General features: G+C 49.4%; 3 protein-coding genes across 4 annotated transcripts; 1 reads left to right on the forward strand and 2 right to left on the reverse strand.

Moving 5' to 3' along the window:
* The first annotated feature begins 408 nt into the window (after positions 1-408).
* LOC119820739 (ILK associated serine/threonine phosphatase) lies at positions 409-25,790 on the forward strand. Of its 2 annotated transcripts, XM_038339294.2 has the most exons (12): positions 409-564; positions 9,164-9,229; positions 9,693-9,749; positions 11,775-11,894; positions 12,896-13,022; positions 14,254-14,360; positions 14,922-15,015; positions 16,346-16,433; positions 17,974-18,095; positions 23,412-23,531; positions 25,274-25,355; positions 25,545-25,790. In XM_038339294.2, exons 1-12 carry the CDS (start codon positions 510-512, stop codon positions 25,683-25,685), a joined length of 1,179 nt encoding a protein of 392 aa, XP_038195222.1. In that variant the 5' UTR covers positions 409-509; the 3' UTR covers positions 25,686-25,790. The 2 variants fall into 2 exon arrangements, with proteins under 2 accessions (XP_038195222.1, XP_038195223.1); XM_038339295.2 differs by lacking the exons at positions 409-564; positions 9,164-9,229 and adding an exon at positions 9,333-9,376.
* Positions 25,791-28,402: 2,612 nt separating this feature from the next.
* Erfe (erythroferrone) lies at positions 28,403-34,683 on the reverse strand. The gene is made up of 8 exons (XM_038341111.1): positions 34,519-34,683; positions 32,479-32,601; positions 31,466-31,568; positions 30,581-30,843; positions 30,402-30,510; positions 30,225-30,315; positions 29,461-29,539; positions 28,403-28,501 (listed from the first exon to the last, which is right to left on the reverse strand). The coding sequence occupies exons 1-8, from the start codon at positions 34,681-34,683 to the stop codon at positions 28,403-28,405; spliced, it is 1,032 nt and encodes a 343-aa protein (XP_038197039.1).
* Positions 34,684-39,742: 5,059 nt separating this feature from the next.
* On the reverse strand, positions 39,743-47,289 carry Klhl30 (kelch like family member 30). The gene is made up of 7 exons (XM_038338385.1): positions 46,516-47,289; positions 45,329-45,464; positions 43,107-43,193; positions 42,622-42,777; positions 41,507-41,695; positions 41,038-41,183; positions 39,743-40,000 (listed from the first exon to the last, which is right to left on the reverse strand). Exons 1-7 carry the CDS (start codon positions 47,287-47,289, stop codon positions 39,743-39,745), a joined length of 1,746 nt encoding a protein of 581 aa, XP_038194313.1.
* Between the last annotated feature and the right edge of the window lie 6,346 nt (positions 47,290-53,635).

The following is a 53,635-nucleotide window of genomic DNA, read 5'->3' on the forward strand; positions in this document are numbered from 1 at the left end:
GCTTGGCTTGTGTTGGTGTCTCCTCTGGTCTCTATCCCAGTGGAATAGTGGAGACTCATCCTGCTCCCGGTCGGTCAGAGGCTGTTTTTGCCTGCTCAATCGCACTGAGAACAGCAGACAGGTGCGGAGCTGCCTCCCTCCGTCCTGCATCTTCCAAGGTCCACTCAAGACGCCCCGGCCGCAGCACACGAGACCGCACGAGTGTAAGGATGACTGCCATTGTCAAGTGGGACCAAAAGCGGGTCTGAACGTCAGGCTGGGCTCCACTCCGCCGCTCGTCCCGGGAAACACCGTATCAACTGTCATGGGGACCAGACGCTCAGGGCCAGAAGCGCTTTTGCGCTTGCGCAGCTCAACCACGCCCCCCGCGCGTAGCACTCTGGGGCGGTGGCTGCGCGGCGCGCGATTGGCAGGGTCTAGCGCGGTGACTGACGGCGCCGCCGTCGCCGCCGCCGCCGCCGCCCAGGGTAGCGCGGAGCCTCCGCTCCACCGCTCCGCCACCCGTCGCCATGGACCTGTTCGGGGATCTGCCGGAACCCGAGCGCGCGCCGCGCCCGCCTGCCGGTAAGCGGCGTGGGGAAGAGGGCGGCGCCGGGGTGCGCGGCCTCCGCCATCTTCGCGCCACTGCCGCCTCAGCCTCGGCCTGTGCCTCCCGGGGCCGCAGCGACCGCGCGGTTGTCGGGTCCCGGCCTCGCGTGGCCCACGCACGAAGCCCCGCACCGAAAGATCGGGGCACCCTGAGTTGAATTTGACCACAGCAAGACCCAGCCGGGTGCTCTGATCCCGGGCCTAACTGCGTGCTGTAAACCCCGAGAACTTAGAGAACAAGTTTCGACTCGCGTTCCCTCGGTGCGGGACATGCACGGTCAGTGCAGGGCGGTGTGGTCGGCCAGCCCGGGAAGCGTATGCAGCCCACGTTTTGGGAACGTCTTTGGCAGGGAATAGGAAGGTGGTGAGGACCCAACCTTTGCCTCCAGAGCGTTCAGAAACCCTGAGCGCCCAAAGGAACGGTACCTGAAGTCTGATCAGAGAGACTGGGGAAGGAGGCAGCTTTTAGTGAGGGCTTCCCGAGATGGAGAGCCTGATGGTTTGCAGAGACTCCAGACAAGGAAACAGTGTGTTCACAAGGGAGGGAGGGCTCAGATCTCCAGCTTGCCGGAGCGTGGCCGGCTAGCATGGGGGAGTGCTGGGGTTTGGGGTCACGAGAAGGTATTGTTCTGTCCTCTTCAGGGCCTGTGTTTTGGCTTCTCACCTGCGCACCCCCAGGGTTTACTGAGATGCTTTGTAGTGTCCTCTTTTTGCCGTTGCTCCGGGCTAATGGTACCGTTACTTGCTCCCACCAACCATTCTGATGGTAACAGGCGCTTCTAAATAACTAGGTCTTGAGTCTGTGAATTTGAATTTGACTTGGCCGTTCGTTTTGAAGCTAACTACCATGAGAGTTGTCAATAAAGCTGGCTTTATACGGGTAGTCTTTCATCTGTCATTGGAGTATATATAACCTGTATCTGAATGCGCTTCGGGCAGAATTTAGATTACCAGATGTGCCTGGACATCTCTCATCATGGTAGTGCCTGTTGCCTTTTATGCCTTTTATCCGAAATTAATTTGGGTTTTTTCCGAGGTCAAGGCTCTCATGACATAAAACCTTACAACTCCTTATTAAAGCTTGGGATTTAGTAGATGGAGTGCAGAGGACCCTTCCTGCCTCCCACTGCCCCTTTGCCCTCCCAAGCTCAGCTTTCAGCCCAGGCTGACCTATTTGCGTAGAGGTGGTGGGGTATTTAAGATCCTTTGCCCCTAGGAGTGCCTTTGGGAAGTGCTTCTTGTTTGCCAGGAGGATGCTCACACTATAACCGTGTATTCTGAACTTTTAAAAACAAGACAGGCTTTCAGAATTTGTGGCCGCACAGGAAGCTGGGGGATAAATACTAAAGAGATCGACAGAATTGAGATTCAAAGTTACTGTAGCAAGCTGCTAAAACAGACTAGGTGAATCTAGTCCTGGGTAAAGCATCTGTAACCCCAGCACTCTGTGGAGGCCCAGACAGGAGGATCTTGAGTTTCAGGCCAGTCTAGACCTCATAATGATACTTTGTTTCAAAAAACAGCAACAGTACCCACAAAATAGCTACCAAACACTTTAACAAGGGGAAGTTTTGTTTTAATGTGTAAAAGTGTTTTGCCTGCATGTATATTTTCCCCACCTGTGTGTCTAGTAACTGCAGAGGCCCAGAAGGGAGTAGGAGCCCCTGGAATGTGAATTGCAATGTAGATGCTGGGAATTGAACCCAGGTCCTCTGAAAGAGCAGTCAGTGCTGAGCCATCATGTCTAGCTTCAAAATGATGATTTAAATTATTAATATGATTTAAATGGTTTAAAAATTAATTTGCATACCATACTGTTTATCAGTCTAGCTGGTGGTGGGACCTGGGAAAATGGAGCCAATAAATGAGGCAGACTAAAGTCTTAACTTTGTTCAGCGCATCAGTCAATTTATACTCTGAGGGTTAAGAAGAATCACATGAGTAAAGTGTACAGTCACAAGGACAAACTGCACATGGCAAAAAAGTGTTTTCCATAGAGGCATAGAAACATTTGAGCAGTAGCAGCAGGCAATAATCTGAAGTAAAATCACTCCTGTCCACTACCTGGAAGGAGCATGGAAACGCATTCCAAGAACAATTTGAGGTCACAAGACTCGACTTGTTTCTTAGAGTGCTTTCTCACAAGCACTCAGAATTCTCACAGGGGTCCATTCTGAGACCATGTTCCGACATCATACTTTGCTCCAGTAAATCATGTGATTTTAAATAGTCAGAAGGATGAGACTGACCACACATGATCCATCCATACATGATGGATCAATATAATAGTTTTCCAAAATAGTACTAGGACCAAAGAAAAAAATCCACCCATTTTCACGTATTGTGTGGAAGTGGAGCATGACTGTGTCTTCAAATCTGACTTTGCACTACCCTTTTGCCTTCAGGAACTATTGGCTTGTGTGTGTGTGTAAGCCTCCTATAGCTATTGTATGGATAAAGCACCAGTACATGGCCCAGGTTGGAGCACATAGTCAGGGCATTGTAGAAGTTGGCTAGTAACATCCATGAGATGTGCACTGTAACAGCAATTTCAAACCAGTTGAAATGATTTGGTAAAAAGTGCCAAGTGTATGGAGGAAGATGATGCCACCACTCAGCACATAGGCATGTTATGTTGAATTTTTGGTTTGTTTTTTAGTATCACATCTTATATTCACACCCACAAGACTTACATTTTTATGACCTGTAAAACATGTAGAAAGTATGTGTTACATGTTTTCAGTTGTTGCACTAAATTAACAGATTTTGCCCAAGGACTTAAAAAGATTTTGGTAGTTGAATATATCAATTAAAATTTTTTTCCCGAAAAGATGTTGCTTATTTATAATAGTAGTGGAACTTTTTTTTCTCTTAGGTCCATAAAATGCTTTCATGAATTGTTTAGTTATGTAGTGGTAAACTTGTTTGGTTGTTACACCAGTACATTCAAAACTGCTGGTCAGGATAGAGCTAGAGCACTTGCCTAGTATGTGTGAGTCCCTGGGTTCAGAATTGGTACCAAAACCGCAAAAACACCTGATTGTCAGCCTGGGGCTATTGCTCAGTGGTAGAGCACATATTTCATGAAAAGTCTTGAGTTCAATTCACAGCACTTCAAATAAAACTAATGTTTAATTGTTAAGGACTATTTATTTGACAAGCTAACAAAGTGTGTGTTTTAGGGACTGGTGTAAAGACACATGTTTGTAATCTCAGCAATGGGGAGGTAGAGAAGGCAGATCTCTGGAGTTCAATTGCTATCAACCTAGTCACATGGATAAGCTCCAAGTTCAATAAGAGACCTGTAAAAAAATAAGATAATGCTGCGTGGTGGTGCATGTCTTTAATTACAGCACTTGGGAGGCAGAGGCAGGTGGATCTCTATGGGTTTGGGACTAGCCTGGTATACAGAGTGAGTTCCAAGATAGCTAGGGCAGCACAGAGAAACATCATCAGCATCATCAGATAGCATTGAGGAAGAACCTGGTCATCGCCTTCTAAGCCTTCACACACACTAATACACATACCTGCATACACACATGCATACACACCCACAGACATGTATAGTACTAACCTCCATGGGTATTTATTTGAAAAGTATTAGAAATGTCAGAAGACGTATTACTTCTAAAACTTAGTTCATAAGCAAGAAAAAATGCAAGTCATAGGAAGTTAAAGTGAGAAACTAATAATATTTATTATAAAGGATTAATATATTAATATCTAATGATTGGAAAAATTCACAGAATTAATACAAAGACAACCCCCTTAGTGCATACTTTTAATCCCAGCACTTGGAAGGCAGAAGCAACGAACCTCTTTGAGTTCAAGACCAGTCTGGTCTAGGTCTACATACCAAGTTCCAGTACACTCTGGGCACATAGTGAGACACTGTCTCAAAAAAGAAAAGAAAAGAAAAGAAAAGAAGAAAAAAGTCTCATTGTAATAGATAATATCCAGTAGACATAGTGCTGTGCCTGAATATAGATAATGGGGAGGAGAGGATGAGTGACGTTAGCTGTGATTGGAAAGGTGCACAGTTCATTCTCTATTAGTGTTATGGATCAAAGTTGCACCGTGTCTGGTGGAAGCTGACAACTATATCACATACTTTGGATTTCTATTTATTCAAAATAATGCAAGGTTTTGGCTAATGAAAAGTTCCATAGTATAGTGTTTATGACCCATATCTCTTCCTGACATTTTGTGTAAGCCCAAGTGTGGTGTTTATAACCTACAGTATATTTTAAAGGACCCAAATACAAACATCTGTTTGACCATATCACTAATATGAAAGGTGGCCAAAGAGATCCTCATGAGCCTGGGGTTATGCTGTAGGAGAACTGTAAGGGTATGAATTGGTCTTTGTAAAGTCCAAGGCAGGTGCCCAGCAAGAGCCTACACTGGGGAATTAGCCAGCTAGGTTTGAATCTTCATTATTGGCCTTGGTATCTCAGCTTCCTCTTCATTGAGTAGTATCAGTACCTTATAGTAGAATTATTTTAGTAATCAATTGATTTAAAATATTTAGAAACCTTAATATAGTGCCTTACAAGCAGCGAGTATTTTGTTTTATATATAATTCTTATTTGTGGGCAATGAAACATGAAGTAATCACACCATGTTTAATTGAAGTACTTCTGATGGTATTCTAGAGTGAGAAAGAACAACATACTGTTCTTTGACGGTGCTGTTTGAACACTATCAGTGTTATGGCTGAAGAGGGGGACTAGACTAGCATGAAGCAATAAATCTGCTGGGAGGAGTGTCTGTAAGGACTGAAAATACACATGTTACCTGTCCAAAGACAGCTTTCTCTATTGGACAGTGGTAGTGGAAAGACCATGTTTAGATGAGAAGGGCTGGTTGTCAGGTTGGCCTCTTTGCTGTAATATACATGCCCCTCTTCTTAAGAGGCGGCCAAGCTTGACCTGGTGGCTTGGCCTGCTGGTGTCCTGGCCCACCGAACAGGGTGTAGTTGTTCTAGATTATCTCATTTTTAAAAGATTTGTGTGTGGGGGTGTTTTGCCTGTGTGTGTGTGCACCACATGTATCTGGTATCCCCAGATGTCAGAGGACAGTGTTGGATTCCCTGGAACTGGAGTTATGAATTGTTGTAAGTAGTACCATGTAGGTGTTAGGAATTTAACCCTGCTCCTCTGCAAGGACAAGTGCTCTAACTGCCAAGCCATCGCACCAGCCCCTAACCCAATACAGTTTTGAGTGTCACGGGAATGGGCGTTTTGATTGTTGGGCCTTTGGAAGTGAGCTGATAGAATATTAGGGGTTTGAAGAGGAATTCTTACATAGAGAAGAACTCTTTAATGCTCTGCTTCTTAGGATAAAGTAGCTCTTTGTGTCTGTGTAATCCATACTTGTCAATTCAATGTACCACAAATTATAACAGATTTTTTTAAAGCTGTACTGAGCATGTGCAGGCTGGTTTCTAGTTATACTTGCTTAAATGATACAGTCTAGGAGCCATTTTTGCAGTATTTATTGTGTTTTGGGCACAGATATTCTAGAGACACTGTGAAGTATACTGGGCATTGTTGGTGTGTTTGGGTGAGGTAACATATATGTATGAGGGGGCAGCTTTGCTTTCTGTTTTCATACACTTTGTGTCTCTTAAGAAAAATGAAATCATTGTAATTCCTCAGTTTGTTTGGGGAATCCTGACAGAGCATATCTTCTCATTTGTAATATGGGAATAAAGCAAAAGAGATTTTGTTAGCTTTACAGGGGTTGTATATATTAAGGTACTTCTGACCTAAATATCCCCAAGACATTCCTTTCCTTGGAATTGATAAATTCTAGTTTTTGTTTTAAAAGAGAATTGGGCTAGGGAGATGGCTTGGTGGATGAAGTGTTTTCCATGCAAGTATGAAGATGAGTTCAGATCCACACAACCTATGTAAATGCAGGGTGGGCATGATGGTCCACCTGTAATCCCAACATTGGGGAGGCAGAGATGGATTTCTGAAGCAAAGTGGCCAGCTAGATTAGCTAAATGAGCAAGCTCTAGGTTTAAAAGACCCTGTAGAGAGAGATCAAAGAAGACAGCATCTACCTCTGGCCTCCATGTACACATATGGCACTTGAGCACTCACACTTAACCACATGTAGTCATAGGGTAAAAAGGAGAATTGATACCCATCTGTCTTAGTTAGGGTTTCTGTTGCTGTAAAGAGATACCATGACCATGGCAACTCTTACAAAGGAAAAAAAACCATTTAATTTAGGTGGCTTATATTTTCAGAGTTAGGGTTAATTGTGATCCAACATGGTGACTTGCAGGTAGAAATGGTGCTAGAGAAGTAGCCAAGTGTTCTATATTTTAACTTGCAAGCAACAGGAAGTGGTCTATCTCACTGGGCATAGCTTGAGCATATATGAAACCTCAAAACCCACCTCCACAGAGGTACACTTTCTCCAATAAGACTGCTCCTACTCAACAAAGCCACACCTTCCGAAAGTGCCACTCCCTCTGGAGGACCATTTTCTTTCAAACCACTACACCATCTAATCTTTTTTTTTTTTTTTTTTTTTTTTTTTTTTTTTTTTTTTTTTTTTTTTTTTTGGTTTTTCAAGACAGGGTTTCTCTGTAGCTTTGGAGCCTGTCCTGGAACTAGCTCTTGTAGACCAGGCTGGTCTTGAACTCACAGAGATCCACCTGCCTCTGCCTCCCGAGTGCTGGGATTAAAGGCGTGCACCACACGCCCGGCACCATCTCATCTTTATATGGAGACCAAATCATGATACTAATGAACCTCTTGAATATAAATTTATTTAAGTGAACTGACTTACATGAGGGCATTTTTGCATATGGTCTAAGAAACAAGCAATAGAACGAAGGTTTGAGTGTTAGGTCTGTATATGATGGGAATTGAACACAAGTCCTCTGGAAGGGCACTGTAGGAGGTAAGCATGCTGTATAGTGGTCATCTATACCCAGCCATACATTCTAAAAACCCATGTAGATACTAAAAATGTAAAACTCTATGTTCTTGTTCTTCTCTCTGCATAGTTTTGTGATAAAGCTGAATTTTAAAATGAAACATAGGAAGAGATTGACAGTAACTAATAATAAAACAGTCATAATATATTATTAGAAGTATGTGCTTTGGGGGTTTGAGAAACTGGCTCAGTGACTAAGAGCACTTCTTGCTCTTGCAGAGGATACAGTTTTCTATTCCCAGCACCTACATGATGGCTTGTAACCATCTGCAACTCCAGTTCCAGAGGACCCAATACCCTCTTTTGACTTCTGGGTACCAGGCATGCACATGGTACACAGATAAACATTCAGGCAAAACAGCTGTACACATAAAATCAAATAAATGTAAAAAAAAGTCTTTTTTAAAGAACTCTATGCTTTGGGGACATTATTAAGTAGAATAAAAGTTGCTTGAACATAAATGGTGTAATTCTGTGGCTGTCGGTCTGATAACTAAAATGGCCACTAATCGCTAATGGCTTCTTTGTGATTAAGTGATGGGCAGCATGGAGAGCAAGGATTCCCTGGATGAAGGGATACACAGTGGGTGAGGCTGAGGGCAGCACAAGGGTTCATAACGCTAACTTAGAGTAATGTGCATTTGAAAACGAGCTGTTTTGGGAGTTTCCCACAGAGTGTAGTCAGGGTCTGCTCACCCCACTCCATTAGCATGTTCTCCCCAGATTTTTGTCTTAGTTCATATGTTTAGTAGTTTAAGAATTTTGGAATACTTTTAGAAGCTGGGGAGTAAGGAATAGTGGTTACATTTTATGTGAAAATGGTAATGGGACATAGACATTTAGAATTTAAATCTTCAGATTCATAGATTGATAAAACAAACAAACAAACAAAAAAACAAAACCAGAAACATTCCTTGACTTTTTTGTAGGCCTGTCCATCTTCAGCTGTCTGAAACTCCTGCTTTCTCCACTGATTCACTTTGCTGGTGACACCAAGTTATAGTAGGTTCTCTTATTGCAGAAGTCACCAAAATAGCATTCGGTAATACCCATGGGCCTTTGGGGGCTCCTTTGCTTCTCAGCTCCAAATTGAGGTACAAAAAATGTCTTCTTTTAAGAGATTTTAGGAACAAGGGTACATTATGTGTAGTTTAGTGGTAGAACACACTCTTAGCATGCATTCCATCCTTAGTACTGGGGGTAGGAGGAAAAAGGGAAGAAGAGCTAGAAGTGGTGACTCCCACACACCTTTAACCCCAGTACTCAGGATACAGAGGCAGGAGCTCTATGAATTTAAGTTTAGCTTGGTCTACATTGAGAGTTTCAGGTCAGGGCTATATGGTAAGACCCTGTCTCTCCCTCACACTCCCCCCAAAAAAGAAAAAAAATTAATTTGACACTAGGATGCCATTTCATTGTTTTTATGTTGACTGTGATTGTTGGAAACCGGCCCTTCCATAGTAAATAGCTATCCAGAAGAGATTTTTTAAAATATCTGTTTAACCAAAAGGAGAAAGTCTGACTCGTAGTAATCGAACGCAAAGCAGGGAGAGCAAAGTGTTTCTGTAGAAGTCTGTCCTGGATAACCATCTGCTCTCTAACACATCTTCTCTTTTAGGGGTAGAAGCACAGGAAGGATCCATGCTTTCGGAGGACCTGCCCCCAGCCAGCAGTACTGATTCAGGTACAGTCTTCAGGCTTTCCCAGGTGTGTGTCAACATCTACTCATCCTGGGATTGTAGTTGTCTCAATCTTTCTCCCTTTCCCCCATTTTTAACACACAGATGTTTTAGGTGTTGGCTGTCTTTAAGTTTTGAACCCATGGCCTCAGGTAAGGCAGAAAGACCTGCAGTAGCTAACCCTGAGAAGTGCTGCACAGACATGATGAGCAGTTTTCTCTGGTTCAGTTCAGTGTTTTACTAGTTGAGTAAAATTCAGCTCTTTAAGACAGAATTTCTATTTCCTTTGAAATTATAGGACTTTAAAGTAGGTTCCGGATATTATTCCCTGCAGAATGAGTTGCACTGGATTGACACAAGTTTTGAGTTTGTCTCAGTAACCTGTTGCATAGGTGTCCTGGTGGGATGGATTCTGAAACTGAAGCCTGGTTGTTCATTTTGGACTCACTCTGGGTTCTTCTGTTTCAGGATCTGGGGGACCTTTACTATTCGATGACCTCCCACCTGCTGGCAGTGGTGATCCAGGTAGGCAAACAGATTCCGAGGTATGGATGGAGATAATCCTTCCTTTGTGACTGTGTAAACTGTATCCACAGGTTTCAGCAGGAATTTGAATGACATTGAAATACAGAATAGGTAAGGTCTTTTAAAAGTGAACAGGCACCCTCAGGTAGAGGCAGAGACTAGAGACCTCAGCACTACATTGCTATATTGTTTTTTGTCTTTAACTTTGGCTTCACCTGCTAGGTTGACTTGTAAAAACTGAGATCCAGGCATTGAGATACCTGCCTGGAATCTCAGCATTCAGAAAGCTAAAACAGAAGAAACTTGAGTTCCAGACTAGCCTGGGCTACATAGTGAGCCTGTAGATGATGATGGGGATGATGGGGATGAAAAAGGTCAGAAGTTCACTCTGAACTTTGATATTAACCTTTAAAAAATTTTTAAATCTACCTTTTGTTCTCCACAGACAGTGTTCTGTTCTTTTTGTGTCCTGTTAGGGAGGAGGGAAGAATGATGGGTATAATGTTAGATTATAACCAAAGACTGGTTATTCCATCTAGTTGACAGCCTCTTGCTTGGAGTTGCTGTGGTATAGACTGGGGAGAGACTGCGGGTGATCCTGTTTTGTGGATAAAAGTTCCATTTGTTGCCGAATAGAAAGAACACTTGTTACTTTTTCAAATAAGTTTTCTTTCACAGGTTTATCCCTGTAAAATCAGTAGGCTCACTAGAAAAAGCATTTAATTGTCTTGTATAAAAATGCCAAAGTTCTCAGGGCTGTAGACTCATACCAAAAAGTTACAGCATGTTTGTATTAGTCAGCCTTGAAAACTTCCTAACAAACTCAGTGCTCTTAATTATATAAGGGTTAATATGCAAAACAAGTGTTTTATAGATTTAATTTAAAGATGATTTAAGAATATTAGTTTCATAGTAATTCATGGGACAGAAAACAGTACCAACTAGAAGAGGTGCACAGCACTGTTGTTTTACATATATAACCTGTGCCCAAGTTTTGGATTTCTTGGAAGACTGCTCAAGTGGGCAGAAAGCATTTGTGGGAGTTGACCATGTGCTAGGTTGTAAGGTAAGTCCTAGTGAAGAGTCTTTCCTAAACAGACATGCCCTGTGCTGCAGTGGACTTCACCTGGAGGTCAGTAACAGCAGTGTAAGGTAGAAAGGATGCAGAAAGGAAAACTGGGCTCAGAAAGGGAGCAGCATGATGCTGATGGAGAGACATTGGGGAAACTCTTGTAAATCGCCATGACATTTTTTTCATTAAGGTGCTCTTTTATGCAGGGTGTCATGTATTTTGTAATACCATTGTGGAAATATGACCTTTTTGAAAGTAGTTGAATCTTAGCACAGAGCTTTTTCTTTTTTTTTTGGTAAAAAGTAGGTTGAATGAATCGCCATAGAGAAGACTTAACAGACATTTGACATAACAGGCACCACAATAGATGGTTTATGTTTCTTGTCCCTATTGACATTCACATAGTCCTGGAGATGGTGTACTCTCACCATGTTATGGATGAAGAAACTGAAGCTAGACCATATGCATTCCAAACACACGAGCACTGCAGGGGCAGTTAGGTATGGCCTGAGTACAAAGGTAGGGACAGCTCTAGGAGCTCTGCCTTTCAGGTAGAACCTGCCTTTTAACCTCGTTTTGAGCCTCCTAGGAACCTGTTACTTGTTTGGGAATATATGAGTTTGCATACAGCTTTTCGAAATTTCCCTATCAGTCTCTAAGGGGATGTGGATGTAATACATCATGAATCTGCTACAGGCTAAAAGTTTAAGTTTGTATACAAAGTTCTGCTGCTGAGAAATCTCTGGGACAGAGATTCTCAGGTTCTTCATTATGTATGGATGTGCTCTGTCTTCTAACCTTCCCAACCAGAAGCCCTAGGCCTAGGCACTGTATGTGCTGGTCCTTGTCTAAATGCCTTGGTGTGTCTAGGGCTTGACTGGATGAACCTGGTCTGCTGGTGACTCTTTCTGCAGTCTATAGCTGTTTCTGTCTGGCTTTTACTTCATTTCTAGGTTCTCTTGCCACATCGGTTTCCCAGGTGGTGAAGAGTGAAGGGAAGGGAGCAAAGAGGAAAACTCCCGAGGAAGAGAAGAATGGCGGTGAAGAGCTTGTGGAAAAGAAAGTTTGTAAAGGTTTTCAGACAGTTTGAAAACAAATGTATTAGATTTCATACCTTAAACATCCCAGAGCAAAACAGTCCCAGCTTCCTAACTGTAGTACTTGTCTGAGTTTAAGAAGTGGGCTCAACCTCCTTTTGCAAATAATTTCTAAGACTGCCTTTGCTTTTCATGTACTTGCCTGACCTGACAGGAAACCAACCACATTGCTCCTCAGAGTTGAGAAGGACCTATGCTTTTTTCCCTTAGCTTTCTTCAGAAATGACTGACTTTTGTCCATCCATTCTGACTACCAGTCTTTGTTTTAAAACTCTTGATTAGCTTTGTATAAAAGAAATGGCTGTAGACTTTCTCTTCCTGTGCTGACTGAGGGAAATGGCCGTAGACTTTCTCTTCTTTCACTCCGTCGTTCACCACAAGTCACCCCAGTGAGAGTGTAGTAGTGTGGCAGCAGTAGAAGAGCTCCAGGTGTCAGCAGAGAACTTAAAGTAGCCGGAGTCTACATTTGACACCTTCCATACTACAGCAGACTCCCTTCACTTTCTCAGGTGGAATAAAGTGACTGTTACACTGTGTGCAGCCTAGAGCATGCAGATGTATGTTTGTCAGGGTCTCCAGCAGAGTATTTGGCAACTCCACTGATTTGAATTTCTTAGAAATGGGAGTTTTCTGTCCTCATTAAGTTGGCACCAGATTAAATTTACACTTAGGGATCTTTCCCTGGTCCTCAGTTCTACCTCTGCATGAGGCAACATTTCTTTGACTCTCACCGCCTTAGGTGGAGCTCTTCTGTGCTCACTACTGACTTCACATGTCTGCCACAGCTCCGTGCTTTCTGGCAGAACCCTGGTTGTGGCTTTTGACTTATAACTAGGGAGATGCCCTGAGGAATATTGCTTATTTGTACCACCATGATGTTGCTGAGCAAGGCCACCATAGTACCTCTTATTTGCTCTGGGACTAGGGCTTCTAAAGGGTAAGACACAGTTTTGTATTGGCTTTTTGTTTTTCCTCAGCCTCTTCGGTGATCTTTGGTCTGAAAGGCTATGTGGCAGAGCGGAAGGGTGAGAGGGAGGAGATGCAGGATGCCCATGTCATCCTGAATGACATCACTGAGGAGTGTAGGCCTCCATCATCCCTTATGTGAGTATTTGCATTCCCACAATCCTGGTTGACATTTGTTTCTCCTTTGTTCTACTAAGCTTTGAACTGGGCAAAGGTGGTTCTCCAAGAAAGACTGATGCAGTGAATGGCTTGCTTTTTGCATTAGAGGATCTTAGATGGGAGAAGTTATTTTGAGGTATTTGTTAACATCTTAGGATATTTTTGTTGTCACAATGGAACAGGCAGTTGCTATTGGTTTTGGTAGATCAGGCTGGACTTGAACTCACAGAGATCTGCCTGCCTCTGCCTTCCTACTGCTGTGATTAAAGGCCTGTGCTACCACACCTGACTCCTATGTAGCTTTTTTTAATGGCTTTTACTATATATGGGTTTTCTGACAGAAGTTGAATAGGAAATAAGACTATCACCATAAGCTTTGAAGTTAGATACTCTTCAACATTTAAGTAACAATCCTGGAATTTCTCTCTTTGCTCTTACAGAACATTTTTGACGAGAGTCTTGGATGAGTAATTTTGTTTGCTTGTTAAGCAAAGTCTTATTTAAATGGGATAAAAGTTCTGAATTCTGATTTCACTGTCTGAAAATCATATAGTTTTTAAACTTTTATTTATGAAAATATGTGTGTATATATGCATTGTGTACATGCCCAGTGCCCATAGAGGGCTTTGGATCCCCTGTAACTAGAGTTATGGGTGGTTTGTAAACTACCATCTGGTGCTGGGCCTTGTGCAAGAGCAACAAGTGCCCTTAACTGCTGAGCCATCTCTCCAGCTTAGCTTACTTTTAGAAACAAATGATTTTGTTCGTTTTGTGTTTTGAGACAGAGTCTCACTCTGTAGGCCAGACTGGTCTTGGAACTCACAGTGTAGCCTAGGCCAGCTTGAAACTCTTAGCGGTTCTGCTCCAGCCTCCACGTTTTGGGATTACATATACCGGACTCAAATTTGAGTTTCTAACAATTAAAATGCATGAAAGTTACTTAAATATTTCTCTCTTAAACGTTACTACCTTTTCTCCCATTGCATGTCATTGTCACTGGTATCTCAACAGTGTGACTTGCTCTGTCTGGATATTCATTGTTTGATGTGGTGATGCCTGCGTGTAATTCCAACACTCCGAGGCAATTGTAGTTGGATGCAGACTGGGCTAAATATGGAGCCCCTGTCTCAGAATTAAACAAAACAAGCTTCAGTGAAGAGGTGTGATCATTGCTTTAAGAATGTAATTGATTTTTAATTCATTCTTCCAGTACTCGGGTTTCATACTTTGCTGTTTTTGATGGACATGGAGGAATTCGGGCCTCAAAATTTGCTGCACAGAATTTGCACCAGAACTTAATCAGGAAATTTCCTAAAGGTGAGACTGGGAACTGAGTAAACATTTGACTTTTCTCTGCTGTTGCATAGCAGAGTCTGTCAAGTAGCTTGTTGTGCTTTGGCAAAGCACTGATGGGCCTGGAGTATAGTACAGTGGGTTGTTCACTTGCTTAGCATGCAAGAAGTCCTAGACTCTCTCCTCAGGACCACATATACTGGATGTGATGGTTCATGAGGCAGGAAATTACAAATTAAAGGTCATTCTCAGCTACACAGTGAGACCAGCCTGGGCTACATGAAAATGTGTCTTAACAATAACAAAAAGTCATTGGCTTTTAAGAGTGATCTTAGGGGTCAGAAGTAAGGGGCTATGTGGATAGAGCATCATATCTTGGCTTCTTGTCAAGTATCTGGGATGCAGTTAGTGTCTTGTCTGCTTCTACACTGGGGAAACCAGTACAACCAAATTCACATGACGCTCCTACAGGTGGGAAAACAGTGTTAATAAGGACATGCTTAGGAATAAGTGTCTATGTAAATGACTAACAGAACCACAGTCTTTCCTCTTGAGAGGTTACTCTGTTTGATCCTTCTCCTCCAGGAGATGTGATCAGTGTGGAGAAAACTGTGAAGAGATGCCTACTAGATACATTTAAGCACACCGACGAAGAGTTCCTGAAGCAGGCTTCAAGCCAGTGAGTATAAGTCCATGCAGAATGTTAAGTGTGGTATTTTCCTGAACACTGTCCAGGGCTTGTGATGCTATTTAGCACAGTGCTTCCTCTCTCAAAAGTACCTAGTAAAATGTATGCTCTTAAAACCGTTAGCTAAAAGAATGTGGAGTCAGTGAGATGGCTCAGTGAGTCAAGATGCTTCCACTAATTTCATGACGAGTTCAGTCCCTGGAACCCACATGATAAAAGGAGATACTCTTGCAAAAGTTGGCCTTGCCCTTCACACACATGCACACACACATACGCATGCGTGTGCACACCATTCACATGCATACAATAATAATTTTTTAATCTAATTAAAAAAAACAGGAAAAGAAAAAGTGCTTCTTAAACAATGTATGTTGGGGTTGCAAAGATGGCTCAGTGGTTAGAAGCACAGGCTGTTCTTTCAGAGAGCTCAGGTTCAGTTTCCAGCACCCACATGTCACAGCCATGTGGCAATACACAGATTACTAGAAATGGGTTAAATTAATATGTAAGAGTTAGTTAATAAGAAGCTAGAGCTGATGGGCCAAGCAGTGATTTAATTAATACAGTTTCTGTGTGTTTTGTTCCTGAGCAGCCAGGAACAAAACAAGTGCCTCCTTACTACAAATATGGTGGCTCAAAACTATATAACTCCAGTACCAAGGGATTTACTGCCCTCTTCTGGTCTCTAGGAGCCCCAGGTGTGCACTGTACACATGCAGGCAAGACACTCATACATATAAAATAAAAACATTTTTTAAAAATGTATTTCTGCATAATAATAATGAAAGATTTGGCTCAGGCTATGTTAGAAAGAATTATTTGGCAGTTGTTTTCATTTTTGAGAGAGGATTTTACTGTGTGTCCCTGACCAGCCTGGATCTCAGAGCACTGCCTGCCTCTGCCTCCTGCTTCCAGAGTACTGGAACTGAAGGCGCACTCCAAGCCCACTCTGGACTTCAGACACAGCATAGGGCAACCTGATTAGTTCAGCCCTTTGACTCAAGAGGCAAGGAAAACAGCTAGAACCTCCACAGTTTCTTCCAAGGACACACCTGCAGCGAGATTCCACATCCCCTTTGAGGGAACTTTCACTTCCCATCAGGCCCCATCACCTAGAGGTCCATATCACTTCCTAATAGTGTTGCCGTGGAATTCCCAACCTTTAACATAGAGGGGCAGGGAACCCTACCCATAAATAAGCCGTGAAGTAGTTTAGAGAATACAGTCTGTTTTAGTCTGACAGACTTGCTTCTTGGCTCTGGAAGTTAGTTTCTGGACATTTGCCAATAGTAGTGACTATGTTTCTGATGTGTTTCCCCAGGAAGCCTGCCTGGAAGGACGGATCCACTGCCACATGTGTCTTGGCTGTGGACAACATCCTGTATATCGCCAACCTTGGAGATAGTCGGGTATGTGGCTCTGAACCACCTGCTTAGGTGACAGCATGTCTTAAGGAGAGAAGCTCAGCAAGTGTTGGTGACTGGTTGAGCTTTCTAATGGGGTTGCTACAAGGAGTGGTCCAGTGTGCACCTGGAAGGAATCAGCAGCTGAGCTAAAGGCCAGTCTGTTTTCCCATAAGACCCTGAGTTATCTGTTTTAACAGCCGGATCCTCTCCACAACCCCCACCCTGTCCCGTGTATGCATACTGTTAAGTGACACTATGGCTTGACGTAAATAATCAGTATACAAGTAGCTTAGATCCTCGTTTTTCTGATCTTAGTTGGTATTGAATGAGAGGATTAACACTGTCTTTCTAAACATTGTGACTACAGAGTAACTTGAACACGTGAGTGGGAAGTAAAAAGTCAAGCCCATCTGCAGAGCCCAGGGAGAAAGCCCAGGGTAGTGTAGGAAATGGCCTTGTGCAATGGCATGCTGCTTTCCATGCAGCTCTGGGGCCCTTTGGTTGTCGTGACCACTCACACTTAAGCAGCCTCTACAACCCCCTCCTCTGATGCTTGGGGTCCGTTACTCATCACTTGGAGTGCAGCTGTGAGCTTCAGGTGACAGCCTGTCCTCATGGAACTTATGTTTTGAGCGTCTCAGTAGAGTAGTTTTAGTATCTATATGCGTAACATGAGGGCCAGGCTCATTGGTTTTTCTGTCCTGCCCGGTCCCCTAGCTGTTTAGCCCCAGAAAAAATCATACAGAGAGTCTGTGTAAGTTATAAAACTGATTGGCCCATTAGCCAAGGCTACTTATTAGCTCTTGTAGCTTATATTAACCCATTATTCTTATCTATGTTAGCTTCATGGCTTGTTACCTTTCTCAGTGGGGTAGCTCACATCTTGCTTCTTCGGTGGTCTGGGCAGAATTGCAGAGGGAACTTCCTGCTTCCCAGAATACACCTGTTCTCATCACCCCGCCTCTACTTCCTGTCTGGTTGACCCACCATACTTCCTGCCTGGCCAATCAGCATTTATTTAAAACATGATTGACAGAATACAGACAATCTCCCTCATCATATATGTTTAGAACAATGACTCCACCAGAACAGGCAGGAAAGTGTGCCCTCAAACCCAGACCCAGTCTGAGCCCGGATTCTCCGTGTGATTTTAGGCATATCACTCCCCTGGGCTTCAGCATCCTCTCTGAAATGGACACAGTAACCATGGTCGTGGGAGCAGTGCTTGCTTGCCCATATCCTCACCCCTCATAGACTCATAAACTTCTGACTTTGGCCATGGTATTTGTCAAATACTTTTCTTCCAACTGATGTGAAAGTGGCCATGTGAGTAAGTGGCTACAGACAACCCAGCAAGACTTATACCAGAATTGACACCAAAACTGGGGATTTCTCACCCACAATGTGCTTCAACAACTTCCCTCTCTAGTGTCTCTCTGATGCTGGATTCTGATTGAGTGTGAAGTCATTGTTAGTCTCTCCCTGCGACTAGTTCCTAGAACTGCTCACTGGATTTTATGGCTTGTGATCTCTACCTTCCCAGGCAATCTTATGTCGATATAATGAGGAAAGTCAAAAACATGCAGCCTTAAGCCTCAGCAAAGAGCACAACCCAACTCAGTATGAAGAACGCATGAGGATACAGAAGGCCGGAGGGAATGTCAGGTATCCAGGGGGTTTGTGGGAGCCCTAGGAACTTGAGGACTGAACATGCATGGTACACAGAAGTCAACATTCTGAGGCCCACTCTCAGGTCTGGCAGTATATGGATGACATGTAGGAGTTCATTTGTATCTTAGGAGAGGCAGAGAATGAACAAGAAATAATGTCTCCTAACTGATCAGAACTGTCTCAGGTCAGTAATGACCACTTACTATTTTCAGTGTGTCTGAGAAACTGCTTAAATACTGTCCTTGTTTGTTTGGTTGCTCTTGGTTTTTGATACAGGGTGTCATGTTGCTCAGGCTGGCCTTGAGCTCAGTCTGTAGCCAAAGCTTGACTTTAAACTCCTGATCTTCCTGATCTCCAATTCCTCACTGCTGGAATTCCTGGCCTGCCTTACTGTGCCTAGCTTAAATACTGCCCTTTGTTGCACTGAATAAATTATTTCCACCAGGGAGAAAAATCCCAAGTAGTTAGAAAAACAGATTCAGAGCTAGGTGTGGTGGTACCTGTAGTCTCAGGTACTTGGGAGGCTGGGACAGTAGTAGTTGAGTTAAGTTCAAGACCAACCTAGGCAATGTGGTGGGCGCTGCTTCAAAAATTAGTTAATAAAGTGATGTCTTTGGGCTGTGTTGTTGCTGACTTGGGACTCTCTGACACAAAGGACTATGTCTGGCCTGGTCTGTCCTCATCAGCTCATCCACCACTGCCATCAAAGACCATGTAACTGCTCTAGTTGATCACTTGTGTCCCCGGAGCCTAAATGAGCACTTCAGTCTCGCCTGCAGGGATATTCTACCACAAGGACAACACCTTCTGAATATGACCATAAATGTTTTCTGGTTCGTTCTACAACTTGTCTTTTAATTTTTTTATTCTGTTGGAGATAAATGTTCAGAAGACTGGTTTTAGGTAAACTTCTGGGATGTTTTGAAATTGAAAGTCCTGTGGCTGAGAGCCTGTCTGTATTAGGTTAACTTCATAGTTTCCACTTCATTCAGAGCCTTGTTGAGGGGCCTCAGTGGATGGGGCTTGAACAAGCTGTTCCTTTGAGAAAACTGGGATGAGAGGCCAGAGACTGGCAGAGCCTTTGTCCCTGAGCAGTAGTCTCTGCTCTCCTGCCCAAAGCTAGAACTGGTTCTCTCCTTCTTCCCGAGTTTTATTAAAATGTTCAAACATACAGAAAAATCACTTAAAAATAGTAAAGCAAATTTTATGATTTCCCACTGGTTAGCAACTGCTATGTTGCTTTTTGTGAGTGTAAGGCTGGAGTAGACATTTGCTGTTGATGTGTGGATACCCTGACATCTGTGCATGCCATAACGGGGAATTTCATACTTTGTGCTACGTATTTTGTTTTACGCACCCTCCATATCCTTTTGAACCCTCTTTAATATGTCCTTTCCAAATTGCATGTTCTCCCACCCTTTTATTTTCAAACTTGAATTTCATATTAGGCTTTGAACTCTATTAGTCTAATCTAGCAGGTATTGAAGCCACCCACATTCTGAATTATCAGTTTCTTCACTGTATCTTTCCAGCTGTTTCCCACAAACTGGAAGTTAGAGTTAAAGCCTTCTTTTGATTCAGGTTGTTGGAGCTGGAGAGGTGGCTTAAAGTTAGGAGTCCTCTTACTGAGGACTTGGTTCAGTTAGTAGCTCTCATGCACTCAAAAAACACCATAACTTCAGTTCCAGGGGCTACAACACCTCTTTTGGCCTCCATAGACATGTACACGCATACAAATACACACAAGTACATACACCTTCATAAAAAAAAAAAAAATCATGTTTAGATTCAGAACTTTTTCTTTTTTTTTTCTTTTTCTTTCTTTCTTTTTTTTTTTTTTTTTGCAAAGATGTTTAATTTGGCCTGGCATGTACCTTCATAGCCACCCTGTTCCCATGAATGCCCAGGGTTTGATGGACAGTGCTGAAAATAGAGCTATGGGGCTGCCCTGTCCTGTAGGAGACTGCTATCTGTTCTGAGTCTCAGTACTCAGCTCTGTGCTCACGGCACTGCATTGTACCCCCCTGTGTAATCGGCAGAAGGGCTGCGGAGGTGTGTCCATTGTGGTTCCTGTCAGCAGCCGTCCTCCCTCTGTATCCGCAGGTGCTCTGTCAGCAGCCCTCTGTATCCGCAGGTGCTCTGTCAGCAGCCCTCCTCCCTCTGTATCCGCAGGTGCTCTGTCAGCAGCCGTCCTCCCTCTGTATCCGCAGTTGCTCTGTCAGCAGCTGTCCTCCCTCTGTATCCACAGGTGCTCTGTCAACAGCTGTCCTCCCTCTGTATCCGCAGGTGCTCTGTCAGCAGCTGTCCTCCCTCTGTATCCGCAGGTGCTCTCTCAGCAGCTGTCCTCCCTCTGTTTCCGCAGGTGCTCTCTCAGCAGCTGTCCTCCCTCTGTAGCCGCAGGTACTCTGTGAGGAAAGGCTCTCCTCATGAGTAGAGAGGCAGGATTTCTTCTGAAAAGTAGGGAAAATGTCTTAAGTGTTTGTTCAGAGTCTGAAAGAGGTCCTGGCCTCGGGTGGGGTAAGGGTTCTGTCTTTTGTTCTGCTCCCCACTGTGTGTCTTGTCTGTGAGCTGCTGTGTGAATTGTGCTTTATGGGTGTGCTAGGCTGTCCCAGGCACAGCTGCTGGAAGCTCCTTTGGGTGTCTTCACTGTCCTGCCCATATTTGCCGCCAGCTTTAAGAACCAGATCCTGTGCTGAGTACTCATTTCATTGGGGCATTAATTCGTTCTGAGTTGGTTCAGGGGCAGAGTTAAGATACACTATACATGTAAAATTACATGCTAGATAGCTATTTCTTAACTCAAGTTTCTCATTACAGCACTTTTTCTTCTTTGAGTTAATATTTGTAGTTATTTCCTATTGAAAACCTGGTTTGTAATAAAAGTGCATGTTTTTGTCTAAATAACTTCAAAATCATAGTACAAAGTTAGCGTTGTTTTAAGAATTTACATATTCCTTGGTGTTTTGTTGCACTTGAAAGGTAATTCACTGTAGATATGCTGGGTGCAGCACTGTCCGACTGCTCCGGGGATCCTGTCAGTGCTGTGTACAGGTGAAGGGACTGTTGAGTGGGATTTTGTTACTACCTTGCTTATTAAGACCATTATGTTCAGTTTCCAGTTTCAAGGCTTTCTTCCTCTATAAGTTGCATCAAAGATTGTGATCTTTCTGCATTGTTGGTGGGGATGGAGAATGATGCAGCCACTGTGGAGACTGCAGTTCCCCCAGGTCACACGGGCTCACACAAGACTCAGCAGCGAGTCCTGTACACCAGGGGTTCTCAATCTGTGTGTCACTGCCCCACAATTTAGGAAGGGTGTGAATCACTGTTACTCCATGTTCTCAGTAGCCACAAGAGGGCAGCAGTGTGGTATCCACTGACAAGATGGAGCGTGAACCTGTATTTTTAAAGAACTGAGTATTATTAGCCTTCAGGAGGCGTGAAGGCCTCATAGAGGCCACATGGATGAATCTTAGGACAGTGTATGGAGTGACTAAGCCAATCACAAAGAACAGACACTATGATTCTCCCTGTTGAGGACCCAGAGTCCTAGAGCTTGGGATTAGAATGAGCTTTCTTGGTGGGAAGGGGATGAGTTAGTGCTTAACTGGGAACAGAGATTTATTTAGTTTGGGCTGAGAGAACGGTCTAGGGGTGGACAGTGGTGATGGCTGTGTGCCCACATGAATGTCTATAATGCCACCAAACAGTTTAAAATAGTTAATGTGGTTGTGTATCTCTTACTCCCTTACCACATAGTTCAAAACACAAATTGAATGGAGGACATTTAGAGAGGCATGTTTTCATCCCTGTTTACTAATATTTTTTTCTGGTGTTTCTTAAAAAAATAAACAACTTTGTACATGATCATTACAACGAAGGCAGTGTGAAGCAGGGGTTCCTCTGAGAGCACAAAAAGAAGTTATTTTATAGGGAAAGGTCTAGCCAGACAGGGAGAGAGGGGGCTTTCCGAGACACTGACATGGCAATCCATCAGCGCCGTGTTCCTGGGCCTGGGCTGAGTGCTCGTCTCATGCCCTCAGAGACCAGAGCATATGTATAGCCATGCTCATGTTCCCCGCTGGCTTTGGGCACCTGCTTTCCAGGATGGAGCTCCTACCTGCAGCCTAGCTGCACACAGCAGTATGGTAGGCTTCCCACATGCTAGGGAAGTCAGCAATCTCCTGTTCTTTTCAGTAGCCAGCTAAGCCCCAAATCCATGAAGAGCAGCAGTCTTAGCTTGGGAAGACTAGTGTAGGAAGGCTCTGCATATGGCTGAGGTCCGAGGGCTGCAGAGGAGGTGCTCTTTTGGCATCGTATGGCTCTTAAGTGTGGAGCTGCTTCCTAAGCTGAGTACCCCTATTCTTCCTGTTGAGCATTGCTCCTGGGTACTCTGTTCCAATTCGGTCTAATAATATATGTTCTAGAATGCTCTGCTTTTCCCAGGTGCCAGCAGAAGTCTTTAGGGATTAAAAACATATTCAGGGTGGTTGAAGTGAGTCGCTGTGGGTGACTGAGACCCTGAGGGGCCAAGGCTGGACTAAATGCTGTCTCCAGGACTGTCGTACCAGCCCAGTAAGGACTTCCTGTCCCACTTGTCTGCCTGTACAGCGTCTCAATTATGACTTAGGAACCTCAGTGATACTGAGCTACCACACTGCTTTGTCATTTACTAAGTCTTAAAAATGATGGCCTGGGGACCCATGTGGTCGTAATGAGAGTCTGGGTTAGGTTGATTCTTGGGGGCAGTGGGACTCCACACTGGTTCTCTTGGTTTGTGGTGTCTGCCTTAGGTGCCTTTTTCTATTTACAGGTCATCTCCTGTTTCTTCCCTGCCCCTCACCAAAAAGTCTGGGTGAAGATATGAGAGTGTGATTGTAACACTGCTGATGTGAAGAAAGCACTTCGGTGTCTAGGGTCATAGAGCCTCAGCAGTCCTTTGAGCCTAGCCTAGTTCATTAGAATGCAAACCACACTCTTTCCTAGCCACCTTAACACAGGCTGCATGCTCAGTCATTTAAGGAAAGGGCTTAGGACCCACCCCATCCTGTCGAGATAACTGAACATGGGAAATTGGGGAAGGGGTGTACTACTGAGATTGTACTGAGATTCACTGCTGAGCCCACCAGCGATTAGGATGGATGGTGCCAGTTGTCACGAGTGTACAGCTATGTGAGTTTCCAGCCCCTAGGACCCTGTCTTGGAAAACAAAAAGAAATATCAGGTCCAGCTACCATGATCTCCGAGTTTCTGCTTTGGGGGACCTTTGGCCTGTCAAGTGAGAGTCTGACATTGTTCCCCTCATTTTAGAGATGGGCGTGTCTTGGGCGTGCTGGAGGTATCCCGTTCCATTGGAGATGGGCAGTACAAGCGCTGTGGGGTCACGTCTGTGCCTGATATCAGACGCTGTCAGCTGACCCCCAATGACAGGTAAAAGCAAATGATCACCAAAAGCGTTGGTGTACATGCACAGGGCCTTGTTTCTCTTGCTGACTTGGCTCCGATATGTGAGCTGTCTTTGCTGGAGGAGTTTGGGGTGGGTAGGCAATGCACCTGACCATGGGGTATAAAACCAGACCATGGTCTCTGGTTTCATAGGATCCACGGTGGTCAGGGAACAAATGAGATGAATGCTTGGTTTATCACAGGAGTGAGGAAGTTGTGCTTAGGAGGCTTTAGCAGTAGGGGAGAGGCATCCAGACTCATATCAGCCCACTCAAGTGACTAGCCAGGTCTGTGCTAGTAATGGTGGCAAGGGACTTGATGGATTGTGGGGGAAATGGGAAGCATTCTGGGGACAGATTGAGCAAGATCTTGGGTTTTAGCTCACAAATGTAGAGTTACAGAGGCGCTGTTGCAAGTAGACCAGGCACAGGCTTGTGAGGGCAGCTCAGAGAGCCTAACAAGGATGTCTGAGGACCAGGGTACAGAGCAGGGAGCTCTCCTGACTCTTAGCAGGATGGTGAAGGCTGAGCCAAACTGAACAGGAAGGAGTGGAAGGAGCTCAGAAAACAGGACTGAGCTGAAGCAGGGTGGGTGGCAGAGAATAGTAGCCATATGGCAGCCTCCTGGCACAGCTCCCAGGCCTGCCAGGAAGTGCCCTGCTCTGACACCTGCCTGCCTGTACCATGTTGTTAGCCATCCTGGGGTTTTGGGGTTTGTTTCTAGAGGCCGCTTGTAGGATTTTCTTGATAGCTTTCTCTGCCCTACGGCTCTACTTTGCTTTCATAACTCCCTGACTGTGTTATAAGTACATGTTGTGTGATTGATTACTTTGAATATGTCTGAAAATACTGGGACGAGTAGCCTGCTTATCTTGTTTCCACTGTGTACAGAATAGGAAGCAAAGGCAGCTAACTGCCTGAAAGCCAGGCCAGGCCAGCGGTGGCTGCCGCAGTGAAACATGGATGCTCGGGCTTCCTCTGTCATCGTGGAGATGAGCTGTGTTGACTAGAGAGTGGGCCCTCAGCGGTGAAGCACCACCCAAGGGTGCCTCTCTTAGCTTGCCCTTAGCTCTCCATCCTGGGCCTGTGGTGGCTGATCACAGGGTATGCTCACTACATAGCTGCTGCTGCCGCGCTTGTCCCTGAAATGCCCGAATGCAGCATCTCATGTTAAGGTCTCTGATTCTATTTATGGGTTGGGAAAATATAGTCCCTTTGTAGTATATAGCATCCCACCCACAGCTCAAAAAAGGATTTATTTCTTTTGCCTTAAAATTTTTTTGGCTGCTGTGTTGTTGGATAAATACAAAGTTACTGGTTTGGTTTGGTATATTTTGTTTGTTTGTTTGTTTTATTTTTTGAGACAGGATCTCACTGTGTAGACCAAGCTAGCCTTGAAATCCACCTGCCTCTGTCTCCTGAGTGCTGGGGTTAAAGGCGTGTACTACCAAGCTCAGTTGGTTTTGGTCTTTTGAGACAAGGTCTTTTGTAGCCCACCTGGTGTCAGACCTGCTCTGTAGCCAGAATGATCCCTTCTCTCCCTCTAGACAACTAAGATCACATATGTGTGTGCCACTATCCTTTTATTTTTGTTTTTAGGGCACTGAGTATGGAACCAGGGCCTTCCTTACTAGGCAGCCAGCCACTCTTCCACTGAACTGTCCCTTAAACCACCTCCTGTGCAAGAGCTTGTGGCTGAAACCCCCTTGTTTCTTCCTAATATTGTAGGTTCATTTTGCTGGCCTGTGATGGGCTCTTCAAGGTCTTTACCCCAGAGGAAGCTGTGAACTTCATCTTGTCCTGCCTTGAGGTGAGACATCTTAGAGAGTGTACCACTTGTCTCCGCTGCTCACTACTTCCATAGCCCTGTGTCAGGAGTAAGCCTTGTAGCCTTTCGACATAAACCCTATCGGGGGCTTTTGTTAGGGACAGAGCAGGCCCTTCCCTGGTTGTAGTGTCGTGGGATGTCCTGGTCACTCAGATTCTATCCCTTTGGTAGGATGAAAAGATCCAGACCCGAGAAGGGAAACCTGCTGTTGACTCCCGCTATGAAGCTGCATGCAACAGGCTGGCCAACAAGGCAGTGCAGCGGGGCTCAGCAGACAACGTGACGGTCATGGTGGTGAGGATAGGACACTGAGGGCCAGCTCATGCGCTCTTGACTTGCAGGTTCATTTTGTTTGTGCACGGTGCGTGTACTCCTGTGGGACTTCTATGGTTGTAAATAAAGGTTTCTTTTTTCCTAGTCATTTGAGTTCCTTTGCTTTGAGTGACTGGTCCTGGGTTAACTGTGTTTGTGTTAGAATGTGCTCTGGGTCTGTCCTTGTCAGAACCACCCCAGACATCTTGGACAGGCCCATGATGACTGTCATGTAGGTCATATGCTCTCACACTCATTAGAACTGTGTTGTGGGAGTAGGACCTTGCAGTGGGAGGATGGGGTGGCAATCAGGCTTTGTTCGGTCTTCTGTACAGAACACATGTTGAGCAGTTCCAGCAGGAACCCGGGTGCGGCTGGAAAGAGGCCCATAGGTAAGGGTACCTCTTGGAGTGCCGGTCCCATCAGGCCTCCTAAACAGCTACATTCAGCTCAGTCTCATTCCCTTAAAGGACTGTTGTTCTGGCTTTCACCCAGATGTTACCACCCACCACAGCATTAGACTCACTGTCAGTCTCAGGACTTGCATTGGGGGCCAAGTAAGGTACTGCTGCATAAAACAAGGTGCAAGGAATAAGACCCTAGACTGACTTCTGGCCTCCACATTCACATGCTCACACATGAATGTATGCCTGCACATACTACGTACAAAAAAATTATCTTTAAAATAACTGAATGTGGGCCCAGTGCACTGGCTCAGCTGGTAAAGATGCTTCCTGCCAAGCTTGGGGACCTTAATTCAGTCTCCACAAAGTAGAAGGAGAGATCCACTATTGTAGGCTATCTCATCTGATCTCCATAGCCACACCATGGTATGCATACTTCAACCTCCCAAATAAATGCAATTAAAAAAAAATGTAACTTAAAGAGCGTCAACGCTGCCCCTTCTTCAGGAAATGAGGCAGCAATCCTGCTCGGAGACTCGGACCAGGACAGCCTAGCATACAGAACAGAACGCCACCTAATCAGAAAGCAGAACACTTTAATTCAGTAAATTCTGTAGTAATGCAGGAATCACTCAGTGCCTCAGAGGTTATGACCCTTGTCCCTAAGTGCCACTGTCTGCTGGAAGACACCTGTAGCCTTCTTCTTTAGCAAGAGCCTCCCCTGCCACCTTCAGGGGGAGCCCCAAGACTGGAGGCATCTCTCCCTCTTTCCAGATCTCACCTCTCACAGTCTTCGGTGAGATATGCTGGAAAAAGAAGGTAATGAGCCTCAAGTCTGCCCTTCATTGTCACAGCTTTGTGTGATTCAGTACATAAATACATTCTTCCAGGCAGTAGGACAATAAATACTTTTAAGTTGCTGTGTAACACAGTGGTTAAGATATGTGCTTATGTGGCTTTCTCAAGGGTAGAAGATAACTTCTCTAACATGTCTGTGCCCACTGGATACAAAGTGAAGTCCAGAGAAGGGTGTGTCTACCCCATGTCCTTATCAAAGTGCCAGGGAGTCAGGATCCAGGCCAGTACAGTGCTTCCTGGTAGGGTGGGTACCAGCCCTACTGAGAATAGGGCCAGGCCCGCTCATGGACAGAGACCTCCATTCCCTTGTTGTGTGTTGGCAGCCTGCTTCAGGGGAGAAGTCTGATTATAGAAGGGCATTCAGGCTTGCTGTGGTAACCTCATCCTGAGGTCAGCTAAAAGACGAAACGGCTGGCAATTACTACTCTCTTGCCCCCAATTCCAGGCTTGAGCACTCCTGCTAGGCCAAGAGATCCTGAAGCATCTGGTGGGGATGGATGTGGTAGCGTCAACTCTTCATCAGCAGGCTATTGGGACCTTGGAGGTCCCAGTCCTCTCCACTGCCCGTGTAGGGCCAGTCCCACATTTTGTTAGAAATGAGTCTGCATTGAGACAAGCTGGAAGGCAGCCCTGCACCTTCTCATGGGAAGAATCCTCAGCCAGCTTCTTCACTACCAGGCCACCCGCTCTGCCATACCACGCTCTGCAGCAGGAGTGGGTCTCAGGAGGGATGCTTGTGAGCCAGAGCTTCAGAAGGGTTGGGAAAGGGTAGCCTTTGTAGGGGTGAAGATGGCCTGTCTGTGAAAGGGACGGCAGAGAAGTACAGATCCCATATGTTTAGGGTGCCCACTAAGGGGCCTGTAATTCATCTTGCTTACCCCAGAAGTAGAAACTGCTGCCAGGCCCGAGACCCTAGGTCCTGGAGGAAACACTGCAGGCAGAGGTATGGTCAATGTGACTGTGTATGGACCCAGGAATCTGTAGACAGGGTGTGTAGTCTAAGAAGACCTGGGCTTCCCTACTAAGCACTAAGGACCTACAATCATTTCCCCATAGCCCTGCCTTGTACAGGTACCTGTTCCAGGTAGTGGCCTAGCTAGAGTTCCATACAAGGTACTGAAGATACTGGGCCACAGGAAGGAATTTGAGGCTGTATGGAGACACAAGGGTGCCAGCTCTGCAGCTGGGGGTACAGCAAGTGCTACCAAATATGCAAAATGGTCCCAGAAGAGCCAAGCGGGGCTTATGATATCCACAAATTGCTGTTGGTTGTGGGAGAGCCTACTTCCTTCCGTTACCTCATCAGGAATGTGTAGGGTCGCTGTGCTGAGAGGTCTTGCAGTGCCCAGTGTGTGTAGAGGTCCACTGGGCTTTCTCTTGCACAGAGCCATTGTCATTTGACACTGTAGACATCAGACCACTGTGCTTGGTGAGGGCAAGAGCCCACAGCAGCCCTCACAGGCCCAGGAGGATAGCACTGAAGTGGGAGCCGCTGCGTACCATGAGGGAGGAGCCGCTGGCGTTGTCTAAGAAGACGGAGGTGTAGTGTCCTGTCTGCAGGGAAGGGCACGTGTCAGCAGAGGCCCTGGGCAGCCTGCAGTGCTCATTGTGGGTCATTGTCCACACTGTGACCTACTCTGCCCCACATGGGAGAAGGGACAGACCTAAGTCCAGAGCCCATGTTGACTAGTCTTGTGCTCAAAGCTAGTAAGTACATCTGGTTCTTACTCTTGCTCTCTAGTGTTTCATATCTTGGTGTATGGGAGCAAGCTCCTACCCAGAGCCCCACTGTGGTTAAAGAGGCTAGCAGGGTCCTCTGCCGCACAGCTTGGCTCCCAGGCCTGGCATGACTACAGTCATTGTGAGCACTGCTCCAATCTTGCTGCCCCAGCGTGGCCCACGCATAAGTAGCCTAACACTACCTGCCATAGTCAGGATTGAGATCCACCCAGGGTAGTTGCGCCTGAGGTCCCACATGGCGCATGCACCCTTAGAATTCAGCGGAATTCATGCTTCCAGCACTACAATTGGCTTGAGCCAAACTCCCATCCTGGTGCTTAGCAGAGCTCCGTCATACGTAAACACTCGGTCATTCCACACACTTTCCTTTTTAGTAAATCTGTTTTGACATCTGCATCCCTACCACTAGGCAGATCACAGTGGCAAGAGACTGTCACTGAGGTTCCGTGTAGAAAATAACTGTCCTGGGCCTCCCATAGTCCCAGAGGGCTCAGGTATCAAGTTCTGTGACCACCTTCCTGGCCTCCTGGGAAGGCCTGGATGACTGGAAGCACCTACCACATCATCAGATTCTTGTATTCTTCTGAAAGTGAGACTGTTGTCCCCCAACACAGGTCATGGGGCAAGAGCTGAAGGGAGAACGGGACCTAAAGCCTGGCTCTTTTTAAGCCAACACCAGCACTTCAGTATGTCTTAACGGTGCTATACCTAGTGACCCTGAACACCTGCCAACCCCCCCATACCTCCTGCATGGTCGGCACAGCCCCACACACCTGCAGATACAGGACACCATTTACTGAGATGGTGAAGAGCTCGCTGCTGTGCTCCATCCCCATGACAGTCTCCAGGGAGCTGCACACAAGACAGAAAGATGGTCAGCCTGTCCCCAGGCCTCACCAGCTTCATGCACAGTGCCCGCAGCAGCACCATTCAGCAATCGAGACCATGTACAGTGAAGTGCTAGGTGCAGAGCCATCATCCCTAGGAGGGGGTGTTTGAATCGGGTCATCAGAGGGAGGAAAGACTGGAACCGTGCACAGGGCACCAAGTGCTGGCTCTCTGATGGGAAACAAGTACAGGCTAAGATGGAAGGCAGCAGGCGACAGAAAGCCCAAAGCCAGATTAAATCTGAGACTTTCCCTGTTCATTCACACACCCTCCAGCTGTGCAGAGCACCTGCCCTGTGCCTGGCCTCCATTCCAGGTGCCAGGCAGAGGGGCCACAGCCCCTGTTCTCATGGACCAGATGAGGCCCACAGGGTGGACACTGCCAGCCATGAGCAATTTAAATCATTGGGGAAATTTCACAGGTGAGGTGCAGAAGAGTGACCAATGAGGGACCTTGTGGAATTCCCCCCAGAGCCCTTCCAGATATGGCACTCCCTCTGTCCTCTGAGTGAGGTTCTGGTGTCAGGAAGAGTCAGAAAGGAGGCAGAACAGAGAAGGTCCTGGGAAGGAGTTAGGCAGGATGGGGTCAGGGGGTCCCACACGCCCCAGCGGTAGTAGGAATGGAGGAGGCTCTCTACACTGGCACTCACGCATTGTGCTGACAGAGAGACTGGATGCAGATCAGCAGACGCAGACGTTCCCGGGGTCTCGGCGGTCCTCTTCGCGGCTGCTCTGTGAGCGCTGCAGGGAACACAAGCCGAGGTGGTCACGTGAGTGCTGTCAGGGCCAGGGCAGCAGGCGCCCCACCACCATGCCCCGGGCCTCACCCACGTGCAGAGTGGCGGCGAGAGCGTAGAAGCCAGACACTGGTGCGGTGTACTGGCCACTGGTCAGGTTCAAGCCTGGGCCTCTGCTGAAGGCTCCCTCGATGTTGGGCTAAGGAGCACACAGGCGAGGTCACCTGGGGTCCGACCCTGTTCCACCCTGCCAGCTGCGCCCCACTCACCAGGTAGTAGACCCCAAGCTCATGAAGCGCGCGCCGCTCCACCTGTGCATCCCGGCGCAGGCGACAGTGGAACGCGGCCTCAACGTGTGGCGCCCGTGCGCCATGGACCAGGGCCGCAGCCAGCACCGCCAACAGGGCACCTGGGCCCTGGTCGTTGTCATGCTCCTGGGTGGGCGGGACTCGGGAGGGGCTGCCTGAGGCTGGTGTGGTGAAATCGCTGGTGCAGTGCTTGGGCTCCGTGCTCTCCTGCTGCAGCACTGCGCCTGACACAGAGCGGTCAGTGGGCCCACCCTGCCCGCCGGCCCAGAGCCCTCGAGTGTGGGGGACTGAGGCTGGCAGCCCTCGTGAGTCCTGGGGACACTCCTCCCTGACCCTGCAGCTGCCAGTTTCCCTCCATGCTGTCTGCTTTAAGCTCCAGCAGGCACATATCCAGAACCCAGCACCCTCGTCCTTTAGTCTCCTCAATCGGCCACACCCATATTTTTGGAAAAGTTGTGTATAAATACCCATTGTGGCTACCGTGGAGACAACACAAAGGCTCTTCACCTGCTGGAAATGTATTTAAAACAAGCTGCGGGATGGAAGCAGTTCTCCCTGGTATAGCCAACTTCAGAAGATAGAGACAGCCGCTCCCCAGCCCTGGACTGGCCTCCTTACTCGGAGATGGGGGTGCTGGTCCCCAGTGAAGAACAGTGAAAGGCAGTCTGTCTTCCTCCATGAGGCCTCTGCCTGCCACATTTCTCCCACCCCCAACCCACCCCATGGCAGGTAGGACTGTCAACTGGAGAGCAATTTAGCGGGTGCTTGCTGGGTGCTGAAGTCTGCCCTGTAGAGATGCTCTTCTGGCTTACCACAGAGCACGTGCCCACAGGGTGGCTCCCTTACCTTTCAGCAATAGCTGGAACTCCTTCAGTAGAACTTCAGATGGGATAAGGGGGCCTGGGGGACCCTGAGGACCTGGTGGCCCTGGGGGTCCTGGCAGGCCAAGCTGGAAGGAAAGGTGGGTAATGAGAACATTTGAGGGGAGGACAAGGGTGACCCCTGCTGCCAGGTCCTGCTAGAGAGAGGCAGGCAGGTGAGCTCCCACGGTGGCTGTGGCCTCTTCCCCTCTTGGTGGAGGTCCTTGGGGCCCTCATCCCTCTGTCATCAAGCAGGGAGTGAAAGCCACAGGCCAGGGAGTGTGCGGATGGGTTTGTGCCCATATGAAGCTCACTAGGGCTGGCACAGGGCAGGGCAGGCTCTGTATGCAGAAGAACAATGCAGCTGCTTCGCCTGGTGTGATTCCCAGAGAAAGGACCATTCCAGGCTGCTTCTGAGGACTTGCATCTCGTTTTCACATGGGACACACTAGCAAGTCTCCACTGCACTTGGTTCTGGGGCCCCTGAAGGCATTTATACTGGTTTGGGTCAGAACCTAAGAGAAGGGAGTCAAGTTCCTGCCTGCATAGAGAAGCCTGGGCAAGGTCAGGTGGCTAAGGGTGCAGGGCCAACCCACACCTCTCAAGCAGCCAAGGCTGACCTCAATAGAGAGGACCGACTCACAGTAAGGCCCAGCCTTGATCCAGAGTCATTTTGAGGAGCTCAATACATGAGTCACCAAGTGCCAGCTTCCTGCCCAGGCCAGGACCATACTGAGAGGGTCTCCTGTACCATTCCATCAGTCTGAAGGTACTCTGATTCCCAAATACATGTTGGGCAAGCATCTCTCTCCGGGCATGAGGAAAAAGCTAGGGAGGACCTGGCATCCTAAGGGTATAGGGCGAATGACTGGAACCAGGCTCCTAACTCCAGGCTTGCTGGACCCCGGCTTCATATGTGATTCTTTCTGTGGCATTTGTTGTTGGGGACAGGGTGCTGGGGGGGAGGGGCTGATGAGGGTGGTAGCGCAAGCTGCTTACCTTCAGCCGCCTGGCCTTGGTCCTGCTCCTCCTCTTACTGTTGATGCCCTTGTCGCTCTGCCTAACGAAGAGCATCCAGGCATCCCGGGGATCCACACTGTGTGGATGTGCCATGGTCGGCTCCTAGAACACAGGTGGCCACGGGCTGGTTGGTTTGCTCTGTGGTGTTGCTTGGCAGCAGCCTGGACCTTGTCACTTGTGTTCTCAGAGGTAATATCATTGGTGTCATCGTTATCGTCATCATCATCGTCATCTCCCTCCCCCCCCCCCCCCCGCCATTCCCCAGCCCATGGAGGACGAAACCTCACTGCACTTCTGGGAGAGCCCAGGCTGCAGGAAGGTGCGAGGTGGGCCTCTGTAGCACGTGCTCTGAAACACATTTTCCTGTTCTTCCTTGAGATAGCCTAGGACAACATCACCACCCTTGAGAGCCACTGCCACCCACAGGTGCTTGGGAGGTGACTGTGAATCATGGCTGACAGCAGGTCCTCTTTTCCTTCTCTGCAGTCAGAAATCGCAAAGAGACCAACCAGCCTTGGGGCCACTGTGGGTGGTCACAGGCCATGGGAGATGCCATGACTCAAGGCCACTGCGTGGAACCTTTATCTTTCTTAACTCCCCCCCCCCTTTTTTTGTTTTTCAAGACAGGGTCTCTCTGTAGCTTTGGAGCCTGTCTTAGAACTAACTCTTGAACTCACAGAGATCCGCCTGCCTCTGCGTCCTGAGTGTTGGGGTTAAAGGCATGCACCACCACCGCCCAGCGTTCTTAACACTTCAGAAACACTGGCCCAAGTAGCCTAGATCTGAAAGGAGCCTCGTTTCCTGGCAGAGGCCTTTGGCAAATCGGACAGTCAGTGAGCCTCAAGCAGTCTGGGTCCCACACAAGGCTGCCAGCTGGGAAGGCAGTGACTCAGGGACCTTAGAAGAAGTCATGGGCACTTCAGTGTCTGATACAAAGACACAGGAACTCAGAATGACCCAAACCTGTGCCTTGTGGGTCACAGGCCAGGCTGCTATGCTGGCAAGATTGAGGCTTCTATGCTTTTTCCTGGACCAGTACCCTCATTGGAAATGTATGATGCAGTGCTTCCCATAATAGGTCAAGACCCTTCCAGGGGGACCAGTGAGCTGTGTATGGGCTCAGACACCTGTTAGCCATGTTGGTCTGGGGTCCTAGGAGTTGGCTTGGGGTTAGGCAGCTGCCCTGGCCAGTCATGTTCCATCTATAAGGGAGCTGGTGACGCCTTGACACTCCAGAGAGAGTTCAAGACCAAAACCCCACTGGTAAATTCTAGCCCACTTCTGCTTCCCGTTGATTAGGTCTTGACCTCATGAAAGTTTTAAAGACTGATGGCTGTGGGGGAGGGGGTAATACCAACTCAGAGAGGCGGCTGGGTGAGACAGGATGGGATGGTGGAAGGGACCTTAGGATACCTTGCAGAAGGAGCCCAGGGTTGTAACCATCCCCAGCTGTCTTAGTGAATGTTTTGTTGGCCTCTGGGGTGCCGAGGACAGAACTCTGGCCTAGGGTCTCCTTGTGACTGGCCCACAGAGACTCTCCCAGGAGCCCTTGCTTCCAGGGATGAGTCGCTCCAGTGAGGGCTGCCAATTCGCGCTCTGCCCCAGCCTGCATTCCCCCCCCACCACACACACACAAACCCCCACCCCAGCATTTCAGGTGGAGATCTTGGGAGAGAAGGGAGGGGCAGAGCCTGGTTATATCAGTCCTTTCTCACGAGCAGTCACCTAACACCTAAGTTAGAAAGTCGCCTAACAAAAAGGAGCTGGATCTGAGAGCCCCTCTCTTCTGCTAGTCTTCGAGTTTTGCTCCGAGCAAGTTATCTGCTTCTCACACCTTCCTCAGCTTCAACTACTGGCTTAGTAGAATTCTGCCGCAAAGCCACCACACCGTGCTGACGGCGCAACCACACAACCCTTGGTCTCACTGAGCCCCTGCCCGAGGCATTTGGGGTGCTAGACACTTTCCTTCAGTCTCTGGTCCCCTGGGACAGGGAAGTCTGGGGCGCGGGTGCATCTTACCGGTGGGCTGTCAGCATGCGAGGTGGGCAGCTCGTTCCCGGGCAGCCGCGGATGTGCCTGGTTCCCCCCAGGCGCGGCAGGCTCCGGGAGGCCCATGGCGGCGGTGATCACGTTGGCGCAGGTGAGCAGCAGGAGAGCTCCTGCCGGGCTGTGAGCGGAGGCCATGCGGGCGGTGGCGACAGCGGCAAGCGAGCGCAGCGGGTCAAGTCCGCGCCTTATAACGCGCTTGAATCCCCGCGCGCGCCGCCCTCTTTGCCGTCGCCCCCTCGCGGTTCGGGCGCGCGCAGCAGGCACCGGGGACCCCGAGAGAAGGCGGGCTCCGGTGGAAGTCCACCTCCACTTACAGCTAACCTCTGTCCTGCTGCAGCCCTGGGCCAAGTGTCGTCTCCTAATCCTGCACCTTCAGCTCTGTAAGACCCCCTTTTCTCCAAGGACACACAAGAACCCCACTCCACCATTCTGCGTGTCCTCTGAGCGCCCCAGGCTCCCTTCCATTTCTCCTGATGCCCTGCAAGTCCTAGGCCTTGATGACTTGGAGTATGGAGGCCCTCATGGCTTCTCCCTTTCAAGCTTGGGAACCCGGAACTCTTGTGAGGTGCTCCTGCTCTTCCCCACGCAGCCACCAGATGTATCTTCAATATTGGAGCCTCTCCGACTCCATCGACAATGCTAACAGCTACAGAGCACAGACCCAGCCTGGCAGGAAGGACAGACCCTTCTGATGCCCTAAGCCAGGTGTAGGGGCAGATGGAACCCAGGCTGCCCATGGTGCATCCAACCGGGACAGATGTGGTAAACCCTGAAGGTCTGATCTGGGAGAAGATCAGGTGGCCTCCTCCAAATAGGCAGGCCCTCTCTGCCTTGGGCAGCTGTCATTGCACTGGCTTGAGATAAGCCAGCACACCTGGCTTTCTTTGGGTTTATTTATTTATTTAGTTTTAATCTTAAATTCTCTCTCTCTCTCTCTCTCTCTCTCTCTCTCTCTCTCTGTGTGTGTGTGTGTGTGTGTGTGTGTGTGTACACACACACATGCACAAGCATGTGAGTGCTTGTGCCCTTAAAAGCCCAAAGAGGGACTCTGATGAGGGGGCTTGATTTAGGGAGCATGACCCTAAGATGTTAAGCGGCCGTACTTCCGTCACAGCGAGGGCCCCAGCTGCAGGGCTGACATAAGGAGCTGCTACCATGTGAAAGTAGTTATTTTCCCAGTAGACTGTACTAGTGACATCATGGGTTCTTCCAGAGGGCCCAGATCCAATCGGTTCTGATGCTGGCATGGCTTCCTGGACCCTAGCTCAAGGTAATGACGCAGCCCAGGCCAGGCCCCTGGCGCTAGGACTCTGGGCTTTCAGGAAAGGCTCCTGATTGTTTGCAGAGTCCCATTTGGACACAAGTCTCTCTGGAGGACAGTGCACAACGAAGCTCACAGGGCACTAGGAATGGGGTCCAGAACCCACAGTACTGATGGAACAGCACCCCTTATTTAGAAGTGGAACCCTTGAGGGTGGTGCCTGCATCTGGGTAGAGCTGTTGAATGAGTGGCCGTAGGACAGGGCAGGCGTGGCTTGGAGTGACCTCCCCATGTGCCTTCTTGCCTGGCAGAAATCTAATCCTCATTCTTGTGCCCTCATGTCATGGCCTTGTCCAGGCTTCCTGGCAGTTCAGCGAGCCAAGCTTTCCCAGTGTCCCACTTCCTCCAAAGGAAGGCTGTTGGCTGGTGAGGTCATTGGGATGCAATCTCCGCTTACTCAAAGGCAACGGGAGCCCACCCGAGGCCGACTACCTGTGTGGCCTCAAGAGCACAGGTGGGTAGCTGTGGGGTCACCTGGTCTGCCTACCACACGGATGGACCATCTGTGCTCAGATCACATGACTGTCCCCGTCACATAAATGGAGAAAATGGAGCATGGAGCTGGGGAGTGTCGGGGAGTCACCAAACGAAAACGTATCCAGGCCCAGCTGCCATGCCTTACAGTCAGCGGCTCTGTGGGCTCCGAGTGCTCCTTTGGGCTCTGAGTGCTTCTGCTTGCTCTAAGTGCTCCTAAAGACTCTGAGTGCTCCTGAAGACTCTGAGTGCGCTCCCAGGATATGGTGGTTTTGAATAAGAATGGCCTCCATAGGCGCATATATTTGAATGCTTGGCCACCAGGAATTGGAACTGTTGGAAAAGATTAGAAGGATTAGGAAGTGTGGCCTATTGGAGAAAGTGGGTCACCGAGGATGGGCTTGGAGGTCCCAAAGCCCATGTGAGGCCTCGATTCTCTCAGCCTATAGATCACAATGTAGCTCTCGGCTATTTCTCCAGCACCATGCACCCCACTATGCTCACTTCCATGATGATAATGGGCTAAACCTCTGAAACTGTAAGCCAGCCCCGCCCCATTAAATGCTGTTCCTTTGCAGGAGTTGCCTTGGTCACGCTGTCTCTTCACAGCAATAGAACAGTGATTCTATTCTATCACGGGGTCTCCAAGTGTTCTTGAGGCCTCTGAGGATGTGCTCCTGCGGACTCTATGTCCTCACTAGAAGCCTCATTAGCTTCAAACATCTAGTTCTGGTTTCCCTTGGGACTCTGAGAAATGATTCTTTGGCTGCCTGTGGCCTTCCCTGCATTACATGTGGGTCTGTCTACAGAAGGATCTCATGAGAGTCCAGCGTGCCCAAGCTTTTGTGTGGTGTGCTGGTGAGTGTCCCCTTTCCCACCCGCTCTGTGTCCTGAGGGTGGCTTTAGGGGACTGTGCCAGCACCCTCTTTCCCCTCCCTAGGTTCTGGTTGGTTTGGCCAGGGCGGCACTAGCAGGAGATGGGGACCGGAGAGTTAGGGACATCTCTTCTGCACAGCAGGCACTGTGGCTATAGCTGTGCTCCCCGGCAGCCCTCTCAGCACCATTCACCGTGTCACAGGGTCCCCAGAAGCAGGTGGTCAGGGTACCCTGTGTTGCTAGCTCTTGGCATTTCCACAGCCCTGCCTGGACTCCCTTGAAGCTGCCCTTCAGCTGGAGACACCCTTTAGACTCTCAGCTCCCTAGCTGGAGGAACTTTCCTCTTGGAACACTGAGCATGCCACTGACCCATACAGGCCAGATGAGGCACAATTCAGAAAAGCTGAGGACCATGCCCTGGACAGCATGTGTTCCCACGCCAGGACTTCCCCCGCTCACACTTGTTCAGAGATGCATGGCCTTTCCAACTTCCCAGTTCTTTCTTTCTTTCTTTCTTTCTTTCTTTCTTCCTTCCTTCCTTCCTTCCTTTCTTTTTTTGTGTTTTTTTTTTTTTTTTGAGACAGAGTTTCTCTGTGTAACAGCCCTGGCTGTCCTGGAACTCACTCTGTAAACCAGGCTGGCCTCAAACTCCTAGAGATCTGCCTGCCTCTGCCTCCTTAGTGCTGGGATTAAAGGTGTGCATCACCACTGCCCGGCCCAACTCCCCATTTCTGATTAGTCAGTGGCACTCTTTTTCAGTCTTTGCCTTTGAACAGCCCTGGGGCTTAGAAAACACAGTAGGACATTCGCCATGGGCAGAGTCCTCACACTGTTTTTGCCAAATCCATCAACCACAGGATGAGAGCTACATCCTGATCTGCAGGTGGAGAGAGACTGGACCTGGCATGGGCTATTGAAACCTGAAAGTCTCCCTACATTCCTACAGCCCCATCATCCCCCCCCCCCTCCTCCAGCTAACACACTTCCTCTAGGAAGGCCATCCTTCCTAATCCTTCTAATCCTTTCAAACAGTTCCACTCCTGGTGACTAAGTATTCAAATGGCCTATGGGAGCCATTCTTATTCAAACCACCATACCCTGGGAGCCCTTAACCCAAGTTTGGATTCCCTTCTGTTAGAAACAAACACCCACATACCCTGCCCTATTTGATCTCTGAGTTAGTCTAGGAGCAAAGTGAATCTGGACTTGCAAAAGCAGGATGGAACTGAGTTCTGTGCTCAGAACCCAGGGGTGTCAGGGGCCACTCCAGTCCCCTGGGCTGGTCCTGGAGAAGTCCACATGCAGTGGGAGCTGGGGCCACTCAAGGCCTCAGTGGGCTAGTAGCTGGTGCTGGCCCAATCAACTCCCATCCTACAGTCTAGGTCCTCGCTAGACTAACAGACAGACCACGCCACTCACACACAGTGAGGGTCCTTTATTGTTTGGTTACAAATCTAGTGCCTTGTTCTGGAGGAGAAGAAGAGGGAGAAGAAACAAAGGAAGTAAAGATGGAAGGGAGGAAAAAAACCACAGAGAATATGTGGAGGCTGAGCCACACACAACCTCAGCCAGTCTAAATCCCATCCCAACCAACAGAGGAGCCCATCAGATATTAGCCCCACCCCATCCCAGCAGACCTCTGGAAGCAAACTTCTGACACAGCCAGGGGCCATCTCCAGAAGTCCCTGAAGACTAGGGTGAGGGGTCGCGTATCAGATATTTACATTATAATTTATAACAGTAGCAAAATTACAGTTATGAAGAAATAACAAAACAATTTTATGGTGTGTGTGGGGGGGGTCAACACAACATGGGGAACGTATTAAAAGGTCTCAGCATTAGGAAGATTGAGAGCCACTTTCTAAGGGGATCCTCCACTGCCCCGTACCACATCCCCCTGCCTTCCTGGTGTCTCCTCAGGGGCTGCTTTCCTGGTGTCAAAGGTACCCCTGGTGGGGCAGGAGCCACCTTCATCCCAGAAGCAGATCTGTAAACACGGTACCAACATGTGGAAGCCAGGGATGGGGAGAACCTGGCCTTTATCCAGCCACCCCATGTGGGGTGAATGTTTATTCTGAGGAAAGAGGGGAGAGAGGAAGCTGTTGGCATGGTCAAAGAGCTGCGGTGAGCACCCGAGCTTGAGGTCCTGGCTCAGAGTTCTGGGTACCCCATTGAACCCCTAATTTGTGCAGCTTCCCCCCAAAAGCATGGATGGGTAGAGCAAGAAGAGCTGACACGTTGGAGCCTGTTTGCCCGGCGAGTGTAATCCAGGACCCTTCAGCTTCCTTCTCTGAGGTCTGCAGAGCTCTCTCCCCCACCACATTTGTGTCAGGGCCTCACTCTCACCGCTGGTTGCAAAGTTTGGTAGCACTGGAGATCAGAGCTATGTCCTCAGCGGTGACATCTGATATTGAGCCCAGCCCAAGCCCTGGAGGGGGCAGCAGCTCACAATGAACAGAAGACAAGCACAAAAGGAGCCATTCTGCAGAGTAACGAAGACGTGACCCAGGAACACCTCCCTTCCTAGTGTTCCTGACCGGCCCCGGGGCTGAAGGGCTGCGTCCACTTCGAGATGTCCAGAAAGATGGTAGAGGCCCCATGGTAGAGCCAGAGACGGGGCAGGGAGCCGTGACGGGCCCAGGAATCCCTCACAGTGTCGTAGGCCTCCATTTCCACGTGGTAGTCACCGTCCATGCCTTGCCAGCGCCCGCCTGTCACATACAGCGCATCACCCAGAGAGACCAGGGCGCCGTTCTCGTGTAGGCTGTGCTGAGACTGCACCTGCGGATGGCAGCTGTCAGGGGCCAGTGGGCAACTGGAGGGTGGAAACAAGGATGCCCTTGGTGGGGCTGGGGACAGCCAGCTGACCCTGAATCCCTGAGCTCATCCACTGCCCACTGTGCTTATGGCAAAGACTTTACTAGTGAGGCCGTGGTCTCTCACCAACCTGCATCTAACAGGATGTCTCTCTCCTTCAGGCTCTGGTGTCAAGGATCCAAATGGGGTGCTGAGTCTGAGCCCAGAGCTGCCTCCAGCGGGGTCAGTTTGAGCCTTGGCTGCACTGCAGCTCCAGTGAAGAGGACAGATGAAGAAGAAAAAGCCTGTGTTGCCTCCACATGAAGGTGCTCAGAGAAGCAGCCCCCTGGCAGGCTTGCTCTCTACCTCTTCCACTACCATAATGGGGCCTCCAGTCAAGGAACATTGAAACCGGAGGGCAACTGTGGGCAGTGGGACTCAGGGGGCCCTCTGTCCTCAGGATGGCTCATCAGGTTCCTAGGACTGAGAATTGAGTGGTAGGTGGACTGGTTTAGAGCATCCAGCCTGAAACTGAGGAGAGAGGCCAGGCTCTGGTTCCTTGCAATGGAGTCTAGATGGGCTCACCTCCTACCCCTTCCTGGGCCCAGTGGCTAAAAAGGAGGGGCAAGTTGAGATGGTACTCTCTGTCCTCGTAGCTCAGGATCTGCCCGCTTTTGATTTCCCATGGGGTAGGATGCCCACCACCCTACGGCTAACAAATGATTCTTCCTTTCTATCTTTGGCTGCCCCAGAGGCACTCAGCCTGAACATGGATTTGATTCCTGAGAAGGGAACACAAGAATTCAGAGGAAAAGGACTTGACAGTGACCAGCAGCTATGGTCTGTGTCTCCATCGTCCCTGGTACTGTGGGACCACCCTATTTTCTAGAGAGAGGCTGGAGGCCTGCCCTGCGTCTCTGTTGGCATCTGGGTCATTCCTCCACACCCCCATTCTGTTGCATCGTCAGGAGTTCAGCAATACTCCATGAGGGGCGGGCAGAGGGAGGCACGGGGAGACTCACCTTCTGCCACAGGTTGGCCCCCGGGTCATACACATAGACTTTCTTGGTGTTGTCACCAATGAGATAGAGGGCTCCATTCAGGGCAGCGCAGCGTGGAGAGGACAGGTACTTGGGCAGGAAAGGTGAGGCGATCACACTCCATGCATCTGCAGGGCACAAGGATGGGCAACTTCACCAGGAGGAGGGGCAGCTCCTCACTGGGGAAGGTCATGAGGGCTCCGCTCTGAGGGTTCCAGAGCTCCGGCACCCTCACTGCCTATGGAACAAGCCTGGGCCAGTGGGATGTGAGGCCTTGACTGCCTCTCAGTGGGACATGAGGGGTGCAGGAGGGGTTTGATCTGGCCGCCCTCCCGCCTCGTTCCCACAGGCTTTGAGGTGTCCCTGGGGCTCTGCATCTATCCAACCCACATTTCCCCCCTCCCGGACCTGTCCCCCTTGGGAGTACAGGCCATCAGGGAGGCCTGCCCACCTGTCACGGGGGTGTAGCACTGGAGAGCCAGCCTGTTGTACTTGCAGGCGCTGGAGCCCACTAGGTAGAGGCGGCCCTGGCAGCTGGCAGCCGAGAAGTTGCTGACATACTTGAGGGCTGGGCTGACGGGAGTCCAGCTGTCCGTATAGGGGTCGTAACGCTCCACCTCTACCGCATCCAGGGCAGTGCCTACGGAAGGATGTCCTTAGCTAGGTGGGAGCTGGGCACTGGGGTCTAGACACAGGAGAGGGTCCTGAAAATGTAGGGTGGCAGAGATGGCTCTAGGGCTCCAGGAAGGGAAGGTGAATGATGGAGGTAGAACCTGGGGAAGGAGTGAACTGGGCCCCCTCATAGGCAGAGCCTTTCTAAGACCACACCAAGAAGTGGTATGGGGGTGGGATAGTGGGCACTGGTCTCTAGGGCAAGTCCTGGGAGAATAGGTTGTAAGGCATAAGACTATGACAATAGCCCCCAGTGGAATGGATGAGCCAATTGTAATAACTTATTATGAGGTACATGCATCTGTGAGAGCCCAAGGCATGAATCTCTGAGCACCCCAAGGTGCTTGGGTCTCAGGTCTATGGGTTCTCTCTGTTTCCTGGCCAGGAACACAGCAATTATTAGAGAAAAGGGCAGTCGCCTAGACAGGCATTAGAAATGGCTTCACTCCACTGTTGCCTGTGGCTCTTTGGGGCCACCTCTGGGTCTTATTTTGATATTCGTCTAACCAGTATGCTCTCCAGAGAAAGTCTTCGCTGTAGCACTGGGGTGTCTTGGTGATGAGGTGGTCCCTGTGTCAGGCTGATATCAGGATGGAGGTCACTGTGAGTCATTCACCTTCAAGACTTCTCAGTGACCCTGAGCTGAGGTTTGAGTTCCTGTTTTTGGGGTGTGTGATCATTCCTGCTGGTTCTGCTTCTCTGAGTTCTCCAGGATAGGAAAACAGGGGCTGTCTACTGAAGATGGCCCAAAAAGGGGTTCTGAGGACAACCTGCCTGGGGTTCACTGCCTCCAGAAGGCAGAGAGCTCTCCCCAGCAACATCCCCAGTGAGGGATGGGGTGAGGATCGGTGGCTCTAGGAATGAGGGGCATGGTGAAGGGGAGGGAGACCTCACCACCTATGGCATAGATCTCTCCATTCAGAGCTGTACTGGCGTGGTTCGTGCGGGCCTTCAGCATGGGTGCCACAGGCTTCCAGACAGCTTCCTTCAGCGGGAAGCACCAGGCTTGAGTGGTTGACCAGGTGTCTGTTTTGGTGCCCCGTGAGCCACCTGCCAGAGAGAGGTTCAGTACACACAATGGTGGCTCCTAGCACCTGTCAGCAGACTGAATTTTTATTCATTTGCTTTAGAATTGTTTTGGTTTTTGCTTGTTTGCGTCAGGCTGGCCTCAAGCTTGCTGTATAGCTAAGGATGACCTTGAGTTTCTGATCCCCAGCCCCCATCTTTACCTCTGGAAATCCCTCACTTTCAGGTGTGTAGAAAGGTCTGGAAAGTCTTTAGTAGACTTTTCAGGTTCCTGTTGGGTGGGAGAGTTGTTTGGAGAGGCTGGTGCAGTACCAAGTTGATCAGGGTATCTTTAGGAGCTCTGGGCCACCCACCTGTGACATAGACGTCACTGTTGAGCGCTGCCAGGGAGAAGCCCCACTTGTGGTAATCAGGGAAGTCTGGGAGTGCCATCCACTGCCCTGGTGGGAGAGAGGCAGAAGGTCAGAGTGGCAGTGTTCCTGCAGGTCCTCTGCTCCCATGACTACCCTGGCTCCATTTTTAGAAACTGAGTGCAGGAACGCCCCCCTCCCCCCCATTAGTGATGAAGAAACAGTGTCAGAGACATCCTGGGTGTCCCAGCTCATTGCTTTCCCCGCGGCACCCCTTAGAGCCTGGGCCCCAGCTGGACAAGAGTTGAACAAGGGTATAAAAGGCAGCTCAAGATCTGCAGGCTGCTGGCACCCTGGCCTGAAGCCCACCCTGCTGACTGTAAATGGACCTACTACGCCTCTGTCACAGAGGGTATCGACCGTGTGTGGGCCTTACGCATCCTTTTATCCATTCATCCTGAGCCTCTCTCCGTTTACAAGGCAGACAGGATATCCAGAGAACGAGATACCGGCTTTGCAGCAGGTAGAGCGGAGTCCAAATCCTGGCTTGCATGCACCCGTTGTGTGACCTTAGACAAGGCCCAGCCTCAGCTTCCCTGTCTATAGAATGGGGGTGAACTGGATCTGAGAGATGGCTCAGCCAGTGAAGGCTCTTGTCATCAAGGCTGATGATCTGAATTTGATCCCTAGATGTCACATGACAGAAGATAACCAATTCCCGCAAGTTGTTTCCACCTGTGCACCATGGCGCGCGCACACCCCATAGATAGATAGATAGATAGATAGAGAGATAGAGAGATAGATAGATAGATGATAGATAGATAGATGATAGACGATAGATAGAAGATAGATAGATAGATAGATAGATAGATAGATAGATGATAGATAGATAGATAGATAGATAGATAGATAGATAGATAGATGATAGATAGATAGATAGATGATAGATGATAGATAGATAGATAGATAGATAGATAGATAGATAGATAGATAGATAGATGATAGATAGATAATAGATAGATAGATAGATAGATAGATGATAGATAGAGAGAGATAGATGATAGATAGATAGATAGATAGATAGATAGATAGATAGATAGATAGATAGATAGATGATAGATAGATTTTAAAAGGTGTGGGTGTGGTATGAGATATGGGACACATGGGAAGTGCCCACCAGTGGAGGTTGTTAGGCTGCTGTCGCTGTTGTGAGGGACAGAGCGATGAGGAGAGCTTTGAAAGAAACCATCATGAGATCAAAGGCGTGGGAAATCAAACCCTATGAATGGACTCGTTGCAAGTGTTTGTGGGAGACCGGGCCTTGGGGAAGTCCCCTGGAATACTGTTCACTGTTTATGACAGTTTGGGAACATGTAGAATTCTAGGACTCACAGCGAGCCGGGCCTGGCATCCTGGACGGGAACGGACTGTCCCCTGATTCATGTCTGTGTCACCCCAGGGTGAGGATGGCCCAACAATCAGCAGACCGTTGTTGCCAGCCAGCTGCTCTCTCCTGACGTCAACCCCAAATCCCTACTCGTCAGTCTCTGACCTAGTCTGCTGGCTTTGGGCTTCCTCCAGCCCGCCAGAGCTGATGCAGTGGGTGCTGGCGACCTGCCTCAGTCCTGGAGCCAACCAGCCCACATCAGCTCTTTCCCAAGAGCCCTCCTGGGCAGACAGCCTGTGGGGTGCCCTATCACCCTTCCCCAGGCCTCTTTACAACCATGGGAACCCATTTCACAGATGAGAAAAATCAAGACACACCCAGGGAGGTTAAATGACCTGCCCCAGGGTCAGATTGGATTCCAGTTTGGGCTGATGCAGAAGCTGAACTTTAACTTCTGTGCTGTCTACACCCTCTTAGCTCCCATTTCCCTGCTAGAGCCTTGGTTCCCACACTGGGTGCACAGGGCAGGGGAACCTAGGGCAACTAATGGGCTAAGACATCCACCCTGAGTAGCACGGTCTGGGCTAGGAGACCTTTTATCCCAGCCCCCAGGGCCTAAAAAAAAACCAGAGGTGGGGCTTCTACCTGACTGAGAACCAACTGAAAGTATTACCCAGCACCTTGTAGCCTCCAGGCTCCCCTGCTAGCCTGGTAAGGTCTGACACGCAACCTTCTGCAGGTAGGGCTTTGTCAGGTCCCCCTTTCTCTGGACACCTCACTGGCTCTACCCCAAGGTGGTGCGTGGATCATGTCCAGGACAAGCATGGCAGGTACTCACTGGCCTTGGTGTTGTAGAAAGCAAAGTTCCCAGTGTGGCGGCTAGGTTCTTCACCACCCTCCTCGTCCTCCTCCAGTGCCCGCCCTCCTACGACCACCAGTACCTCCTGCATCTTCTGTGGGTGGCCAGGAAGTTCCTGTGGGTGGGAGTCAGGTCAGAGTGGCCAGCTACTGTCTGTCCAGTGCAAGGCCCCATGGGTGTTGATCTGTCAGTGTCTGTGCTTGAGGTTAGGTGGGCCTTAGTGTGTGCGTATGCATCTGTGAGCACCTGTGCATGCATGTTTGCATGGACTGGGCATGGTAGTGCACACACCTGCCCTGTGAACACCCCTACCCCATGACTACCCCCACCCCATCCACACACCCTTACCCAGGGCACAACCCCAACCTATCCATACCCTTACCCCCTGCACGCCCTAACCCATCCTACCCTTACCCAGGGCACACCCCCACCCTATCCACACTCTTACCCAGGGTACACCCTCTGCACACCCCCACCCTATCCACACTCTTACCCAGGGCACACTCCCACCCCATCTATCCCCCCACCCTGTTAAGAGCTGTGTCTCTCAGAAGTCACAAAGGGCTTCCCCAGGTACTCCAGATTATCCTTGGGGCAACCACAGCTAGGCCTGTCGCTCTGTCAGGACCCGCCTGCTGCCAGCCCACTGCCAGCATGAGCAGGACTGGAACTCCATACAGGTTCAGTTGGAGCCCCCTCAGGAGCCCTTGGTGCCAGTTACAGTCCCAACAGTGTAGCTGGGCCAATGTCCTGGATAGTTCTCCCTCATCATCCTCCCATTCAAATCCTGTGTTTTCCTCCAGTTCACCTTGTGCCCAGCTCTGATGCTGAGTCCTCTAGGGAATTCTTCTGACTGTCCTCGCCAAGACGCCCCTAGAATCCTCCCAGTGCTGGCCTTTCCACTGTGCGTTAGATCTGTATTTAGACTCATCTTTATTCAGCGGTAGGCTTCTTAAAGATAGAGACAGGTCTAGATTCTTCCCCTGGTACTCAGAGCGAGGCACACCTGATAAATGAATCGTGATGCTCTCTTGGGGGACCAGTCTTGGCAGGGAGCCATACTCAGTTGGGCACTTTGAGGGTGCCCACTCTTTTCTCCCCATGTAGGTGGGAACTCTAGGCTCCTCCTCCATGCCTTGGGTGGAAGTCCCCTGCCCGTCACTCACCCCACTGTGGCCCTGGGACAGGGCCTCCTGGCATGCCTCTGACTCCTGAATCAGCGGCTCTGTGGCCAGCAACTGCTGTACACGGGGCCTCGGCACAGCATCCAGATGCACCAGGCTAAGGAGCTCTGGCAGATGGGCAGACCGGTCCTGGGGGTCATGGCGCACCCAGCGCAGCAGGGCCTCGAGCCGACTCTGCTCCGGTTGTACCTGCAGCAGGTCACTGGCCAGACAGGTGGCCAGCCGGTCTCTAGGCAGCTGCAAAAACTCATCCTCCTGAGCCACTGCCTCAAAGTTCTCCCGCAGGAAGGCCCAGGCTTTGGCCGCCACGCCTAACAGCCCCTGCTGCTCCCCAAACTCGCAGATGCCCAGGCAGTTGGTGGCATCTAACTGCTGCTGGAGGTATCGGCCACAGACCTTCTGCACAGTGGGGAAGTGAAGGCGCGAAGCGGTGCGGGTCAGCGCCTCCACGTTCTTCTGGGTGATGGTCAGCCGGCCAGTGTACACAAAGTCCACCAGCTGTGCCACCGCGACCGGCTCTACGTCGCGCAGCTCCACACGGGCCGAAAAGCTCTCAGCAAAGTCTCCAGCAAACATTGCGTGGAAGTAGGGGCTGCTCAGAGCCAGAAGGCTGCGGTGGCAGGGCAGCTCCTGGTTACCAACCAGGAGAGTGACATCGGCCAGCTTGGGCAGGGAACGCACACGCTGCAAGCCGTCCAGCATGTCTTGGGCATGTGAAGGCAGATGGAAGTCCAGGTTGTCGAGATTCCTCACCATGATGAGTGCCCACAGAGATTCTCGTGGCCTACCCTCGTCCCCAGAAGTAGAACCTGGGGCTTGCCTGAGCACCTAAGTAAGAAAACAGGGTCAGATATGAGAGCTACCATCTCATTCACCTGTGATTCATTGTATGACTGTCTGGGCACCAGTCATCCCTACTTGTGGCAAGCACCCACCTACTATATGTTGCCAGTGTGGGGGCATTTTGGGCATCCCACATCCTGCTCTATCCTAGGTCCTCAGCCCCATGGGCAAGCAGACTGCTGCTTCCACTTTATAGGGAGAGATCGGAGGGTGGGATCTATCCATAGCCAACTAGTTAGGGTAATACTGGACCATGTAGAGAACACGAGCCCTGGGCCTCCTATCTTCCACAGCATAGACCTCCTGGGCTAGGAAACCTCTCTGCTGCAAGCACCCAAAAGGCTTCCTCTCTCTGGCTCCATGTTGCTGGGCAAGCCACTAGAGGTGTTTTTAGGTTTTGCTCTGCACCAATGGTTTTCACGGCCTGTCTGCATGACCTTGCCGGGTGACTTGGTTGAACCACATCCTCTCTGGTCCTATTTCCTTGACTTCTGATGGAGAGACTAAAGGTGAAAAGGCTTTGGGTCACCCTCTGGGACAATCTCTATACACAGCCACTTCCTGTGCTCACATTTGTCCCCACGGTCATGCTGCCAGGTGAGTGCTATCAATTTACAGAGACACTGACACAGAGTCTGTGTTATCTGCTCAAGACTGCAGAGTAGGGGAGCCAGCAATGGAATTCAGAACCAGGCTTGCCACTGGGAACTCAGTTTTAACTATGACAACTTTCCCACCACGTTGTGTACATGACCTGTCAGCAGACCAACTTATAGACTTAACTATTTTCATTTCTGGTATTTCACCCAAAGGAAACCACCAAAGAAATAAATAGTCATTGGTCATAGCAGGGCACGCCTGCAATCCCAACCTTCAGAAAGCTGAGCCACGTGGGGTTACCAGCAAGCTCCAGGCCTGCTTGAATTACATAGTGAGACCTTGCCAAAAATATTCTTTTAGAAAGAAAGAAGGGATGGGGGAGAAAAGGGAGGGAGGGGAAGGAGGATGAAGAGGAGAGGGGAGGATCTACATGGATGTACTTATCCTGAGTCCCTCAGCTGAAAGCTACACAATGCTGGTATATTGCCCCTAGCCCAGGAGCCTCACACAGCCACCACAGTGCTGGAGGACTAGCAAGTCTGGTGGATGCCTGGAAATTGAGAAAATCAAGGGACAAGTCCTATCCAGGGAACTGGCAAGCCACAAAGCCTGTGACTGGGGTGGGCTCAGAACTTGAGGCCTATGTCCCAATCCCTGATGTGATCTCCTTCCTACAGCACAGGGACCTACCTGAGGACTTATTCAGGAGGATTCTCAAGGGACAGCCTTGGCTTAGGCCTGCAAAGGGAGGCTCAGGGACTGGTGACTTCAAGGCCCCTTACCCACCAGGAATCTATCCTGTTTAACTTCTTAAGGAGGTCTCTGACTGGGGTTACTATGTATCAGCTGGGACCTATGTAGGGCGGGCTATGCCCAAGCCAACGCCCATAGTTCTTGCATTCCGGTCATTGCTGGGCTCTTTGGCTATGGACTAGGGCTACAGTGGTACAATCAGGCCTGTGTGCTCAGCACCTCTCCAAGAGATACCTGCTGCCACCGACTGCGGTCCACAGAGGCTGGAGGGTAGAGGGGAGTTTAGAGTCTTACCGGGACTGCCCATGGGTGAGAAGGCAGAAGGGCAATGGCTTTAATCTAGCCTGGCTAATATGGCTCTGGCTGCATTCCTAGGGTCCAGCTTCCCTCTCCGAACCCATCGGGCCCCCTCCCCCCAGGAACTCCTTGCCTGTAGAGGACTCTACTAAGCTTAGCTGGCACTCACTTCCTTGTAGATCCCTTTATCTTACCTGATAGTGGACTTCCTTAGGGTCCCTTGCTGAGATCGCAGACCAAAGGGCAAGACTTAGGCTGAAGTGTGGCCCACAAAGGAGGCCTGCTGGGTTGGGCTGAGCTGGGCAGGCCACGTGGGAACTTAAGGGTATTTTTAGCCTCTGTATGGGAGGAAGGGGGGAGACTGGAGGGGGAGGGTGTGAGGTCACAGCTCTTCGAAGACTGTCTCTTCTGAAAGCCCACATTGTCAACATCACACAGGAGATGTCTGGGTACCCGAGAGCTAGAATGGAGAGTAAGGGGCCTCTTGGGCAAGCGGGTGCTTTGGTTCATATCCCAGGCAATCAGGTTGAGCTGGGGAAGCTGAGAACATGAGATGGAGACATGGTAGGATGGAGACCTCAGGATTCTGCCTGTGCTGGGGGCCTGTGAGACCCATAGAAAACTGCCCAGGGCCGACACTGAGGACCTTCATCACTGTACTGATGGGGGCCCAGGTAGCCATAGTCCCTCTGTGGAGTGGGATGGTAACATCACAAGTAAGCACAGGTTGGTCAGCCTTGTCTCCAAGTTTGAAGTCTGCAGTGGTGGCGGGGGAGGCCCCAGTGGCAAAGTCAGTGCTCGGGGTAGTGATGAGACTTCCTGACACCCGGGTGCACGGGTGGGAGAGACTAGGATTCTCTCCACGTGATAAACAAAGCCTTGGTCTTGGGCTGCCCCAATGTTTCCCTCTATCCTGAGTGCTCCAGGCAGCTAAGAAATGTGTGTGTGTGTGTGGGGGGGGGGTCATCTAAAAACGAAACAGCCAAGGTTTGCAACCTTCCATATAGTGCTTGGTTCCTGGGGACACACTTCACAGAAAGCGTCTAGCATGCTTGTATCAGCAAAGGTCATGTTGGGTCAGGGACCTGAGGAAGGGTGAGAGTCAAGTTTCCCAGGTAAGGGGCTTCAGTGCAGGGTGGGTGACCAGCCAGAGCCTCACCACCCAGTCCCTCCTTACTTCTCACATGTGGGCTTTAGTAACATGGTCATCGGTGTGCTGCTTTGGGAGATCCCTAGGGATGAGCTGATGTTCTCATAGACAGGGTCCCAGATGGCCTTGAGTCATGTGACAGCTCTCCTGCAAATTAGGTAATTAGAGTGCTGGGGACACCTGGTACCTACTTGGCCAGCACAACAGCTGGGGAAGTTCATGCGCCCAGAAGAAACAAGAGCACCATCAGGGGAGCCCCACAAAGCCTAACCAGCTCCTCACATTGGCAGATTCCATATGCAGAGGACCCCCAGGGCTTTCTGTGCCACAGAGTCTCAGTCTCTCTCTCTCTCTCTCTCTCTCTCTCTCTCTCTCTCTCTCTCTCTCTCTCTCTCACTTTAGAATTTAACTTCACATGGTATAGGGGACCCTCATGGGTGTCCTTGTCTGCTATGCATTTGGGATTTGGGACCACCAAGGAGAAGACACTGAAGCGAAGTGAAGGCTTTCTCACCGCCCCATTTGCACAGCCAGCGCTTGCTTGCTCTGTCAGGAGGGAATGAGGGACAGGAACTATAACACAGGTGCTGTCACAGGGACTTGGCTGTGTTAAGTGAGCAGGTTTCCCAGCAGACTGTATGGGCCTTAGAGGCCCAACAGATCACTGGATGACAGACCTGGCAGGAGACACAACAGTGGGAGCTCAAAACGACAGACTGCTTCCAAGAACTGGGACTTTAAAGTAGGCCCATGGTGATAAAAATCACACACATTTTTGAGAAGTATAAAGATATAAAGCAGAAAGCTCTAATAGTAAAGGACAACACCCCTCACGGACTGTCAGCCATGAATCTGGATGTGCACACATGGCTGGCTGGCTGGACGTGTGCATGTCACTGCCTTGATCACTTGATGCTGAATCATGGGTTTTGAGGAGATTGGTTTGAAAACACGGGTTTAAATTTCATCTTGACAGAGAGATGCCTTCCTTCTCAAGGCTGGATGTGACCCAGGCACAGCTCCTATTCGTGGACTTTTGGGTCATTTTCCATTTTGGACACTATGATGAAGAGTATAATCTATGCAGATATAGATATTTCCCCAGAATAGACTCCGAGTGTCAGTTCACCAAACTAAAATGTGCCGCTAAAAACTTTAAAAGTTGCGAGTCACACCAGAGGGACCAGAACTGGAATTCCGAGGAACACTTGCTTTTGCGGAGTGTGTGGATATTCCCCTGGCTGTGAGGCCAACCCAGGACAGAGTCCCACAAGTCAGACTGCCTCCTACACTTCAGGGTTTGTGTTCTGGCTGGTACACAGTCTTTGGGTGCTTGTGAGATTGACTTGGGGAGGGGGCTGCTATAAACGCATTCTCTTCTCTTTCACCAGTTAGCCGCTGTTCTCCGTGCCGTGACTGCCCTTCTTCAGTCCCTGTAAAGTGGCTGCAGTACTTTTTATCTCAAGCCATGCTTTGCATGTGTGAACAAACAGGCTTCTCTGTTCTTGGGTCAGAACCACCATGCTGAATGGATACTGATCTATAATAAGGACACCTCGGGTCAGAATCAAAGTCCTTTCCTATGCTCCCCTGCTGTATCTGTCAGCTATCGCTGTGGAACAAGTTGTCCCCAAATCTAGTATCTCAAAAGATTAACACCACACAAGTACCATTTTGAAGTGGTCCTCTCAGAATGTCTCATCAGGCTCCACTAGAGACTTCAAGTCTTGGTCATCTAAAGGCTGCTTTGGGCTGGGGATCTGCTGGGCTATGTAGAGGAAGACTGGATCACCCACACACCTCCCAAGTCTCCACGGGGTCTCTATGGCTACTGGCTTTCTGTAGAAGTGATGTTGCCTTCTGTTTGGGCCACAAGCCTAGGTTTGAGACCCCACTGCCTCCTCTGCCTGGCACCCCATCTAGCTCTAGGTTCCTCAGATCTTCTTGGGTGTCCCTGAGAGTCTGAGTCTGGCCTTTTAGCTGAGAAACTGATATCCAAAGGCCATGAGGACTGGGTGTGCCCACTTCTTGGCTGGGCTCTGTGACTGTTGCCCTCCCAACCCACAGCCTTGCCTCCTTCTTTGTCACAGTAACTACCCTGCAGGTGTCCTTCCCACTATGTCTGTCTACTCATGGAAGTACCACAGGCTAGTGAGCATCTAAGCTTACCGGGAGCCCCTGGGCAGAACCCCTCACCCACCCACCAACCCTTCAATCCCACCAGGACCTGGGATAGACAGTATCAGCACCGTATCCCTGATCCCATGATGCAGGGAGGAGTCTGGATCCTTTTGTGGTGAATATCTTGCCCTGATGATGCAGCTGCTCTGAAAGCGTTGGGGTCTGGGTGTCCACTCCGTGTCCAGGCTCTGTAGACCCAGGCAGCTTTCCCAAGGGCTGGGATGATAAGCAAGAGCGCACCAGCCAGGAACAGGAATTTTATTTAGCAAACACACATCTAGCTTCAGCTCCCAGTGAGGCTCTAGAAGCAGAGGAAGCCAACGGCTGGGTAGGGGGGTTCACCAGTCACCCCGGGAGAAGGTCTCAGGGTAGGCTAGGGCTGTAGGCAACTCGTAGCCAGGATCTATGCTACTGGAATTTGTGGCTCTTTCCGCAACAACACCCTTTACCCATGCCAGTTTTATCTCCATGGAGGTCCCTTTCTGTAGAACCCCTGCCTAGTCTTTGGTCTGTGTGGGCTCTGCTCCAGTCAACAGCCTGTCTACTGTCGTCCAACAGCCCCAAAGATTAGGGCTCCATACTCCCCCTAGTGGTGATGTAGGGACACGGCAGGAGACTCGTGGAGATGGCCTGTCCTCATTGAGCATGCCTTTGCTTCAAGGAGGTTGGCTGCAGATCTCCTTCCCATGTAGTCTCCTCACAAATCCCCTAGCCCAAAGTCCCCATGGGTTACAGCCCAGTTCTTCTGGGCCCCAAGAGCTTGGTGGTGGCTCATCCTTCTGCATGCCGCCAGAAGCTGAAGGAGAGCCATTCTTACAGCCAGCGATCTGGAGGCTCCCTCTTTAGCCCCTGGCTGCTGTAGCTCTCTACAGTACCTGGAATCCCCAAGGGTTTTTGGCTCCTTTCTCTGTACCTAACCTGGAATGGGGTATTATGTGGGTGACACCCAAATGCCCATATGAACACCCCTGGTATGTCCTACCCTTACTGAATGCTATTCCCAGAAACTCAGTTTATGTTCAGAGGGTGCCAACCTCTCTGCTCAGAGAACTCCTCACCTTTTGGTCGATATTCTTGGCGTCTCTGCTCATGGGACCCTCCTGTGCCCTGCTACTGCCTCCACTTGTGGGTCTGGTAGGGGCTGGTCGGCTGGAAGACAAAGGCCTAGCTTGGAACATTCCCTCAGGGGTCAGGCAGTATCAGAGAGATGTTGCTTGCATGACTGCGGAGGCTATGACTGACCAGCAGGACAGTCGTCAGGGCAAGGCCACTTGCCTG

The sequence above is a fragment of the Arvicola amphibius genome, chromosome 8, assembly GCF_903992535.2.
Source record: "Arvicola amphibius chromosome 8, mArvAmp1.2, whole genome shotgun sequence".
NCBI lineage: Eukaryota > Metazoa > Chordata > Mammalia > Rodentia > Cricetidae > Arvicola > Arvicola amphibius.

Excerpts from the sequence above, each read along its gene's own strand:
- Klhl30 (XM_038338385.1), bottom strand. The coding sequence starts at position 47,289 with ATGGTGAGGAATCTCGACAACCTGGACTTCCATCTGCCTTCACATGCC. Across the intron at positions 45,465-46,515 it reads TGTCCCAGGGCCACAGTGGG|GAACTTCCTGGCCACCCACA; the intron begins GTGAGTGACGGG and ends TCCCACCCACAG. Across the intron at positions 43,194-45,328 it reads TTTCTACAACACCAAGGCCA|GGCAGTGGATGGCACTCCCA; the intron begins GTGAGTACCTGC and ends CTCTCCCACCAG.
- LOC119820739 (XM_038339294.2), top strand. The coding sequence starts at position 510 with ATGGACCTGTTCGGGGATCTGCCGGAACCCGAGCGCGCGCCGCGCCCG. Across the intron at positions 565-9,163 it reads CGCGCCGCGCCCGCCTGCCG|GGGTAGAAGCACAGGAAGGA; the intron begins GTAAGCGGCGTG and ends CTTCTCTTTTAG. Across the intron at positions 16,434-17,973 it reads CCAACCTTGGAGATAGTCGG|GCAATCTTATGTCGATATAA; the intron begins GTATGTGGCTCT and ends CTACCTTCCCAG.
- Erfe (XM_038341111.1), bottom strand. The coding sequence starts at position 34,683 with ATGGCCTCCGCTCACAGCCCGGCAGGAGCTCTCCTGCTGCTCACCTGC. Across the intron at positions 31,569-32,478 it reads CCAAGGCCAGGCGGCTGAAG|CTTGGCCTGCCAGGACCCCC; the intron begins GTAAGCAGCTTG and ends CTTTCCTTCCAG. Across the intron at positions 28,502-29,460 it reads ATGGTGTCCTGTATCTGCAG|ACAGGACACTACACCTCCGT; the intron begins GTGTGTGGGGCT and ends CCTTCCCTGCAG.